Here is a 72089-nt window from a genome sequence, read left to right on the forward strand (position 1 = left end):
CCTCCCCTCTAACACTCTTGCACCCCTCCAATCTATTCTAAACTCTGCTGCCCGACTAATCCACCTGTCCCCCCGCTATTCCCCGGCCTCTCCCCTCTGTCAATCCCTGCACTGGCTCCCCATCACCCAGAGACTCCAGTACAAAAGCCTAACCATGACATATAAAGCCATCCACAACCTGTCTCCTCCATACATCTGTGACCTCGTCTCCCGGTACTTTCCTGCACGCAACCTCCGATCCTCACAAGATCTCCTTCTCTACTCCCCTATTATCTCCTCTTCCCACAATCGCATACAAGATTTCTCTCGTGCATCCCCCCTACTCTGGAATGCTCTACCACAACATATCAGACTCTCGCCTACCATCGAAACCTTCAAAAAGAACCTGAAGACCCACCTCTTCCGACAAGCCTACAACCTGCAGTAACCACCGATTGACCAAACCGCTGCACGGCCAGCTCTACCCTCACCTACTGTATCCTCACCCATCCCTTGTAGATTGTGAGCCCTCGCGGGCAGGGTCCTCTCTCCTCCTGTACCAGTTGTGACTTGTATTTTTCAAGATTATTGTACTTGTTTTAATATGTATACCCCTCCTCACATGTAAAGCGCCATGGAATAAATGGCGCTATAATAATAAATAATAATAATAATAATAATTTAGTCTACTAGCTAAAATCTTTGCATAAAACTTAAGACTTCCACTCCATAATTAAATTAGCATATAGTTTCCATACCAGTTTTTGAATATTTGAAATAACATGGACCTCTAAGGTTGGAGCAGGAAAAGGGACATAATTAAATGCTTCATTGAAGTGGAAAAGGATAGATTGAAAAGTAACAATTAGTAATGGGCAAGCACTAAAATGCTCAGGTGCTCATTGCTGGGGTCGAGCAGATTAGAATACTCGGGTAATCAGCCAGAACAACGAGCCCAATGTAAGTCTATGGGAGAGCCGAGTATTTTTACCGTAATCCCCCCCCCCCAAGGGTCCTTTTAAGGTCTAAAAACATCTGAAAATGATGGAAACACTGCTCAAATGACACAGGGACCTCATTCCTGACTCCTAGTCCACAGCTTTAATCATTTTTTTCTGAGATTCATGCCATTTTTCCCTGTGCCACAAAAAACACATGAAAACGAAACCAAACGGGTTTTGCTTGGAAATATGTCAAGGTACATCCTTTGCAGGTTAATGACTTGCCTGTAAGGCAAAATATTTAACCCCAGACCGAAAATTTCCTCTCCCACTTAGGCTTAGTTCAGACGCAGCATTTTTGAAGCGTTTTTCAACTTTAACATTGCTTTCAACCACTACAAATGCATTCACTGGAAAATGTCATTGTAACATTTAACAACCCTAGCTGGCCATGTGGTGTGTGACACATAAGCAGACCCATCTTGTTTAATTTAAGAAGGAGGGACTGTTAAAGTCACAGAGCCTATTTTTACTGGTGAATCAGGCGGCATTAATCTTCTTGAAGGGCCATTGTGAAACAGTGGGTCTCCTAAGCTGTTGTAGCCTATGCTGTGAGTGGATGGGCTGCCAAGAATTATGACGAACCACAATACCCCTGTCATAAGATGTCCAGGGGGGACTCCTGAAAAAGTGTTGCATTGAATTCAAGGCCTGCCCTGCTACCAATTCATATGCACACCAATAAGCCTTTGAACCCACATACTGGATGGGCCCATGAAAATCCACTTAACAATATGCATTTTGTACTCCTGTACTCCTTGGTTTTACACATTGGCAGGAAGGCGAGCCCTGCTGCATAGTAAGTCATATGCACCCCATTATGCCTTGAAACCCACATACTGGATGGGCCCATGAAAATCCACTTAACAATATGCATTTTGTACTCCTGTACTCCTTGGTTTTACACATTGGCAGGAAGGCGAGCCCTGCTGCATAGTAAGTCATATGCACCCCATTATGCCTTGAAACCCACATACTGGATGGGCCCAGGAAAATTCACTTCACAATATGCATTTTATACTCCGTACTCCTTTGTTTTATACATTGGCAGGAAGGCGAGCCCGGCTGCATAGTAAGTCATATGCACCCCATTAGGCCTTGGAACTCACATACTGGATGGGCCCATGAAAATCCACTTCACAATATGCATTTTGTGCTTCATACTCCTTTGTAGTAAACATTGGCAGGAAGGCGAGCCCTGCTGCATAGTCATATGCACCCCATTAGGCCTTGGAACCCACATAGTGGCTGGGCCCATGAAAATCCACTTCACAATAAGCATTTTGTGCTCCATACTTCTTTGTTTTAAACATTGGCAGGAAGGTGAGCCCTGCTGCATAGTCATATGCACCCCATTAGGCCTTGGAACCCACATACTGGATGGGCCCAGGAAAATCCATTTCACAATATGCATTTTGTACTCTCGTACTTCCATGTAGTAACTCTAGTTTCACCCACACCTTCAAGTAGCCAATTTTCAAGGTTGGATGAAACTGAGATATCATTGAGTCATCAGACGAGGGGCCATAAACCCCTAGAAAATAAAAGCCCCAAGAATTTAGATCAAACCACCACTGGCATAGTTTCAGTAAACCTTAATGTTTTACAATGACAGACAGCAAACATGTAGAGGCTTAGAACTGTTGAACTGTGAAGTGAATAAACAAACATTTATCAAGATTGTGTCACTATGAGCATTGTCTGTCACATCTCTAAATGTTTTACAACAAATGCAGCTATGTGATTGTCTGAATGCATTCGGTAAACAGTATTCCAATCTTGTTTACAAATCGCCATTTATATTTTCTCCATTTGTATATTTGAGGCAAACAAAGTTAAGGCTCGCAAGGAGAGAAACTAATATAGTGGACAAAGCTATATTTTTTATGAACTACTGAGGCAAAATAACAGCATTGCTTTATCATATTTATATGAAGTACAGTTATATGAAAAAGTTTGGGTACCCCCTATTAATCTTAAGCTTAATGTTTTATAAAAATTGTTTTTTTTGCAACAGCTATTTCAGTTTCATATATCTAATAACTGTTGGACACAGTAATGTTTCTGCCTTGAAAAGAGGTTTATTGTACTAACAGAAAATGTGCAATCTGCATTCAAACAAAATTTGACAGGTGCATAAGTATGGGCACCCCACCAGAAAAGTGACATTAATATTTAGTAGATCCTCCTTTTGCAAAAATAACAGCCTCTAGTCGCTTCCTGCAGCTTTTAATGAGTTCCTGGATGAAGGTATTTTTGACCATTCCTCTTTACAAAACAATTCCAGTTCAGTTAAGTTTGATGGTTGCCAAGCATGGACGGCCTTCTTCTAATGATCCCACAGATGTTCAATGATATTCAGGTCTGGGGACTGGGATGGCCATTCCAGAACAGTGTAATTGTTCCTGTGCATGAATGCCTGAGTAGATTTGGAGTGGTGTTTTGGATCATTGTCTTGCTGAAAGATCCATCCCCTGCATAACTTCAACTTTGTCACTGATTCATGAACATTATTGTCAAGAATCTGCTGATACTGAGAGGAATCCATGCGTCCCTCAACTTTAACAAGATTCCCGGTGCCGGCATTGGCCACACAGCCCCAAAGCATGATGGAACCTCCACCAAATTTTACTGTGGGTAGCAAGTGTTTTTCTTGGAATGCTGTGTTTTTTGGCAGCCATGCATAACGTCTTTTTGTATGACCAAACAACTCAATCTTGGTTTCATCAGTCCACAGGACCTTCTTCCAAAAAGAAATTGGCTTCTCCAAATGTGCTTTTGCATACCTCAGCCGACTGTTTGTGGCGTGCTTGTAGAAACGGCTTCTTTTGCATCACTCTCCCATACAGCTTCTCCTTGTGCAAAGTGCGTTGTATAGTTGACCGATGCACAGTGACACCATCTGCAGCAAGTTGATGCTGCCGCTCTCTGGAGGTGGCCTGAGGATTGTCCTTGACTGATCTCACCATTCTTCTTCTCTGCCTTTCTGCTGTTTTTCTTGGCCTGCCACTTCTGTCCTTAACAAGAACTGTACCTGTGTTCTTCCATTTCCTTACTATGTTCCTCACAGTGGAAATTGACAGGTTAAATCTCTGAGACAGATTTTTGCATCCTTCCCCTGAACAACTATGTTGAATAATCTTTGTTTTCAGATCATTAGATAGTTGTTCTGAGGAGCCCATGATGCTACTCTTCAGAAGAGATTCAAACAGAACAACTTGCAAGTGGCCACTTTAAGTAGCTTTTCTCATGATTGCATACACCTCACTATGAAGTTCAAAGCTCAATGAGGTTAGAAAACAAAAAAAGTGCTTTAGTAAGTCAGTAAAAAGTAGGTAGGAGTATTTAAAACAAGAAAATGATAAGGGTGCCCATACTTATGCACCTGTCAAATTTTGTTTGAATGCAGATTGCACATTTTCTGTTAGTACAATAAACCTCATTTCAAGGCAGAAACATTACTGTGTCCAACAGTTATTAGACATATGAAACTGAAATAACTGTTGCAAAAAAAACTATTTTTATAAAACATTAAGCTTGAGATAAATAGGGGTGCCCAAACTTTTTCATATAACTGTATATTGTGTCCAATTTAGCAAACAGGCAACACAAAAAGGAGTTTTTCAAGTGAGCTCTTTAAGGTACACAAATGTTATGAAGTGTTTGCCAACAAGGATGTGGTTTCACCAATGGGGGATACCTTTTGTAAAAATAGACTAGTGCCATCACAGCCCCCCTTGACCAAACTTCACCGGCCTATAACAGTACAAAGCACGTTCACCCTGGTGATCTAGTGGCAGTTAAACAAGAGACATTGCAGGAGACAGAGTTAAGAAGTAGGCCCAATGGAATGCCATGCCCAATTCCCAGATGTGGGGTCCTTTTTGGACTGATTAAAATAGTGCCATCACAGCCCTCTAGACCTAAATGCCCCGTACAGACCACGTTCACCCTGGTGATCTACTTTCAGGAACTGGACAGATTGCAGGAGACCGAGTTAAGAAGTAGGCCCAAAGTAATGTCATGACCAATTCCCCAATGTAAAATCCTTTTTTTTTAAATAAAAGAGTGACATAACAGCCCCCTAGGCCAAAATACACCATTCAGAGCACGCTGACCCTGGTGATCTACTGGCAGGACCAGGACAGTTTGCAGGAGACCGAGTTAAGAAGTAGGCCCAGTGTAATGTCATGCCCAATTCCCCAATGTAAAATCCTTTTTTAAAAAAAATAAAATAGTGCCATCACAGACCCCTTGGCCAACATGCACCGTACAGAGCACGTTCACCCTGGTGATTTACTGGCAGGAAAAGGACAGATTGCAGAAGACAGAGTTAAGAAGTAGGCCCAAAGTTATGTCATGCCCAATTCCCCAATGTGTTGTCCTTTTTTTAAAAAAATAAAAGTGTGCCATCACAGCACCCTTGGCCAAAATGCACCGTACAGACCACCCTGGGGATACAATGGTGATATAGTGGTTCTGGATGAGGAGGATGAGGATAAGGAGGAGGATGAAAAAGAAACAGACCAAATCTGGAAGCGTATACCCATGTGTGGTTGTGAAGAGGTGCATGAGAATACACCTCCCAAAACAGAGAATGTATTTGAGGTTATATTTCACTGTTTTCAGCTGCCAGCGTTCTCACATGGGAATTTTCTAAGTAATTTTGCTACAAGGGCCCTGTGGTACTGCAACATTTTAGTACACCTCTCTGCCTCAGGCAGAAGAGATTCAAAGTTCTCCTTGTAGCGTGGGTCTAGAAGTGTCACCAACCAGTAATGAGTGTCACCCAAAATCTTGATAATCCTAGGGTCCCGTGAAATGCAGCGCAGCATAAAGTCTGCCATGCGTGCCTGACTGCTAACAGGCAAGACTTCCGTGTCCTCACCAACGGGACGACTGACCATGCTGTCCTCATCCCCGCTGAACAGAAGCTAATACAGATGTGTTTGTAGTACCATCTATAGGGCATGAAAGTAGCTCCTGTTCTTCCTCCTCCTCATTGCCTACCAATCCACGTTGAGAAGACATGAGGCTGGGCTGAGTGTAATCCTCCTGTATGTTTCCTTGCTCCATGTCCTCGTGTTCCGCCTGTAATGCATCCCCTTTGATTGTGAGCATAGAGTTTTTCAAAATGCTGAGAAGTGGGATGGTGATGCTAATTATGGCGTCATCGCCGCTCACCATCTTGGTGCAGTCTGTTATGATCTGGTGGTTTAGGAACAACATGAGACAAGCTCTGAAGGAGGTGGTATTTGTACTGACCGCAGACCCTGAACCTAGCAGCGCAACTAGAAATAGCCGTGGGGGGTACCTGACGCTCCCTAGACCCCTCGGCACAGCCTAAGATCTAACTTCCCCTAAAGATGGAAACAGGAAACCTATCTTGCCTCAGAGAAAATCCCCAAAGGAAAGATAGCCCCCCACAAATATTGACGGTGAGACGAGGGGAAAATAACATACGCAGAGATGAAATCAGATTTTAGCATAGGAGGCCAGTCTAGCTTGATAGATAGGACAGGAAAGGATACTGTGCGGTCAGTATAAAAACTACAAAACAATCCACACAGAGTTTACAAAATCTCCACACCTGACTAAAGGTGTGGAGGGTAAATCTGCTTCCCAGAGCTTCCAGCTAACAGAAAAAATCCATAATGACAAGCTGGACAAAAATAGAATGCACAGAACAATAAGTCCACAACATGTGGACTGAAATGAGCAAAGCCAGAACTTATCTTTGCAGAACTGGTCAGGGAACCAGGAGATTCCAAGCAGAGATGTGAATCCAGCCAGAGAACATTGACAAGTGGCATAGGCTGAAGACTAGAGCCAGGTTAAATAGCAGAGCCAGGAGAGACGATTAGTGAAAGCAGCTGCTAAAGCTAAACCCAAGGAGCGGCAGTTCACCTCAAAACCACCAGAGGGAGCCCAAGGGCAGAATTCACAAAAGTGCCATTTACAACCACCGGAGGGAGCCCAAGAACGGAATTCACAACAGTATTCACAACGGTACCTCCCCTTGAGGAGGGGTCACCGAACCCTCACCAGAGCCCCCAGGCCGATCAGGACGAGCCAAGTGAAAAGCATGAACCAAATCGGTAGCATGGACATCAGAGGCAACAACCCAAGAATTATCCTCCTGGCCATAACCCTTCCACTTGACAAGATACTGGAGCCTCCGCCTCGAAAAACGAGAATCCAAAATCTTCTCAACCTCATATTCCAACTCTCCCTCAACCAACACTGGGGCAGGAGGGTCAACCGAGGGAACAACGGGCACCACATATCTCCGCAACAAAGATCTATGGAAAACATTATGAATGGCAAAAGAGGCTGGAAGAGCCAAACGAAAAGAGACCGGATTAATAATTTCAGAAATTTTATAAGGGACCAATAAACCGAGGCTTAAACTTAGGAGAAGAAACCTTCATAGGAACATGACGAGAAGACAACCAAACCAAATCCCCCACACGAAGCCGGGGACCAACACGCCGACGGCGGTCAGCAAAAGGTTGAGCCCTTTCCTGAGACAACGTCAAATTGTCCACCACATGAGTCCAAATCTGCTGCAGCCTGTCCACCACAGAATCAACACCAGGACAATCAGAAGGCTCAACCTGCCCACAAGAAAAACGAGGATGAAAACAAAAATTACAAAAGAAAGGTGAAACCAAAGTAGCCGAACTAGCCCGATTATTAAGGGCAAACTCGGCCAACGGCAAGAAAGACACCCAATCATCCTGATCAGCAGACACAAAGCATCTCAAATAGGTCTCCAAGGTCTGATTAGTTCGCTCAGTTTGGCCATTAGTCTGAGGATGAAACGCCGAAGAAAAAGAAAAATCAATGCCCATCCTAGCACAAAAGGCCCGCCAAAATCTAGAGACAAACTGAGAACCTCTGTCAGACACAATATTCTCCGGAATGCCATGCAAACGAACCACATGCTGAAAAAACAATGGAACCAGATCTGAGGAGGAAGGCAACTTAGACAAAAAAAGGTACCAAATGGACCATTTTAGAGAACCGGTCACAAACAACCCAGATAACAGACATCTTCTGGGAAACAGGAAGATCCAAAATAAAATCCATGGAAATATGCGTCCAGGGCCTCTCAGGGACCGGCAAAGGCTAAAGCAACCCACTAGCGTGGGAACAGCAAGGCTTGGCCCGGGCGCAAGTCCCACAGGACTGCACAAAAGCACGCACATCGCGAGACAAGGAAGGCCACCAAAAGGACCTAGCAACCAAATCTCTGGTGCCAAAAATCCCAGGATGACCAGCCAACACTGAACAATGAACCTCAGAAATTACCTTACTTGTCCATCTATCAGGAACAAACAGCTTCCCCACAGGACAGCGGTCAGGCCTATCAGCCTGAAATTCCTGAAGCACCCGGCGCAAATCAGGGGAGATAGCAGAAAGAATCACCCCCTCCTTAAGAATGCCAACCGGCTCAAGGACTCCAGGAGAATCAGGCGAAAAACTCCTAGAGAGGGCAGAATATGCCCTTTCTCCAAAGATTCCTTAACATAGCTCCGCATGGCGGCATGCTCTGGCACAGACAGATTGAAAAGTCGGCCCTTAGGGAACTTACAACCAGGAATCAAGTTAATAGCACAATCACAGTCCCTATGTGGAGGAAGGGAACTGGACTTGGGCTCATCAAATGCATCCTGGAAATCCGACAAAAACTTAGGGACCTCAGAAGAGGGGGAAGAGGAAATTGACATCAAAGGAACGTCACTATGTACCCCTTGACAACGCCAACTAGTCACAGACATAGTTTTCCAATCCAGCACCGGATTATGTTCCTGTAACCATGGAAATCCCAGCACAACAACATCATGCAGGTCATGCAACACCAGAAAACGGCAATCTTCCTGATGTGCAGGAGCCATGTACATAGTCATCTGTGTCCAGTACTGAGGTTTATCCTTAGCCAAGGGTGTAGCATCAATGCCCCTCAAAGGAATAGGGCTCTGCTAAGGCTGCAAGGAAAAACCACAGCGCCTGGCGAATTCCAAGTCCATTAAGTTCAGGGCAGCGCCTGAATCCACAAATGCCATGACAGAAAAGGACGACAATGAGCAAATCAGGGTCACAGATAAGAGAAATTTAGGCTGTATCGTACTAATGGTAACAGACCTAGCGACTCTCTTAGTACGCTTAGGGCAATCAGAGATAACATGAGCCGAATCACCACAGTAAAAACACAGCCTATTCTGACGTCTGAATTCCTGCCGTTCTATTCTAGTCAAAATCCTATCACATTGCATAGGTTCAGGACTATACTCAGAGGATACTGCCATATGGAGCACAGCTTTGCGCTCACGCAGACTGTTCGGTCTTCATACACGTTGATACGGTGTGTGATCCGACATACGGCATAAACCACTTCTGTCTCCCAAATAAGCAGACTGTTCTCTGTAGTCTAACTTGTTTATTGGTAAACATGAGCGCGGTAAAACTATAAGAATACAAATGATTTGAGTAAGTATTGGGCAAATAATAACATGACTGCAACTAACAGTGAAAGCATACAGGATGATGCAACTTCTATAATAACTACATACAGCAGGTAACTGAAATCACATTTCCTGTGTACTGGCTGCTATACAGTTAATCACACTCTGTACAACATTACATGGCAAGAACAGAGATAATGGTCTTACCGGATAAACTTAACCGGAATGGGAAGTAAGTGAGGTAGTTCAACACAGCAGATTAACACGTGTGTCCAGGGAAATACACAGAGAGAAAATGGAGTTTCCCCTTCCCATGATACCTTGGTGAATCCCAGAATGCAACACTCTAATAATTACTGAAAACACAGGTAGTAAATTTAACCACCACTGGGTGGTGCTATAACACAGCAAAACCAAAACTGTGGTATTAAACCTTTTTAAAGCTAGATACGAAACCTGACCTTCGCTAGAATGGGCAGAACACTCCCCGCTTGGCATCAACCGATGCCACCCACAGGTTCTTTTGGCAAAAACAGTAAGACAAGTTCCGCAACTGGTCTGAGGAATAGTTTACTCTCCCCGGACTTGCCTACTTTGACCTCTACCTTACGCACCTTCCCATCTTTGCTTGGGAGTATCTTAGTGATGAGGCCTAGTGGCCACTCATTACGGTGAGACTGGCTGTCTTTCATGACAACGACATCACCGGTTTTGATGTTTGGTTTGTCGGTCTGCCACTTCTTCCTGGGTTGTAAGGTAGAGAGGTACTGCTTCCTCCATCTGTCCCAGAAGGTATTGGAGAGACTTTGGACTTGTCTCCATTGTCGTCTGTAGAGGTCCTTGTTGCTAAATTCTCCAGGTGGAGCGCTGAGAACGCTGGCTTTCTGAGTAAGTAACATGGCAGGAGTGAGAATGGTCGGATCCTCAGAGTCACTAGAAAGTGAAGTCAATGGTCTAGCATTAATGATGGCCGAAACTTCTGCCAGGAATGTGGTCAAACTTTCATGTGTGAGTCTTGCGCTACCTGCTTGCAAGAAGATGGAGTCAAGGATTCTGCGTGCCATTCCTATCATCCTCTCCCAAGCGCCTCCCATGTGAGAAGAGTGTGGAAGATTGAAAGTCCAGGTGCATCCCTGCTCATTCAAGTACCTTTCCACACTGGTAGTGTCTAGGTTGGAAAGAATTTGAAGTTCTTTCACTGCTCCTACAAAGTTAGTACCTCTTTCAGAGCGTATGTGCTTCACGGGTCTGGTTGCGTGGTCCGCAGGATTGTAGTTTGTGGACACATAATGCCACTGTTTAGGGTCGGTGGATCTCCTGATCCTTAGCACCCGATTGCTGACATAGACATATAAACGACGAATTTCATTGCAAATGTACCCCAACACTACCTTGCTGTCAGTGTAGAACTCGATTTCTTTGACCTCCAGGTCCATTTCTGTTGAGATAGGCTCAGCTAACTCTACTGCTAACACAGCTGCACAGAGTTCCAGTCTGGGTACTGTGTGTTCACGGAGCGGGGCCAGTTTTGTCCGGCTCATAACAAGCCTCACGTGGCATTGTTCGTTGATGTCAATAGTTTTCAAATACGCCACTGCTGCAATTGCTTTGGTTGAGGCATCGCAGAAGATACAAAGCCTTTGCATCTTGATTTCTGTTGATGGCACAGAAGCATATGGTCGTGCAACGTAGAGACTTGACAGGGGTTCTAAAGAGTTCTTCCATCTTACCCACAAGTCTCTTTTCTCACTGGGAAGCGGATCATCCCAATCGGACGTCTCTTGGGTGAAGTCTCTCAACATCATTTTACCTTGGATAGTTACAGGAGTTACAAATCCCAGAGGATCGTACAAGCTGTTCACAACGGACAGTACGCCTCTACGCATGTAAGGTTTCTCTTCTTCGCTGATCTGGAAGGTGAATGCATCCTTCTTCAAATCCCAAAGTAAACCCAGGCTCCGCTGCATAGGAAGGGAGTCCGTGCTTAAATCCAAGTCTTTTAAATCGGTTGAGTAATCTTGAGAGGGAAAGGCTGCCATTAATTTTTGGCTGTTGGAAGCAATTTTGTGCAACCTCAAATTGGATGAAGCGAGCATTTCTTGTGCCCTTTTCAGGAGACTGACAGCCGACTCATCTGTGGGTGTGGATTTCAGGCAGTCATCTACGTAGAAATCCTTTTCCACAAAAGATCTTACATCCGATCCATACTTTGCGTCACCCTCTCTGGCTGAATGTCTAAGCCCATAGATAGCGACAGCAGGGGAAGGGCTGTTCCCGAAGATGTGTACCATCATACGATATTCCACGATGTCCTTGTAGTGGTCATTATCGCGGTACCAGAAAAACCTCAAGTAGTTTCTGTGTTCTTCTTTAACAAGGAAGCAGTGAAACATCTGTTGTATGTCAGCCATAAATGCTACTGCATCTTTGCGGAAATGAAGAGGTACTCCCAGAAGTCTGTTGTTGAGGTCTGGACAAGACAGAAAGACGTCGTTTAAAGAAACACCTTCGTATCTGGCACTTGAGTCAAATACCACTCTTATCTGACCAGGTTTCTTCGGATGATACACGTTGAAAATAGGTAAGTACCAACATTCCTCGGAATCTTGAAGTACAGGTGCAATTTCCGCGTGGCCACTCTGGAATATTCTCTCCATGAAGGTAAAGAAGTGTTCTTTTGTCTCTGGTGACTTCTGCAGTTTGCGTGTAAGGGAGGCAAATCGACTGAACACAAGTTCTCTGTTGTTGGGTTAGCGTTGCCTCTGTGGTTTGAATGGTAAAGGTGCGACCCAACTCTTTGATTCATCTCTTACTATCTCCCGCTCCATGATGTCCAAGAACAGTCTGTCCTCTAAGGACGTTGCTACCTGGTTGTCTCCTCTTGTCCTGTGGAAAACTGTGCACCCTATATGATCTTCCTCACCGTCGCATGCATGGTCTTCACAGGAAGGATCAGCTAACGGACAAGGTGGAGGGGCGTTGTGTGGCAATTCTTTAATCAGGAAACTGCTCTCGCATGGCTGGAAGAGAGACGGGCGTCCATTCTCGAGGGTATTGGTGAGCATGCTGTTGACTGATGTCGGCCTGTGTGCTCCACCCAAACAGACGTCTCCCACAATGACCCATCCTAGGTCAAGTCTCTGAGCATATGGGGCGTTTTGTGGGCCGTTGATCTGTCCTCTAGCCTTGTGGACCCGTAGAATGTCTCTTCCGAGGAGTAAGACGATAGGAGCTCCTTGGTCAAGCTCCGGTATCAGGTGAGCTATACATCTCAAGTGAGTGTGATGGGCTGCTACCTCCGGTGTAGGTATCTCAGACCTGTTGTCCGGAATTTGATTGCACTCCAGTATCGTTGGTAAGGATAAGCAGGTTTGACCGTCTATAGAATCTACCTTGAATTCGGTCGCTTTTCTTCCCGCCGTCTCGACAGTACCTGCACATGTCTTCAAGGAGTACGGAGAGCCGGGACCAGCAATGTTGAAGGTGTTGAAGAAAAAGGACTTAGCTAGAGACCTGTTACTCTGATCGTCCAAGATTGCATATACCTTGATTGCCTTATCCCGTTGGCTCGCTGGGAATACTCTGACAAGACAGATCTTCGAGCAGGATCTTCCTGCTACAAGTTCCTTGCAGATCTCTGTACACTGAGAAGTGACCACTGGGTTGTCAATGTCAGTGTCCATCTGTTTTTCGGCAGACTCTTCTACTCGCGACGATACCCCTGAGGGTGGTCCAGGGTGTAAAGCCGTGTTGTGCTCCACACTACTGCATTCTGCGCATTTCACACTGGTTTCACAGTTCTTGGCGAAGTGTGAGGTAGTCGCGCAGCATCTGAAGCATATCTTGTTTTCCTTTAGGAAGCTCTTACGGTCTTCTAGAGGCTTCTCCCTGAAGGCTCTACATTTTAGTAGAGGGTGAGGTTTCTTGTGTAGGGGGCAGTGTTTGCTGAGATCCTGAGGTTTGTCCTCCTCTGGAGAGGACTTACTTGCTCTGTAAGGAAAACCTGTGGAGGTAACATTAGTTTTGTGTACTGCCACTGGTGTTTTACTGGGTTTTACACCGGAGGCAGTGGCACATGACATAGTGAAATCGAAACTGGGGTCATTTCTAACTTTAGCCTGCTGAGCAACAAAGTCTACAAACACCCTGAAAGGAGGAAATGGCACCTTATGAGCCTGTTTGTAATGGGACCCGTGACTGACCCACTTTTCTTGTAAGTTGTAAGGGAGCTTTTGGACAATCGGATTGACACCTCTGGCAGTGTCCAGGAATGCCAACCGTGGTAGGTCACCTTCTGCCTGAGCAGCATGTACCTCCATTAACAAGTCGCTCAGTTCCCTGAGCTTTTGATAACCCTTATTTGCTATCTTGGGGAAATCATCAATTCTTTTATACAAAGCATTTTCTATAGCTTCTATTGACCCATAACATTCTTCTAGTCTCTCCCACACCATGCGAAGTCCTGTGTGTGGGTACTTTATGTTAATCTTCCTGATTCTTTTGGCGTGTTCAGCTGACTCGCTCCCAAGCCACTTAACCAGTAGATCTAACTCTTCACTACTGGAAAGATGCAAGTCTCTGATGGCATTCTGGAAGGAGGCTCGCCATGCTCTGTAGCTTTCAGTTCGATCAGTGAACTTTACAAGTCCCTTGGTCACCAGCTCCCGGCGGGTAAAGAACCTTGCAAAGTTCATAGTGGCTGAGTCAGTGCCGACATGAGCTGGTGTGCTGTTGTCATGCGGTGTGTGTGATGCATCCTCATATCTGGTAGGAGCTTCTGCCTTAGGAAAGTCTGTATAAAACCGTTCTGAAGCGAAGGGTGTCCCTGTCAGTCTGGGAGGAGGCAGTACCTTCTGTTCTGTAAGACGGTAGTGGTGGTTGACGTCGTTTCGCAGTATACCTTCCTGCTTCCAGTACGGTGTTTGGAGGAAGGATCTCTGGTAATCTGTATAGGCTGGTTGGTGTAACGGATCAGGGTTATCGTGTATTCTAGAATGTTGGTGGACATATTCTGAGACGTGTTGAGCTGGGTCCTGACGATCAAGGTCTGGTCCACATACGTCGCTGTCACGCTCGGATTCGGGACACTCCACGGCTTCTAAGAACTCAGCTTTGGCTATTGCGGCTGCTGCTTCTTTTTCAGCGGAAAGCCTTTCTAAGGTTGCTCGCAGGCGTGCTGTATCTGCGTCTCTATCGGCTTGCAGGCAGGCTCTTTCTGCTTCTTGTTCTGCTTGCAGGCGGGCTCTTCCTGCTTCTTGGCGGGCTCTTTCTGCTTCTTGCTAGGCTTGCAGGCGGGCTCTTTCTGCTTCTTGGCAGGCTCTTTCTGCTTCTCTATCTGCTTGCAGGCGGGCTCTTTCTGCTTCTTGCTCTGCTTGTCTTAACTTTAACTGCAACTCTTGTGCAGCGAAGGAGGATCTTACCTTCGCCGCCTCAGCTTCTGCTCAGGCGAGGGTGACAGACCTTTTCGAGGAAGACTTGCTAGAGCGGCTTGCTTGGGACCTCGTCCTGAGTGAAGATGCTCGACTTGCAGACATTGTGTGTCCGTTTGCAGGCTGTAGGACGTCCCAGAGCGGGTAGGAATGACTTCAGTATGGACTGAGACGTGTCGTGCTTGGTGGGCAATATGGCGGCCGCTGCAGGATCTGCAGGCAGTGCGATGTGGTACAAGCGGCTATGTAAGTGGTCTTTGCTATTGCTGGCGTCTAGCCTGGTTTTGCTAGCCTCCGCTGGAGTATAGCTTCCGTTTTACTGCTTGCTGGTATCTAGCCTGCGTTTTACTGGCCTCCGCTGGTATCTAGAATCCGTTTTACTGCTTGCTGGTATCTAGCCTGCGTTTTACTGGCCTCCGCTGGTATCTAGAATCCGTTTTACTGTTCTATCTTCATACACGTTGATACGGTGTGTGATCCGACATACGGCATAAACCACTTCTGTCTCCCAAATAAGCAGACTGTTCTCTGTAGTCTAACTTGTTTATTGGTAAACATGAGCGCGGTAAAACTATACGAATACAAATGATTTGAGTAAGTATTGGGCAAATAATAACATGACTGCAACTAAAAGGGAAAGCATACAGGATGATGCAACTTCTATAATAACTACATACAGCAGGTAACTGAAATCACATTTCCTGTGTACTGGCTGCTATACAGTTAATCACACTCTGTACAACATTACATGGCAAGAACAGGGATAATGGTCTTACCGGATAAACTTAACCGGAATGGGAAGTAAGTGAGGTAGTTCAACACAGCAGATTAACACGTGTGTCCAGGAAAATACACAGAGAGAAAATGGAGTTTCCCCTTCCCATGATACCTTGGTGAATCCCAGAATGCAACACTCTAATAATTACTGAAAACACAGGTAGTAAATTTAACCACCACTGGGTGGTGCTATAACACAGCAAAACCAAAACTATGGTATTAAACCTTTTTAAAGCTAGATACGAAACCTGACCTTCGCTAGAATGGGCAGAACACAGACGCCAATCAATCTGAATGGTTAGAGACGTAGATTCGTTCAAACCGGCAGGCATAGGAAAGCCCACCATAACATCTTTAAGGGTTTCAGAAAGACCTTTTCTAAAAATAGCAGCCAGAGCCTCTTCATTCCATTTAGTGAGCACAGACCATTTTCTAAATTTCTGGCAGTATAACTCTGCCGCTTCCTGACCTTGACACAGGGCCAACAGTGTTTTCTCAGCATGCTCTACAGAGTTAGGTTCATCATACAATATTCCGAGCGCTTGAAAAAATGCGTCTACATTCAATAATGCCGGATTCCCTGTTTCAAGAGAAAAAGCCCAGTCTTGCAGATCACCACGCAGCAAGGATATGATGATTTTCACCTGCTGAATGGGATCACCTGAAGAACGGGGTTTCAAAGCAAAAAACAATTTGCAGTTATTTTTAAAGTTCAAAAACTTGGATCTGTCCCCAAAGAACAAATCCGGAGTAGGAATTCTGGGCTCTAAAGCCGGAGTCTGGACAACATAGTCCTGGATACTCTGTACTCTTGCAGCCAGTTGATCCACACGAGAAAACAAACCCTGAACATCCATGCCAGAGCATATATCCTGCACCACCCAGATATCAAGAGGAAAAAAGAGGCAAACCAGAGCACAGAAAAAAAAATGGTTCAGAACTTTCTTTTCCTTCTTTTGAGATACATTTAATTCATTTTTGGCCACTTGTACTGTTATGATCTGGTGGTTTAGGAACAACATGAGACAAGCTCTGAAGGAGGTGGTATCTGTACTGACCGCAGACTGTCATGATCCCAATGGCAGGGGATCACTAAGGACAAGCACAGATACAAACAAGCTCTAGGGCGATGGAACCTGAGCTGACCGCGACCCTGAACCTAACACACAAATAAAAGTAGCCGGGGAACGTGCCTACGATGATCCTAGACGTCTCGCTCCAGCCGAAGATCTAACTTCCCCTATTAGAAGAAACACAGACCTCTCTTGCCTCCAGAGAAATCCCCCACAGAAATAGCAGCCCCCCACATATAATGACGGTGAAATGAGAGGAAAGCACATACGCAGTATGAAAACAGTTTCAGCAAAATGAGGCCCGCTAAAGCTAGATAGCAGAGGATACAAAAGTGAACTGCGCGGTCAGCGAAAAACCCTTCAAAAAACCATCCTGAAATTACTTGAACTCATGTGCCAACTCATGGTACATGAGGAGCAATTTCAGCCCACTAGAGCAACCAGCAGCAAGAATCACATATCTGCAGGCTGGACTAAAAACCAAATAAAGCAAAACACCAAAACAGGAAAATCCAAACTTAGCTTGACCAGAAGGTTCTAGGAGCAGGGAGCAGAGGTAACAAGACACACTGGATACATTGATAACCGGCGAGGAAATGCCAGCAAAGCCAGGTTAAATAGGAAACTCCCATATGCTGATGGAACAGGTGGAACCCAGAAACCCAGGAAAGACAAGTCACCCAGTACCATCAGTAACCACCAGAGGGAGCCCAAAAACAGAACTCACAACAGTACCCCCCCTTGAGGAGGGGTCACCGAACCCTCACGAGAACCACCAGGGCGACCAGGATGAGCCCTATGAAAAGCGCGAACCAAATCACCAGCATGAACATCCGAGGCAACCACCCAAGAATTATCCTCCTGACCATAACCCTTCCACTTGACCAAATACTGGAGTTTCCGTCTGGAAACACGAGAATCCAAGATCTTCTCCACAACATACTCCAATTCTCCCTCCACCAGCACTGGAGCAGGAGGCTCAAGCGAAGGAACAACAGGTACCTCATACTTCCGCAACAACGACCGATGGAACACATTATGAATAGCAAACGATGTCGGGAGATCCAAACGAAACGACACAGGGTTAAGAATTTCCAAGATCCTATAGGGACCGATGAACCGAGGCTTGAACTTAGGAGAAGAGACCTTCATAGGAACAAAACGAGAAGACAACCACACCAAGTCACCAACAAGAAGTCGAGGACCCACGCGGCGACGGCGATTAGCAAACTGCTGAGCCTTCTCCTGGGACAACTTCAAATTGTCCACCACATGACTCCAAATCCGATGCAACCTATCCACCACCATGTCCACTCCAGGACAATCAGAAGGTTCCACCTGACCAGAGGAAAAACGAGGATGAAACCCCGAATTACAAAAGAAAGGAGAAACCAAGGTAGCAGAACTAGCCCGATTATTAAGGGCAAACTCGGCCAGCGGCAAAAAGGTAACCCAGTCATCCTGATCAGCAGAAACAAAACACCTTAAATAAGTTTCCAAGGTCTGATTAGTTCGTTCAGTCTGGCCATTCGTCTGAGGATGGAATGCAGACGAAAAGGACAAATCAATGCCCATCTTAGCACAGAACGTCCGCCAAAATCTAGACACAAACTGGGATCCCCTGTCAGAAACGATGTTATCAGGAATCCCATGCAAACGAACCACATTCTGAAAAAACAGAGGGACCAACTCAGATGAGGAAGGCAACTTAGGCAAGGGTACCAGATGAACCATTTTAGAAAAGCGATCACACACAACCCAGATGACGGACATTTTTTGAGAGACAGGGAGATCCGAAATAAAGTCCATGGAAATGTGCGTCCAAGGCCTCTTCGGGATAGGCAAAGGTGACAACAATCCACTGGCCCGAGAACAGCAAGGCTTAGCCCGAGCACAAACCTCACAAGACTGCACAAAAGAACGCACATCCCTCGACAAGGAAGGCCACCAAAAAGACCTGGCCACCAAGTCTCTAGTACCAAATATTCCAGGATGACCTGCCAACGCAGAAGAATGGACCTCGGAGATGACTCTACTGGTCCAATTATCCGGAACAAACAGTCTCTCAGGCGGACAACGATCAGGTTTACCCGCCTGAAACTCCTGCAAAGCACGTCGCAAGTCTGGGGAGACAGCAGACAAAATCACCCCATCCCTAAGGATACCAGAGGGCTCAGAATTTCCAAGGGAGTCAGGCACAAAACTCCTAGAAAGAGCATCCGCCTTCACATTCTTTGAACCTGGCAGGTATGAAACCACAAAATTGAAACGAGAGAAAAACAGTGACCAACGAGCCTGTCTAGGATTCAGACGCCTGGCAGACTCAAGGTAAATCAAATTTTTGTGATCAGTCAAGACCACCACACGATGTCTAGCACCCTCTAGCCAATGACGCCACTCCTCAAATGCCCACTTCATGGCCAAAAGTTCCCGATTACCAACATCATAATTCCGCTCAGCCGGCGAAAACTTTCTAGAAAAAAACGCGCATGGCTTCATCACTGAGCCATCGGAGCTTCTCTGTGACAAAACCGCCCCCGCTCCAATCTCGGAAGCATCAACCTCAACCTGAAAAGGGAGCGAAACATCTGGCTGACGCAACACAGGAGCAGAAGAAAACCGGCGTTTAAGTTCCTGAAAGGCCTCCACAGCCGCAGGAGACCAATTAGCAACATCAGCACGCTTCTTAGTCAAATCCGTCAAAGGCTTAACAACACTAGAAAAATTAGTTATAAAACGACGATAGAAATTAGCAAAGCCCAAGAACTTCTGTAGACTCTTAAGAGATATAGGCTGCGTCCAGTCACAAATAGCCTGAACGTTGACGGGATCCATCTCAATAGTAGAAGGGGAAAAAATATACCCCAAGAAAGAAATCTTCTGGACTCCAAAGAGACACTTTGAGCCTTTTACAAACAATGAATTGGCCCGCAGGACCTGAAACACCTTCCTGACCTGCTGAACATGAGACTCCCAGTCATCAGAAAAAAACAAAATATCATCCAAATACACAATCATAAATTTATCCAGATATTCACGGAAAATATCGTGCATAAAGGACTGGAAGACTGAAGGAGCATTAGAAAGTCCAAAAGGCATTACCAAATACTCAAAATGGCCCTCAGGCGTATTAAATGCGGTTTTCCACTCATCACCTTGCTTTATTCGTATAAGATTATACGCACCCCGAAGATCAATCTTAGTGAACCATTTAGCCCCCTTAATGCGAGCAAACAAATCAGTCAACAATGGCAAAGGATACTGATATTTTACGGTAATCTTATTCAAAAGACGATAATCTATACAAGGCCTCAAGGAACCATCTTTTTTGGCCACGAAAAAAAAACCTGCTCCCAAAGGGGACAAAGATGGACGGATATGTCCCTTTTCCAAGGACTCCTTAACATAATCCCGCATAGCAGTATGCTCTGGCACTGACAGATTGAACAAACGACCTTTAGGAAATTTACTGCCTGGAATTAAATTTATAGCACAATCGCAATCCCTGTGAGGAGGAAGCGAACTGAGCTTAGGCTCCTCAAAAACATCCCGATAGTCAGACAAAAACACAGGAATCTCAGAAGGAGTAGATGAAGCGATAGAAATCGGAGGTGCATCATCATGAACCCCCTGACATCCCCAGCTTAACACAGACATTGATTTCCAGTCAAGGACTGGATTATGAGTTTGTAACCATGGCAGACCAAGTACTAGAACATCATGCAAATTATACAGTACCAGGAAGCGAATCACCTCCTGGTGAACGGGAGTCATACGCATGGTCACTTGTGTCCAGTACTGAGGTTTATTCATAGCCAAAGGTGTAGAGTCAATTCCCTTCAAAGGAATAGGGACTTCCAGAGGCTCCAGACTAAACCCACAGCGATTGGCAAATGACCAATCCATAAGACTCAGGGCAGCGCCTGAATCCACATAGGCATCGACGGAAATGGATGATAATGAACAAATCAGAGTCACAGACAGAATGAACTTAGACTGTAAAGTACTAATGGCAACAGACTTATCAACCTTTTTTGTGCGTTTAGAGCATGCTGATATAACATGAGCTGAATCACCACAATAAAAGCACAACCCTTTTTTCCGCCTATACTTTTGCCGTTCACTTCTGGACTGAATTCTATCACATTGCATTATCTCAGGTGACGGTTCAGACGACACCGCCAAATGATGCACAGGTTTGCGCTCCCGTAAACGCCGATCAATCTGAACAGCCATAGTCATAGACTCATTCAAACCAGCAGGCGCAGGGAACCCCACCATAACATCTTTAATGGCCTCAGAAAGGCCAACTCTAAACTTTGCAGCCAGAGCGCACTCATTCCACTGAGTAAGTACCGACCACTTCCGAAATTTTTGACAATAAATTTCTGCTTCATCTTGCCCCTGAGAGAGGGCCAACAAAGCTTTTTCAGCCTGAATCTCTTGGTTAGGTTCCTCATAGAGCAAACCTAATGCCAGAAAAAACGCATCCGCATTAAGCAACGCAGGGTCCCCTGGTGCCAATGCAAATGCCCAATCCTGAGGGTCACCCCGCAGGAAAGATATAATTATCTTGACTTGCTGAGCAGGGTCTCCAGAGGAGCGAGATTTCAAAGAAAGAAACAACTTGCAATTGTTCCTAAAATTCAGAAAACGAGATCTATCTCCAGAAAAAAACTCTGGGACAGGAATTCTAGGTTCAGACATAGGAGCATGTACAACAAAATCCTGTATATTTTGAACCTTAGTGGCAAGATTATTCAGGCTGGAAGCCAAACTCTGGACGTCCATGATAAACAGCTGGGATCAGAGCCATTCAAAGATTAAGAGGAGGAGGAAGTAGCCACGCTGCAATAAGGCTAGGCAGCAAACTCTGAGGGAAAGAGAAAAAAAAAACAAAAAAAAAAACTTCCTACAATTAACACTTTGTGGGCCGGTTATACTGTCATGATCCCAATGGCAGGGGATCACTAAGGACAAGCACAGATACAAACAAGCTCTAGGGCGATGGAACCTGAGCTGACCGCGACCCTGAACCTAACACACAAATAAAAGTAGCCGGGGAACGTGCCTACGATGATCCTAGACGTCTCGCTCCAGCCGAAGATCTAACTTCCCCTATTAGAAGAAACACAGACCTCTCTTGCCTCCAGAGAAATCCCCCACAGAAATAGCAGCCCCCCACATATAATGACGGTGAAATGAGAGGAAAGCACATACGCAGTATGAAAACAGTTTCAGCAAAATGAGGCCCGCTAAAGCTAGATAGCAGAGGATACAAAAGTGAACTGCGCGGTCAGCGAAAAACCCTTCAAAAAACCATCCTGAAATTACTTGAACTCATGTGCCAACTCATGGTACATGAGGAGCAATTTCAGCCCACTAGAGCAACCAGCAGGAAGAATCACATATCTGCAGGCTGGACTAAAAACCAAATAAAGCAAAACATCAAAACAGGAAAATCCAAACTTAGCTTGACCAGAAGGTTCTAGGAGCAGGGAGCAGAGGTAACAAGACACACTGGATACATTGATAACCGGCGAGGAAATGCCAGCAAAGCCAGGTTAAATAGGAAACTCCCATATGCTGATGGAACAGGTGGAACCCAGAAACCCAGGAAAGACAAGTCACCCAGTACCATCAGTAACCACCAGAGGGAGCCCAAAAACAGAACTCACAACAGCAGACCCTGAACCTAGCAGCGCAACTAGAAATAGCTGTGGGGGGTACCTGACGCTCCTTAGACCCCTCGGCACAGTCTAAGATCTAACTTCCCCTAAAGATGGAAACAGGAAACCTATCTTGCCTCAGAGAAAATCCCCAAAGGAAAGATAGCCCCCCACAAATATTGACGGTGAGAGGAGGGGAAAATAACATACGCAGTGATGAAATCAGATTTTAGCATAGGAGGCCAGTCTAGCTTGATAGATAGGACAGGAAAGGATACTGTGCGGTCAGTATAAAAACTACAAAACAATCCACACAGAGTTTACAAAATCTCCACACCTGACTAAAGGTGTGGAGGGTAAATCTGCTTCCCAGAGCTTCCAGCTAACAGAAAAAATCCATAATGACAAGCTGGACAAAAATAGAATGCACAGAACAATAAGTCCACAACATGTGGACTGAAATTAGCAAAGCCAGAACTTATCTTTGCAGAACTGGTCAGGAAACCAGGAGAATCCAAGCAGAGATGTGAATCCAGCCAGAGAACATTGACAAGTGGCATAGGCTGAAGACTAGAGCCAGGTTAAATAGCAGAGCCAGGAGACACGATTAGTGAAAGCAGCTGCTAAAGCTAAACCCAAGGAGCGGCAGTTCACCTCAAAACCACCAGAGGGAGCCCAAGGGCAGAATTCACAAAAGTGCCATTTACAACCACCGGAGGGAGCCCAAGAACGGAATTCACAACAGCAGTCCTCAAAGTTTTGGAGGATGTTAAATATGTCTGATATCCATGTCCACTCCTGAGGTCTTATGTGTGGACTCTGACTTGAAATTCGATGGCCTTGTTGATGTTGGTAGTCAACAATGGCCCTCTTCTGCTCACAAATCCTTTCCAACATATGCAGCGTAGAGTTCCAGCGCCTGGGGACATCACACAACAGTCGGTGAGCTGGAAGCTGAAACCGCTGCTGAAGCATGGCAAGGGCAGCTGAAGCTGTAGCTGACTTCCTAAAATGGGCAGACAGATGACGTACTTTCACTAGCAGATCCGGCAGCTCCGGGTAGCTTTTCAGAAAACGTTGAACCACAAGGTTAAGCACATGGGCCAAGCAAGGTACGTGTGAGCTCATTTTGCCTCAGAGCCGCCACCAGGTTACGGCCATTGTCACACACGACCATGCCTGGCTGTAGGTTCAGCAGTGTCATCCAAACATCTGACTGCTCTTTCAGTGCTGTCCACAATTCTTCTGCATTGTGCTGTTTGTCACCTATGCAGATTAGCTTCAGCACAGCCTGTTGCCGCTTGGCTGAGGCAGTGCTGCAGTGCTTCCAGCTTCTGACTGATGTGTTGATTTCAGAGATGGAGGAAGAGGAGGTGCAGGAGCTGTAGACTGTGGGGGCAACCCTGATTGATGTAGGGCCAGCAATCCTCGGCGTGGGGAGGATTTGTTTTATCCCAAGGTTCGACTGGGTCCCGGCTTCTACTATGTTAACCCTGTGAGCCGTCACTGAGATGTACTGTCTCTGCCCACAAGCACTTGTCCACGTGTCCGTGGTTAGGTGGACTTTCCAGGTAACAGCATTGTTGAGGGCACGGATAATGTTGTGGGATACATGGTGGTGTAATGCCGCTACAGCACACTGGGAGAAATAGTGGCGACTGGGGACTGAGTACCTTGGGACGGCCGCCGCCATCAGGTTGTGGAAAGCTTCCGTCTCAACAAGCCTGAAAGGCAGCATTTCTAGCCCAAGCAGAAGAGAAATATTAGAATTGAGGACTGTGGCCTATGGGGCGTTGACTGAGTATTTACGCTAGCGTTCCAAAGACTGGGTTATAGACAACTGAACACGTTGTGCTGGGACAAGGACATGGACGTGCTTGCTGATGGTGCTGCTTGACTGTGGGCCACAACAGGTGCAGGGCTAGAGGCATCTTCACATGCACAGTGTACTGGTGATTGGCTTTAACGCAAAACAGTGGAAGAAGCAGTGGTGTCACCAGCAAACAGTGGTTCTGGAGTTTGGCCCACAAAGTCGGGTGCTTTGCAGCCATGCGCCTGATCATGATGGTGGTTGTCAGGCTGGTTGTTTTGCTACCCCTGCTGATGCGGGCATGGCAGGTGCTGCAAATGGCCTGTTTGGGGTTATCGGCAGAGTCTTTAAAAAAATAGCCAGACTCGGGAAGATCTCACAGGTGGAATGGCAACTTCACTCATGTTGGTGTTACGGGGAACGGATGCACACCTTCTGTCTGCAGCCATCACACTGCTTCTTCCTGCCTGTTGTGGGATATGCCTCCTTCCCCATTTGTGCTGCTGTCCTCACTCTGCATGTCCTCCTGCCAGGTTGGGTCAGTCACTATGTCATCCACCACCTCGTCTTCCACATCCGCACCCTGCTCCTTCTACTAACTTTCTGTCAATTGTGTCTCATCATCGTCCACCTCTTGTGACACTTTCCCACCATCACCTTCGTGTGACCGGGGCAGGTCAAAGCTTTGGGCAGCTCTACATGCGATCTCATCTTTCCCCACTTCAAGTTGACCGGCAGAGATTTCTGAATCTTGAAATGGAAAATGGAACAGCTCTTCAGAGTGTCCAAGTGTGGGATCAGTTGTCTCAGGGCACTTGGCATGGTGGGAGGAAGGAGGTTCAGGGTTAGAAATAACCTGGCAACACTCACGGCAACTCAGACTTGACCGTGTGGAAGACAAGGTGGTGGTGGTGGCTAAGTGACTGGAAGCATTATCCGCTATCCAACCAACAACCGTTTCACACTGCTGTGGCGTGCTGCAGTCCCCCAGAAACTGGGACAGGAAGGTTGAGTGAGAAGATGTGGGTCTTTGTTGTTGCCCACTTTCATCTTGTCCACGGCCTCGTCCTCTGGATGTACCATCAGCATCACGTCCACTTCCCCGTCTCTTGCCCCTTGCCTTAACCATTTTAAATTGACTACTGCACTATTTCAAATGCTCAACACAAATGTCTTTATTATTAGTGATATAATATGTCATCAGTATGCCTGCAAATCTACAATTTTTCAAACCCAAACACCAGGCAGGCCTCAGCCTGACCTAACAGACTGTATTGAATTTTTTTTTTTTAAAGTCAATTTATGCGAAATAGCGCTGTATAGAATTTGAGTATCATACAGCCACAAAATAAGTACACCGGCCTCCAATGCCCAAACTTAGAGCACAGAGATATATGACGGCTGTAATGGAAATACCACACTGGCAAATCTGTGGTCTTTCAATTTTTTGGGATGCTATATAGCGCTGTATAGAATTTGAGTATCACACAGCCACAAAATAAATACACTGGCCTCCAATGATCAAACTTGGAGCACGCAGATATATGAGGCCTTTTTCGGTGAATTTAAAACACCAAAAGATTAAAAAAAGGGGCACAAGGGTAGCACACACAACTATGCTACGCATGCCTGACAAACTATCACTTTTCAACCTGCCTCAGTCTGACAGAACAGACTGTATTTTTTTTTTTTTGGGGGGGGGGGGGATTTGTGGAAAAAAAGGTATATAGACAGTAAATAAGCTGCAGCAGCAGGCAGTTATGGAGCTTTGGGAAGGATGCAGTGGGACCAATGGACACACATACAGTGCCTGCAGGCCTTGCACTGATGTGGATATGCTGTGCCCTGCCTACCTAGCGCTGCAATAACGGGACCCACAAATTAGCCCTAAAAAGGACTTTTGATTTCTCAGGAGTTGTGGATGTCAGAGTTGCAGACCTACACTAACTCTAAAACCACGATTCTGACCCTATCTCGTCAGCAGCTCTCGCTACTCTTGCTGAAACAGGAACAGAATGCGGCAAGCAGGGCGGCACCATTTCTCTTATACTCGGGATGATGCTGTACGGCCCAGCCAATCACTGCACGACCACAACAAAGATGGCTGTGGCGTTCCATGGCCTGGCAGACAATCTCTGCACTGTGATTGGGTCTCTAAAGTCTGCCAAAAACACAGGGTGGAGACTGCAGTTACCGCTGAATTATCCCGGAAATGCTCGCTGCTCGGCGAGTACCCCAAGTACCCCGATACTCGAGCGAGTAAATAGTGGCGAGCACGTTCGCTCATCACTAGTAACAATAAAATGATGGCAGGTTGTATGGACCTAGGCATTTACTTTTAGACGATTGATGAAAAGCTTGTAGCATTTCTTGCTATTTGCACTTCAGTGACACATGGGAGGTTTAAAGAAAAATAAGTTTGTTGAATCTTTTTTCTTTCATTTGTCTAAGAGTAATCTGTAGAATTTAGGTTGTATACGTTGGAATAAAAGTCAGAAAAAAATGGATTTTGTGTCAAAGTAAACCTTACCCTCAGGTGGACATATAAGAGAAATGAAAGTTTGTGCTTTCCTCTGTTTCACTCCACTTGTGAATTTACTAGGCTTTTCTCTATGGGCATAATATTTAAACTGAGAATGGAGAGTTTAAATGTTATGTATTTTTGACCTCTGATCTAAGGTCTAGCAGTTGCTTAGTATTTGTCAGGTAGAGCTTTTTCCCTGAGGCTTTTGAGCTTCGATTTTTTGCCTCTTTTCTGTTTTCAAACTAAGATGTCAATGGGATGGCTGCATTCTACACGCAAGAACAAGATAAGTTTCTCATAATATTTCCATGCTGAGCCTCCATTGTCCACAATACTGTAAAGAAAAAATACTTATAGCATCTCACTGAGCTATGTCAAGTTAGTAGGAGGTTTGAGCAAAGACTCAGTGAGTCCACATGTTGGAGTTCAGGGGGAAGGGTTCTCAAAGTTCGTTAATGAGAGATTCTGTTGTGCACATATCTATGTAATCTGTTTCTCCAGCCAGCCCACTCCCTGATAGAGAGGAAGATCATTTATTCCTGAAATGTGATATTCACAGACAATTGTCTGTAGATGCTTACATAAGAAACAATTTGGAAACTTATGGAAATTTTGCTGCAACACTCTAAACCAGGAATTTTGATTGGTTTAGTGACTTTCTGTTTCTGTTCATGGTTGTCGCTCTAAGGAAATAAATTTGAAACCTTGTCATATACTGTATATCACTTATTATTTCCACAGAGCTATTTTGTGAATGATACTATTGATGAATCATTGCCAATTTTATGAAAAAAGCTGGGAAAATAATCCAATGAAATGTAAGTAGAGAAATAGCAATTGGATCCTATTAAAACTTAACCTTTAATGTATAATAGGTAATATAAAACCTGAAGTAATACCAAAAGTGCAAAAAGATGCACCACTAAAAGAGAAAAGAAAAAAGGGAAGGAGAAACCTAGTGAGGTGTACCCTATAAACCATACACAGAAGGAAGGGACATATACAGCAAACAAAAAATAAAAAATGACAGTACTATTATCCTGCTAGAAACATATATACACAGGGGGATGATGTAAGTTAGTGCAGTACAAATATATCTATTAGAGATGCACAAGGTATAACCCACACTGTTATATAAGGAGGCTTGTTACCAATTGTGCTTGTACTAGTATAACACCAAGGAATCTTGTACAAAAATGCACAAATTGAGGCTTTATGGTAGAAGCCCAACAAATTGTCAATACATGCAAAATGGAATACTGATATCTGTCTGAGAACCGGGTTGTAGCCTTGCACTGTAACGAGGAATACCCCCTGTCTTATTACATAAATGTCTCATTGACATAGATATCACTTGAACAGGACATCATCCGCAGTATAAACCAATAGTGCGTGTGCACCTAAATGAACCAAGGTGTATTGTCATTCCCTTATAGTAACTGTCACATATAGCAGCTAGATAGCAAGGGGCTTCCAATGCCGTAATTAAATATTACCCCAATACAAACAACAAACACACATTATTCCGGAACCATGCTGTCTCATTAAATATCAATGAGCGTTCCTATGTGGTTGATTTGCGGGTATTTTTATGTAAGTTCATTTGTATGCCGGCCAATCTTGGAGCAGCATATATGAGGAAGAAAGAAACCCACAGATGTGGGTGGATCTCACCGCATGTAGGAGAGGTATTTCTTAGCCTAGGATCCCTCATAAGTGGAGAGGCAGGAACATGGAAGCCCCAGCTTAGCGTCTCCCGACGCGTTTCATCGTGATAGAATCATCAGGGGAGGTTAATACATTACATCCGCCGCTCTTACCGGTCTCCCCAGTTCTGTGTTACTTCAAGGTTTAGAACCGTGGCGCGTCAGAGGAGGCTCCGTCCCCAGCGTGTGACGCGTCTTCGGGTTCAGAGAATTACTGCCGGTATCCTTTGGAGCGCACATCCGGGTAATGAAGCGCACGTATCCCAGGGAGGTGGAACGCAAGTGTTCCCCTATACTGGGACACGGCGCTCATACGGATTATTTGCTTGATTGCTCCTATACCTAAAGATTGGGGAATATTTTACACGTACTGGTGGGTATCACACCAGCACTTGCAGGCCCCATATCGTACAGCTCGCATATCTGTCATGATCCCAATGGCAGGGGATCACAAAAGGACAAGCACACAAAAAACAGAACAAGCTCTAGGGTGATGGAAACTGAGCTGACCGCGATCCTGAACCTAATTCACAACACTAGCAGTAGCCGGGGAACGTGCCTACGATGATTCTAGACGTCTCGCGCCAGCCGAAGGACTAGCTTCCCCTATCAGAAGAAACAAAGACCTCTCTTGCCTCCAGAGAAACACCCCACAGAAATAGCAGCCCCCCACATGTAATGACGGTGAAATGAGAGGAAAGCACATACGTAGTAATGAAAACAGATTCAGCAAAATGAGGCCCGCTAAAACTAGATAGCAGAGGATACAAAAGTGAACTGCGCGGTCAGCGAAAAACCCTACCAAAAAACCATCCTGAAATTACCTGAACTCATGTGCCAACTCATGGAACATGAGGAGTAATATCAGCCCACTAAAGCAACCAGCAACAAGGAATCACATAACTGCAAGCTGGACTAAAACAAAAATAAAGCAAAACGTGAAACAGGAAAAGCAAAAACTTAGCTTGTCCTGATGATCACAGAAGCGGAAAGCAGAGGTAACAAGACACACTGATTACATTGATCGCTGGCGAGGAAATGACAAGAAAGCCAGGTTAAATAGGAAACTCCCATATCCTGATAGAACAGGTGGACACCAGAGACCACAGAGAACACAAGTCACCCAGTACCATCTGTAACCACCAGAGGGAGCCCAAAAACAGAATCCACAACACATATCAATGAATGTCAGAATGTGCATAACAGGCATTCCTTTGTGAGCTGGACATAAAGACAAGACAAGCGCCATCTAAATGCGCCTCATCCTGTACCCATATGGCATGATTCAGGTTAATACCCACATCTAATTATGACACTTACAGGGGAAGTCAGTGGTACCGGGTACAGTATATTGTTGTTAGGTACGGTCTTGATAAGGATTAAAGGTTTTTGAGAGAGGAATGATCATAACCATGACCCACCTGTGGGAAATAGTACTACAATAAAGTATTCCATATGACCTGTGTACGGGACACCACAGTATAAAAAGGGGAAGAAAAGAAAAACGGATATAAGGGAGTGAAAAAGGGGGGGGGGGTATTTTATTAGGGAACACGACAGCCTACTTCAACCTATATATCAAATAGCCTATTCTCTCTATACCCTGCCTATCGTGGAGGTTGGCACCCTAAAAAGAGACGTGCGCATATGGCGCCCCCACTCCGCGACGGCTGTCCCAAACTATATATCCCTGTTACTCCCTAAAAATAAGGGGGGGGGGACAGATCTAGGATAGTATAGAATATAATGCAGCCGTATATCTCTCAGATAGCTCACAATATATCATTCCATTCCTAAAGACTGTTCCCTGCCTGATGCGGGGGTTGGCACCCTAAATTCCTGCGCCAAGGGCGCCCCCACTCCACGACGGCTGTCCCTACAGGAACTATATGGCTAAAGAAAGCAGCTATAGGGCTGTAACTCATTCATGCCCAAAGGTTGGACTGTCCTAAGAGTGAAGATCCATCTGCTTTCTTTCTGTAGGATCAGTTTGTCCCAATCCCCTCCTCTTTCCGGTGGTAATATTTTATCAATCCCCACAAAAAAGATTTTTTTGGGATTACCCTGATGAAAATGGTTCATATGGGTCGCTACAGGGGTTTCCCTCTTATTAGCAATGTCACGGAGATGTCGAATGGAGTAGATGGTCTTATCCCCAAATTACCTACAAAAAAGGCAGGTCATTAGCAGATAGATTGGTTCACAGCCATTATCAGCCAGCAAGTAGGCCTACCCTGATGAATCAAACGAAAGGTTGCTACAAATGTGGGGGATGTAAAGCTTGTGCCGCAATCACACCTACAAAAGTCTTCCATAGCAATGTCACGAATACCATCTACTCCATTCGACATTTTATCAACTGTCGTACAAAAGGGGTCGTATATAAAGCTACCTGTGAATGTGGGCTGGAATACGTTGGTAAGATCAAAAGAGAATTCCGGAAAAGAATTGGAGAACATCTCCGTGACATTGCTAATAAGAGGGAAACCCCTGTAGCGACCCATATGAACCGTTTTCATCAGGGTAATCCCAAAAAAATCTTTTTTGTGGGGATTGATAAAATATTACTGCCGGAAAGAGGAGGGGATTGGGACAAACTGATCCTACAGAAAGAAAGCAGATGGATCTTCACTCTTAGGACAGTCCAACCTTTGGGCATGAATGAGTTACAGCCCTATAGCTGCTTTCTTTAGCCATATAGTTCCTGTAGGGACAGCCGTCGTGGAGTGGGGGCGCCCTTGGCGCAGGAATTTAGGGTGCCAACCCCCGCGTCAGGCAGGGAACAGTCTTTAGGAATGGAATGATATATTGTGAGCTATCTGAGAGATATATGGCTGCATTATAGTCTATACTATCCTAGATCTGTCCCCCCCCCTTATTTTTAGGGAGTAACAGGGATATATAGTTTGGGACAGCCGTCGCGGAGTGGGGGCGCCATATGCGCAGGTCTCTTTTTAGGGTGCCAACCTCCACGATAGGCAGGGTATAGAGAGAATAGGCTATTTGATATATAGGTTGAAGTAGGCTGTCGTGTTCCCTAATAAAATACCCCCCCCTTTTTTCACTCCCTTATATCCGTTTTTCTTTTCTTCCCCTTTTTATACTGTGGTGTCCCGTACACAGGTGATATGGAATACTTTATTGTAGTACTATTTCCCACAGGTGGGTCATGGTTATGATCATTCCTCTCTCAAAAACCTTTAATCCTTATCAAGACCGTACCTAACAACAATATACTGTACCCGGTACCACTGACTTCCCCTGTAAGTGTCATAATTAGATGTGGGTATTAACCTGAATCATGCCATATGGGTACAGGATGAGGCGCATTTAGATGGCGCTTGTCTTGTCTTTATGTCCAGCTCACAAAGGAATGCCTGTTATGCACATTCTGACATTCATTGATATGCGAGCTGTACGATATGGGGCCTGCAAGTGCTGGTGTGATACCCACCAGTACGTGTAAAATATTCCCCAATCTTTAGGTATAGGAGCAATCAAGCAAATAATCCGTATGAGCGCCGTGTCCCAGTATAGGGGAACACTTGCGTTCCACCTCCCTGGGATACGTGCGCTTCATTACCCGGATGTGCGCTCCAAAGGATACCGGCAGTAATTCTCTGAACCCGAAGACGCGTCACACGCTGGGGACGGAGCCTCCTCTGACGCGCCACGGTTCTAAACCTTGAAGTAACACAGAACTGGGGAGACCGGTAAGAGCGGCGGATGTAATGTATTAACCTCCCCTGATGATTCTATCACGATGAAACGCGTCGGGAGACGCTAAGCTGGGGCTTCCATGTTCCTGCCTCTCCACTTATGAGGGATCCTAGGCTAAGAAATACCTCTCCTACATGCGGTGAGATCCACCCACATCTGTGGGTTTCTTTCTTCCTCATATATGCTGCTCCAAGATTGGCCGGCATACAAATGAACTTACATAAAAATACCTGCAAATCAACCACATAGGAACGCTCATTGATATTTAATGAGACAGCATGGTTCCGGAATAATGTGTGTTTGTTGTTTGTATTGGGGTAATATTTAATTACGGCATTGGAAGCCCCTTGCTATCTAGCTGCTATATGTGACAGTTACTATAAGGGAATGACAAAACACCTTGGTTCATTTAGGTGCACACGCACTATTGGTTTATACTGCGGATGATGTCCTGTTCAAGTGATATCTATGTCAATGAGACATTTATGTAATAAGACAGGGGGTATTCCTCGTTACAGTGCAAGGCTACAACCCGGTTCTCAGACAGATATCAGTATTCCATTTTGCATGTATTGACAATTTGTTGGGCTTCTACCATAAAGCCTCAATTTGTGCATTTTTGTACAAGATTCCTTGGTGTTATACTAGTACAAGCACAATTGGTAACAAGCCTCCTTATATAACAGTGTGGGTTATACCTTGTGCATCTCTAATAGATATATTTGTACTGCACTAACTTACATCATCCCCCTGTGTATATATGTTTCTAGCAGGATAATAGTACTGTCATTTTTTATTTTTTGTTTGCTGTATATGTCCCTTCCTTCTGTGTATGGTTTATAGGGTACACCTCACTAGGTTTCTCCTTCCCTTTTTTCTTTTCTCTTTTAGTGGTGCATCTTTTTGCACTTTTGGTATGACTTCAGGTTTTATATTACCTATTATACATTAAAGGTTAAGTTTTAATAGGATCCAATTGCTATTTCTCTCATTGCCAATTTTACCCTACACTCCTTTTTTAATGAGACTGCGTGATCAGTATTATAAGCTGCCGAGTGCTGATATGTGACACTAGCTATTGAACCCATTCTACGCCCGGGTGGTGAGCATTTATATTGGTATATGGTCTCCATCCTGGTATGTGCTGCTCCATCCTGCGTCCCCATCCTGTCATGTGCTGCTCCATCCTGCATCCCCATCCTGTCATGTGCTGCTCCCATCCTGCGCCTCCATTCTGTCATTTGCTGCTCCCATTCTGTCATGTGCTGCTCCCATCCTGCGCCCCCGTTCTGTCATGTGCTGCTCCCATCCTGCGCCCCCGTTCTGTCATGTGCTGCTCCCATCCTGCGCCCCCTTTCTGTCATGTGCTGCTCCCATCCTGCTCCCCTGTTCTGTCATGTGCTGCTCCCATCCTGCTCCCCTGTTCTGTCATGTGCTGCTCCCATCCTGCGCCCCCTTTCTGTCATGTGCTGCTCCCATCCTGCTCCCCTGTTCTGTCATGTGCTGCTCCCATCCTGCTCCCCTGTTCTGTCATGTGCTGCTTCCATCCTGCGCCCCCTTTCTGTCATGTGCTGCTCCCATCCTGCTCCCCTGTTCTGTCATGTGCTGCTCCCATCCTGCGCCCGTTCTGTCATGTGCTGCTGCCATCCTGCGCCCGTTCTGTCATGTGCTGCTGCCATTCTGCGCCCGTTCTGTCATGTGCTGCTGCCATTCTGCTCCCCTGTTCTGTCATGTGCTGCTCCCATCCTGTGCCCGTTCTGTCTTGTGCTGCTGCCATCCTGCGCCCGTTCTGTCATGTGCTGCTGCCATCCTGCACCCGTTCTGTCATGTGCTGCTGCCATCCTGCGCCCGTTCTGTCATGTGCTGCTGCCATCCTGCGCCCGTTCTGTCATGTGCTGCTGCCATCCTGCACCCCCGTTCTGTCATGTGCTGCTGCCATCCTGCGCCCCCGTTCTGTCATGTGCTGCTACCATCCTGCGCCCGTTCTGTCATGTGCTGCTGCCATCCTGCGCCCGTTCTGTCATGTGCTGCTGCCATCCTGCGCCCGTTCTGTCATGTGCTGCTGCCATCCTGCGCCCATTCTGTCATGTGCTGCTGCCATCCTGCGCCCGTTCTGTCATGTGCTGCTGCCATCCTGCCCCCGTTCTGTCATGTGCTGCTCCCATCCTGCGCCACCATTGTATTATATGCCCCCCATAAGACGCTCCAGTGTGTATGCCCCCGTATGCTGCTGCCATATAAAAAAAAAAATACCATACTCACCTATCGTCCGGCTCCACTGCAGGTGTGTCTTCAAGAAAATGGCGCCGGAAAGCGCGGACTGCGCAGGCGCCGATTCCGGCAGCAGGAATCGGCGCCTGCGCAGTCCACGCTTTCCGGCGCCATTTTCTTGAAGACACACCTGCAGTGGAGCCGGAGTGTGTCTTCAAGAAAATGGCGCCGGAAAGCGCGGACTGCGCAGGTGCTGATTCCGGCAGCAGGAGGAGCAAGACAATGGCGCCAGAAATGCCGTAAGTAAAAACTTACTGTGCCATGAGGCTGTGGCACTTCATGCCACAGCAATTTGTTACTTACGGCATTTCCGGCGCCATTGTCTTGCCCCTCCTGGTGCCGAAATCGGCGCATGCGCAGTCCGCGCTTTCCGGCATCATTTTCTTGAAGACACACTGCTGTGTGTCTTGAAGAAAATGGTGCCGGAAAGCGCGGACTGCGCAGGCGCCGATTCCAGCACCAGGAGGAGCAAGACAATGGCGCCGGAAATGCCGTAAGTAAAAACTTACTGTGCCGACAGACGTACGGCGCCCCCGTGCTCCCGACCCCCTGCTCTCAGCGGTATCTATAATAGACGGCGCCCCCGTGCTCCCGACCCCCTGCTCTCGGCGGCATTTTCTATAATGTAACGCTAGGAGCGTCGCGCCTGCGCAGTCTATTAAGGCTTCGGACAGAGTGAAGCTCCCAGCGTTATATTATAGATGTTGTATCAATATTTCACCAACTACCAGTTCATCCAGATTTACTGGATTTGTTATGTTGCCCATTTTGGGTATGTTTTACATTGATCGTTGTGGCTAATTTAGATGGAATGGGCATGACAGTCAGTCATTAGTGATGAGCAAGTATACTCGTTGCTCGGGTGATCTCGGGAGTATTTGTTAGGGCTCAGAGATTTAGTTTTCGTAGCCTCAGCTGCATGATTTCCAGCTGACAGCCTGAACACATGTTGGAATTCCCTAACAAGCTGGCATTTCTCACATGTTTTCAGCCTGTCTAGCAGTCATAAATCATGCAGCTGCGGCAAGGAAAACTAAATCTCCAAGCAGTCACAAATACTCGGAGTCCACCCGAGCGTGCTCGGGAAAACCCGAGCAACCAGTATACTCGTTCATCACTATCAGTCATCCATTACTTGAATTATTGAATTACTTATTTTGTGTGAGTTTAGAGCAGGGTGGGCAATTAATTTTTTTAAAGGGGCTACATAAGAAACTGGGGCTGTTGTGGAGCGCCGAGCCAATTGACTTATCATAATTCTCCTTAAGGCTATGTTCACATGCAGCGTTTTTGCTGCGTTTTGTTTCTGTAGCCAAAACCTGCTCTTTTGGCAGTAGAACTACTGTGCTCAAAATGCCAGTTTTGCTGCATTCGTTTTCTGCATGTTATTAGGTATGGATTACACGTGTGCTTTTTCTACATAACTTGTTTAATAAAGTTGGTTTTATTTCCCAAAAGGCAAAAAAGTTATTGTGTATTTTGCAGCAGGTTTGCACTTTCTCATAACTTTTTATGGGTGAAACAGTGAAAAATTCTGAGAAAACTGACATGCTGCAGATTATAAAAGCTGCTGTTCTCAAACTCAGTCAGGAAAAAAACAAGCGTCTGCATGAGATTTCTGAAACCTCATCGCTTTGTCTCGTACTGTAAAACTCCGCTTTTAATTTGCATGAAAAAATCCCACTGCATATGAACACAGCGCAACACTGATTATATCAGTTTATAAGAAGAAGTAAGCTATACGTTTTTAATTTGTTGCCTAGACCCACAGTAACATGTGTTAGCCTTTAATTAAAGGGGTTTTCCAATTTCAAAAAACCTTTCTCATCAGCTGCAGTTATTAAAAAAAAGAAAAGTTTTTTCCTCCCCTTCCCAGGACCAGCACTGAGTCTCTGTGACAGTTTCTGGTGCCTGTTATTGTCTGAGGCGCTCATGTCATGTCTGCAGTGCTGTAGCCAGTCGGTGAGCTCATTGGCTATGAGCGACTCATGGCGACAATGCACGTGAAGCTGATGAGCTCAGTTATTGGATCCCGAAGTGTCAACATGACGTTTGTTCTGCAAACAATAAGAGGCACCTTGAATCAGCGGCTGAACCTGGGAAGTAAGAGCCATTTCACCCAAGTAACAGTGGGTTTTATGAATCTGGAAAGCCCCTTTAAGGAAAAAAAAAATTGAGGGCATTCGAAAAATTCAATGCTCACCGCTCACATGTGGGGAGGAGGTGACACACAAGTGGTAAGAAGTCTTCCTTTCAGTCCATAGAGTGGAGAAGAGACAAGCGCACGCACACAGACACGCACAGAACCGCGCACACAGACACAGATGCACACAGGCACACAGACACACAGACGCGCACACATAGACACACACACGTAGACACGTGCACACGCACATGCACACACCAGCCACCAGAGTACATGAGACACACACACAGACATGCACACACAGACACGCACACATAGACACGCGCGCACACACACAGACCAGCCACCAGAGTACATGGGGCACATACACAGACATGCACACATAGACACGCGAACATGCACGAACACACACAGACCAGCCACCAGAGTACATGGGGCACAGTAACATAGTTATTAAGGTTGAAGGAAGACTATAAGTCCAACTAGTTCAACCCATAGCCTAACCTAACATGCCCTAACATGTTGATCCAGAGGAAGGCAAAAAAAAAAACCCATGTGGCAAAGAGTAAGCTCCACACTGGGGAAAAAAATTCCTTCCCAACTCCACATACGGCAATCAGACTAGTTCCCTGGATCAACGCCCGATCAAGGAATCTAGTATATATACCCTGTAACATTATACTTTTCAAGAAAGGCATCCAGTCCCCTCTTAAATTTAAGTAATGAATCACTCATTACAACATCGTACGGCAGAGAGTTCCATAGTCTCACTGCTCTTACAGTAAAGAACCCGCATCTGTTATTATGCTTAAACCTTTTTTCCTCCAGACGTAGAGGATGCCCCCTTGTCCCTGTTTCAGGTCTATGATTAAAAAGATCATTAGAAAGGTCTTTGTACTGTCCCCTCATATATTTAGACATTAACATAAGAACACCCCTAAGCCTTCGTTTTTCCAAACTAAATAGGTATCATGCTTTTTTCAACATTTTTTATTGCAAGTACATAGCTCCTGTTTGGAAACTTTTTCCAACTTCTGAAAGAGAGCTTTAATCTCTGAAGATTGGATGTCAGTACAATCCATTCTATCAAACATTTCAGCCAATTTGGCTATAAATAAATCCACAGTCATGTTGTTAAATAATGGCAAGTTCTGATCAACTGTAGAAAAAGTACCAATTTATGACTCCAACCTATGTATTGAAGCAGACTAAAATATTTACCAAGAAACTCCAGTATCTCTAGAACATGGTCATATGCATTGTTAGAAAATATGAATGAAAAAAATGGAACAGAGCTTTAGAAATCACAAAGGCTGATAAACGTGGGAAGGGATGGTGGGGAGGTTTGAAAGCTTACTACGTTCTAAGATGCTGGATCAATGTTTCAATTGGAGTCAGGGCCGTATTTAGAGTTTCTGCTGCCCTAGGCACTTTTAATGCTGCCTCCCCCATTGGTGAGTATGACACTATCGGCTGTGACTTTGGCAAGAATCGCTGTTGTGAAAGTCACCTTTTGCAGCAGATCGGGCAGTTTTTCTGCATCTGCCACGTAACGGATCACTTACGGCAACACCGTGTTTGGTTTCATTCATTCCCTATGGGATTTGTGGTACTTGCTGTGATCTGGGAAATGCGGTACTATACCTCCCAACTTTTGAAGAAGGGAAAAAGGTGTAAAGGCGGCAAATTTTAGGCCACGCCTCCGACCACACCCATTTCACAACTAATCACACCCATATCCAAGTCCCAACCACACCCATTCAGCACTGCTGATCTCACTGTTTCATATACAATAATTAAAACCAAAAAAATATGGCCACGCAGTGCTCCTTACTGTATAATGGCCACACAGTGCTCCATACTGTATAATGGCTGCACATGATGCTCCATACTGTATAACGGCCACACATGATGCTCCATACTGTATAATGACCACACATGATGCTGCATACTGTATAATGACCGCACATGATGCTCCATACTGTATAATGACCGCACATGATGCTCCATACTGTATAATGACCTCACATGATGCTCAATACTGTATAATGACCCCACATGATGCTCAATACTGTATAATGACCTCACATGATGCTCCATACTGTATAATGACCTCACATGATGCTCAATACTGTATAATGACCTCACATGATGCTCAATACTGTATAATGGCCACACATGATGCTCCATACTGTATAATGGCCACACATGATGCTCAATACCGTATAATGACCTCACATGATGCTCAATACTGTATAATGTCCACACATGATGCTCCATACTGTATAATGACCTCACATGATGCTCCATACTGTATAATGACCTCACATGATGCTCAATACTGTATAATGACCTCACATGATGCTCAATAATAATAATAATAATAATAATAATTTTTATTTATATAGCGCCAACATATTCCGCAGCGCTTTACAAATTATAGACGGGAATTGTACAGACAATAGACATTACAGCATAACAGAAATATAGTTCAATACAGATACCAGGAGGAGTGAGGGCCCTGCTCGCAAGCTTACAAACTATGAGGAAAAGGCGAGACACGAGAGGTGGATGATAACAATTGCTTTAGTTATTCGGACCGGCCATAGTGTAAGGCTCAGGTGTTCATGTAAAGCTGCATGAACCAGTTATCTTCCTAAGTATGTAGCAGTACAGACACAGAGGGCTAATACTGCATAAAGTGTATGAGAACATGATGCGAGGAACCTTTTTTTTTTTTTTTTTTTTTAAATAGGCCACACAGGGATCGTTAGGTTAATGCATTGAGGCGGTAGGCCAGTCTGAACAAATGAGTTTTTAGGGTACGCTTAAAACTGTGGGGATTGGGGATTAATTGTATTAACCTAGGTAATGAATTCCAAAGAATCGGCGCAGCACGTGTAAAGTCTTGGAGACGGGAGTGGGAGGTTCTGATTATACTCAATACTGTATAATGGCCACACATGATGCTCAATACTGTATAATGGCCACACATGATGCTCCATACTGTATAATGGCCACACATGATGCTCAATACTGTATAATGACCTCACATGATGCTCAATACTGTATAATTACCTCACATGATGCTCAATACTGTATAATGGCCACACATGATGCTCCATACTGTATAATGACCTCACATGATGCTCAATACTGTATAATGACCTCACATGATGCTCAATACTGTATAATGACCTCACATGATGCTCAATACTGTATAATGACCTCACATGATGCTCAATACTGTATAATGTGTTATGACCTGGTGGTCAGGACAATAATGGACCTGGTGGGTAAGAGCACACGGAATGACCTGATAGTTACTGATAATAAAGGACGAGCTCTGGGACGTGGGAACTCTGCTTACCGCAATCCCTAATCCTATCAAACACACTAGAAATAGCCGTGGATTGCGCCTAACGCTCCCTATGCAACTCGGCACAGCCTAAGAAACTAGCTAGCCCTGAAGATAGAAAACTAAAGCCTACCTTGCCTCAGAGAAATTCCCCAAAGGAAAAGGCAGCCCCCCACATATAATGACAGTGAGTAAGATGAAAATACAAACACAGAGATGAAATAGATTTAGCAAAGTGAGGCCCGACTTACTGAACAGACCGAGGATAGGAAAGGTTACTTTGCGATCAGCACAAAAACCTACAAAAAGAACACGTAGAGGGCGCAAAAAGACCCTCCGCACCGACTCACGGTGCGGAGGCGCTCCCTCTGCGTCCCAGAGCTTCCAGCAAGCAAGACAACAATAAAAATTGCAAGCTGGACAGAAAAATAGCAAACCAAAGAAATACAAGCTGGAACTTAGCTTCTGTTGGGAAGACAGGTCACAAGAACGATCCAGGAGTGAACTAAACCAATACTGGAACATTGACAGGTGGCATGGAGCAAAGATCTAAGTGGAGTTAAATAGAGCAGCAGCTAACGAATTAACCTCGTCACCTGTGGAAGGAAACTCAGAAACACCCACCAGAGGAAGTCCATGGACAAAACCAGCCGAAGTACCATTCATGACCACAGGAGGGAGCCCGACAACAGAATTCACAACAGTACCCCCCCTTGAGGAGGGGTCACCGAACCCTCACCAGAGCCCCCAGGCCGACCAGGATGAGCCAAATAAAAGGCACGAACCAGATCGGCAGCATGAACATCAGAGGCAAAAACCCAGGAATTATCTTCCTGACCATAACCCTTCCACTTGACCAGGTACTGGAGTTTCCGTCTCGAAACACGAGAATCCAAAATCTTCTCCACCACATACTCCAACTCCCCCTCAACCAACACCGGGGCAGGAGGATCAACGGATGGAACCACAGGCGCCTCGTATCTCCGCAATAACGACCTATGGAACACATTATGGATGGCAAAAGAAGCAGGAAGGGCCAAACGAAATGACACAGGATTGATAACCTCAGAAATCTTATACGGACCAATGAAACGAGGCTTAAACTTAGGAGAGGAAACCTTCATAGGAACATAACGAGATGACAACCAAACCAAATCCCCAACACGAAGTCGGGGACCCACACAGCACCAGCGGTTAGTGAAACGTTGAGCCTTCTCCTGGGACAATGTCAAATTGTCCACCACATGAGTCCAAGTCTGCTGCAACCTATCCACCACAGTATCTACACCAGGACAGTCCGAAGACTCAACCTGCCCTGAAGAGAAACGAGGATGGAAACCAGAATTGCAGAAAAACGGCGAAACCAAAGTAGCCGAGCTGGCCCGATTATTAAGGGCGAACTCAGCCAACGGCAAAAAGGACACCCAATCATCCTGATCAGCAGAAACAAAGCATCTCAGATATGTTTCCAAAGTTTGATTAGTTCGTTCGGTTTGGCCATTTGTCTGAGGATGGAAGGCCGAGGAAAAAGACAAATAAATGCCCATCCTAGCACAAAAGGATCGCCAAACCTCGAAACAAACTGGGAACCTCTGTCAGAAACGATGTTCTCCGGGATACCATGTAAACGAACCACATGCTGGAAAAATAATGGCACCAAATCAGAGGAGGAAGGCAATTTAGACAAAGGTACCAAATGGACCATCTTAGAAAAGCGATCACAAACCACCCAAATGACCGACATCTTTTGAGAGACGGGGAGATCCGAAATAAAATCCATAGAAATATGCGTCCAGGGCCTCTTCGGGACCGGCAAGGGCAAAAGCAACCCACTGGCACGAGAACAGCAGGGCTTAGCCCGAGCACAAGTCCCACAGGACTGCACAAAAGAACGCACATCCCGTGACAAAGACGGCCACCAGAAGGATCTAGCCACCAAATCTCTGGTACCAAAGGTTCCAGGATGCCCAACCAACACCGAACAATGAATCTCAGAGATAACTCTACTAGTCCATCTATCAGGGACAAACAGTTTCTCCGCTGTGCAACGGTCAGGTCTATCAGCCTGAAATTTTTGCAGCACCCGCCGCAAATCAGGGGAGATGGCAGACAAAATTACCCCCTCTTTGAGAATACCCGCCGGCTCAGGAACACCCGGAGAGTCAGGCACAAAACTCCTTGACAGGGCATCAGCCTTCACATTCTTAGAGCCCGGAAGGTACGAAACCACAAAATCAAAACGGGAGAAAAATAACGACCATCGAGCCTGTCTCGGATTCAACCGTTTGGCAGACTCAAGATAAGTCAAATTCTTGTGATCTGTCAAGACCACCACGCGATGCTTGGCTCCTTCCAGCCAATGACGCCACTCCTCGAATGCCCACTTCATTTCCAACAACTCATGATTACCAACATCATAGTTACGCTCAGCAGGCGAAAACTTTCTAGAAAAGAAAGCACATGGCTTCATCACCGAGCCATCAGAACTTCTTTGCGACAAAACAGCCCCTGCTCCAATCTCAGAAGCATCAACCTCAACCTGAAACGGGAGCAAAACATCTGGCTGGCACAACACAGGGGCAGAAGAAAAACGACACTTCAACTCCTGAAAAGCCTCTACAGCTGCAGAAGACCAATTGACCACATCAGCACCCTTCTTGGTCAAATCAGTCAACGGTTTAGCAACAGTAGAAAAATTAGCGATGAAGCGCCGATAAAAATTAGCAAAGCCCAGGAACTTCTGCAGGCTCTTCACAGATGTCGGCTGAGTCCAATCGTAAATGGCCTGGACTTTAACAGGGTCCATCTCGATAGTAGAAGGGGAAAAAATGAACCCCAAAAATGAAACCTTCGGAACTCCAAAGAGACACTTTGACCCCTTCACAAACAAGGAATTCGCACGAAGGACCTGGAACACCATTCTGACCTGCTTCACATGAGACTCCCAATCATCCGAAAAGACCAAAATATCATCCAAATACACAATCAGGAATTTATCCAGGTATTCTCGGAAGATGTCATGCATAAAGGACTGAAATACTGATGGAGCATTGGAAAGCCCGAATGGCATAACCAGGTACTCAAAATGGCCCTCGGGCGTATTAAATGTTGTTTTCCATTCATCGCCTTGTTTAATACGCACAAGATTATACGCCCCTCGAAGATCTATCTTGGTGAACCAACTAGCCCCTTTAATACGAGCAAACAAATCAGATAGCAACGGCAAAGGATACTGAAATTTGACTGTAATTTTATTAAGAAGGCGGTAATCAATACAAGGTCTCAAAGAACCATCCTTCTTGGCCACAAAAAAGAACCCTGCTCCTAACGGTGATGACGACGGGCGAATATGGCCTTTCTCCAAGGATTCCTTTATATAACTCCGCATAGCGGCGTGTTCTGGCACAGATAAATTGAACAATCGGCCCTTGGGAAGCTTACTACTAGGAATCAAATTAATTGCACAATTGCAATCCCTATGAGGAGGTAGGGCACTGGCTTTGGGCTCATCAAATACATCCCGATAATCCGACAAAAACTCTGGAACTTCAGAAGGGGTGGATGACGAAATAGACAAAAATGGAACATCACCATGTACCCCCTGGCAACCCCAGCTGGACACAGACATAGATTTCCAGTCCAATACTGGATTATGAACCTGTAGCCATCGCAACCCCAAAACGACCACATCGTGCAGATTATGCAACACCAGAAAGCGGATATCCTCCTGATGTGCAGGAGCCATGCACATGGTCAATTGGGTCCAGTACTGAGGCTTATTCTTGGCCAAAGGCGTAGCATCAATTCCTCTCAATGGAATAGGATACTGCAAGGGCTCCAAGAAAAAACCACAGCGCCTAGCATACTCCAAGTCCATCAAATTCAGGGCAGCGCCTGAATCCACAAATGCCATAACAGAATAGGATGACAAAGAGCAAATCAGAGTAACAGACAATAGAAATTTAGACAGTAACGTACCAATGGTGGCAGACCTAGCGAACCGCTTAGTGCGCTTAGGACAAACGGAGATAGCATGAGTGGAATCACCACAGTAAAAACATAGCCCATTCCGACGTCTGTGTTCTTGCCGTTCAGCTCTGGTCAAAGTCCTATCACATTGCATAGGCTCAGGCCCATGCTCAGATAGTACCGCCAAATGGTGCACAGCTTTACGCTCACGCAAGCGTCGATCGATCTGAATGGCCAAGGACATAGACTCATTCAAACCAGCAGGCATGGGAAATCCCACCATGACATCCTTAAGGGCTTCAGAGAGACCCTTTCTGAAGATTGCTGCCAGGGCACATTCATTCCACTGAGTGAGCACAGACCACTTTCTAAACTTCTGACAATATATCTCCGCTTCATCCTGACCCTGACACAGAGCCAGCAAGATTTTCTCTGCCTGATCCACTGAATTAGGTTCGTCATAAAGCAATCCAAGCGCCAGGAAAAACGCATCAACATCACGCAATGCCGGATCTCCTGGCGCAAGGGAAAATGCCCAATCTTGAGGGTCACCACGTAACAAAGAAATAATGATCTTTACTTGTTGAACAGGATCACCTGAGGAGCGAGGTTTCAAGGCAAGAAATAATTTACAATTATTTTTGAAATTCAAGAACTTAGATCTATCACCAAAAAACAAATTAGTAATTGGAATCCTAGGCTCAGACATCGGATTCTGAACCACAAAATCTTGAATGTATTGTACCCTTGTAGTGAGATTATCCATCCAAGAGGACAGACCTTGAATGTCCATGTTTACACCAGTGTCCTGAACCACCCAGAGGTAAAGGGGAAAAAAGAGACAAAACACACTGCAAAGAAAAAAAAATGGTCTCAGAACTTCTCTTATCCCTTGTAGGGATTCCACTCACTCAGGTGCGACGGCTGACACTCAGGAGGCACGTTCCTTTAAAGTTCACTGGGTTTATTGCTTCATAAACCATATGGCAAAACATCAGAAAACAAATAGCCTTTGGTTCAGGCAAAGAAAAACAAGTGTCCAGTTCATCCGGCTCAGTCCTGAAGCCTTGACACACTCAGGAGGGTTTCACCTCCACACATATCTACTGTGTTAAGCATTAGCCTGTCTTATATAGGACTAACCACACCCAGTAATCTATCACATGATTAGCCATGTGGTCTGACATCACCACAGGTCCTGAAACACAAATATATGGTTATGTAAAACAAAGAAATATTCCGGGCTACATTACAGCGACAAAGTACCTATGAGACACATACCTCCCGTCGACCACACACCCGTTAGCCATGCTACACCCTCTATTGAGATGCATTAGTACTTTGGGCCACCTGTACTGTTATGACCTGGTGGTCAGGACAATAATGGACCTGGTGGGTAAGAGCACACGGAATGACCTGATAGTTACTGATAATAAAGGATGAGCTCTGGGCCGTGGGAACTCTGCTTACCGCAATCCCTAATCCTATCAAACACACTAGAAATAGCCGTGGATTGCGCCTAACGCTCCCTATGCAACTCGGCACAGCCTAAGAAACTAGCTAGCCCTGAAGATAGAAAAATAAAGCCTACCTTGCCTCAGAGAAATTCCCCAAAGGAAAAGGCAGCCCCCCACATATAATGACAGTGAGTAAGATGAAAATACAAACACAGAGATGAAATAGATTTAGCAAAGTGTGGCCCGACTTACTGAACAGACCGAGGATAGGAAAGCTTACTTTGCGATCAGCACAAAAACCTACAAAAAGACCATGCAGAGGGCGCAAAAAGACCCTCCGCACCGACTCACGGTGCGGAGGCGCTTCCTGTGCGTCCCAGAGCTTCCAGCAAGCAAGACAACAATAAAAATTGCAAGCTGGACAGAAAAATAGCAAACCAAAGAAATACAAGCTGGAACTTAGCTTCTGTTGGGAAGACAGGTCACAAGAACGATCCAGGAGTGAACTAAACCAATACTGGAACATTGACAGGTGGCATGGAGCAAAGATCTAAGTGGAGTTAAATAGAGCAGCAGCTAACGAATTAACCTCGTCACCTGTGGAAGGAAACTCAGAAACACCCACCAGAGGAAGTCCATGGACAGAACCAGCCGAAGTACCATTCATGACCACAGGAGGGAGCCCGACAACATTATTCACAACAATAATGACCTCACATGATGCTCAATACTGTATAATGGCCGCACATGATGCTCCATACTGTATAATGACCTCACATGATGCTCCATACTTTATAATGGCCCCACATGATGCTCCATACTGTATAATGGCCATACATGTTGTTCCATACTGTATAATGGCCCCACATGATGCTCCATAAAGTATAATGACCGCACATGATGCTCCATACTGTATAATGGCCATACATGATGCTCCATACTTTATAATGGCCCCACATGATGCTCCATATTGGATAATGGCCATGGCTCATATCCCCCCCCCTCCTCCTGTATGCATGGCACATAATTCCCCCCCTGTATGCATGGCTGATGGCTCATAATTCCCCCCCCTGTATGCATGGCTGATGGCTCATAATTCCCCCCCCTGTATGCATGGCTGATGGCTCATAATCCCCCCCCCTGTATGCATGGCTGATGGCTCATAATTCCCCCCCTCCCTCCCTATGCATGGCTGATGGCTCATAATTCCCCCCCCCCGTATGCATGGCTGATGGCTCATAATCCCCCCCCCGTATGCATGGCTGATGGCTCATAATCCCCCCCCTGTATGCATGGCTGATGGCTCATAATTCCCCCCCCTCCCTCCCTATGCATGGCTGATGGCTCATAATTCGCCCCCCTCCCTCCCTATGCATGGCTGATGGCTCATAATTCCCCCCCTCCCTATGCGTGGCTGATGGCTCATAATTCCCCCCCTCCCTATGCGTGGCTGATGGCTCATAATTCCCCCCCCTCCCTCCCTATGCGTGGCTGATGGCTCATAATTCCCCCCCCTCCCTCCCTATGCGTGGCTGATGGCTCATAATTCCCCCCCCTCCCTATGCGTGGCTGATGGCTCATAATTCCCCCCCCTCCCTCCCTATGCATGGCTGATGGCTCATAATTCCCCCCCCTCCCTCCCTATGCGTGGCTGATGGCTCATAATTCCCCCCTCCCTCCTTCCCTATGCATGGCTGGCTCATTTCTCCACCCCCTCCCCCGCTCCTTCTCCCGGGCCATCTTGCATGGCGCGGGCAGCTTACCATCCTCCCCCCGCCCCTCGTCCCTCATACTCACCTGTCAGCTGCCTGTCCCACACGCCGCGCCGACATCCCTCCGGCTCCGGCTCTGTCCCGCCGCAGCGCCTTATGCGCATATTCATGACCTTAATTAGCGGTACGACATGACCGCTCACTCAGGACGCGCTACAGACGCTGAGACCAGGCATCGCTGGAGCAGGTGAGTATCGTCTTCAAGGAGGGTGGGTGGGACTCGGAGGCGGGGGGACTCGGAGACTTGGAGGTGGGGGGCTCGGAGGTGGGGGGGACTCGGAGGCTGGGTGCGGGGCCGTCGGTCGCTTTTTTGACCCGCGAGTTATAAAAAAAAGAAAAAAAAAACACCTTGCTCAGGTGCCGCCCCCCCGCAATGTCGCCGCCCTAGGCACGTGCCCTCGCGTGCCTAGTGGCAAATACGGCCCTGATTGGAGTTCTTCCTGGGAATGTTGAGAGAGAGAGAGATAGAGAGAGAAAAAAAAGAGAAAAAAAGCCAACCAGCACTCCCAATGTGAACACATGCAAGCTGCAAGCTGTATCATATACATATAAAAGAACACAGCAGCACATGTACATGAATCTAGGCCATGTGAAAACACAGACAAATGTTCGATATGAATCATACTTCTCAAAAATATTTTTTCATAAAAAAATATACAGTATATATATATATATATATATATATATATATATATATATATACAGATATATCATTCACCTTTATTGGAAAATTGATTAAATAGACTAAAGCATAGTAAAATGAAACCTCAGAAAAACTGACTCGCTTCGGATGTATGAAAAACACCCTTATTCAAGGGACAATGGAGGTGAAACATGGAGAACTTCTATTTGTAATGAACTACGCCAATTAGCAACTATGGTAAATCACATAGCAATCAGTACAACAGGTGTAAGTCTCATTCAATCTACGTGGAGTTCCCACACCAGGGCCGTGGGGGACTCGGTTCCCGGTTCCTGCAGTTCACAGGGGGGATATCATGGTTGCGACCCGGTCCGTGGCCTTGGGGCATCCATGTAAAAAGGGGGAAAGGTCTTTAAAGGGAATAAAGTTAATGTTCATGACACCACCTGTGGTATTCGATCAGTGGGGACCGACGCTGCTTTGAGGGGTCCTCTGGGGTGATGTTATTGCAGCTAAATGGTATAACTTCCCACAGGTGAAGTATATCCCCAGGCCTTCCGTTGTGTATGTGGTTGATGGTGAAAGGCACAGTAAAGAATGAGGACACAGGTTTGCAGTCTCTTTACCTTGTTTACTGTCGACTTCAGGCAGCCACAGTCCAGGGCACCAGATCACAGGGCAGGCAGGGTCCGGCCGGCTTGGAGGCAAGTTAGGAGTCCCCTTATCCAGGTGGAAATCAAAAGCCTTCCTCTAGCGCCATGATGGTGTAGTCCCTTACTGCCTATGGCTTCACATAAGGTACTCACAGATGTTATCTCTCTCTCTGTCCCCCGGATAGGATAGGACAAACCCGTATGACTGGTGGCTTGAGGCTGTTTATAGAGACTCTAGCACACCCCAGCCTGTGAGGGGTGCCAGCGTGCCTCCTGGGTATTAGGTCGGACAGGTATCTTGAAGTTCAGCTGTCCTGCTGGTCTCTGATGTAAGTCCTAGAGGTCCTTACAACCTCGGTGTTCTGGCTACCGGTCTCTGCGTCTCAGAAGGAGGCAGCCTGCTCGGAGCTGGTCTCCCACTGATATCCTCTCCTGTGCCTTGCTCTCCTGCACATTCTCTACAATCAATTTGGCTGCTGCACTGCGGCTACACAGCTCCATAAAACCTTCCTCTGCCTCAGACTGATCCAGTCTGTTTCCTGGCAAGAACTGTCTTCCAGCTCTGACTGACTAAAGGTCTGTCAGGAACTAACTAACTTTCCCTCCAAAACTACCTTATATATGGGGAGTCACCTAGTAAATAGGATCAAAAGCTCCCCCTGGTGGCCTGGAGTGTGAATGTGTTGCATGCTTGTGTTACCTGGTTACAGTTATCCCTTCTTCCCTTCAAGTGTAACATCACTCTCCCCGTGAGGAAAGCAATGCTACTGTGATGACCAGGCCCCAGGGGCGCCACATGCGCACATAGCAACCACAAGATGTGTGAATAAACGATGCAGAAATAAAAACAGAAGAACCGACTATATTCATAGTGCAATATATTGCTTCAAATAGTTTGTTTCAATTACACATGTGCATTAAAAAGAGTGATCTAAATATTTATTAAAACAGTTTGCACAAGAGAAAGACACATGAAACACATAAAAAAATAAAATCCTTAAAAATTGAAATTGAAAATGAACGAAAAGTTATCCAAATGAAGAGGAATCACCCGTCCTTGGATCCATGGCAGTGGACACAATACAAGAAGAAAATGGTGTTATTGATATTATACAATGGGGCAATACTATTACTAATAGAGTAGTCCCAGAGCTTCCAGCAAGCAAGACAACAATAAAAATTGCAAGCTGGACAGAAAAATAGCAAACCAAAGAAATACAAGCTGGAACTTAGCTTCTGTTGGGAAGACAGGTCACAAGAACGATCCAGGAGTGAACTAAACCAATACTGGAACATTGACAGGTGGCATGGAGCAAAGATCTAAGTGGAGTTAAATAGAGCAGCAGCTAACGAATTAACCTCGTCACCTGTGGAAGGAAACTCAGAAACACCCACCAGAGGAAGTCCATGGACAAAACCAGCCGAAGTACCATTCATGACCACAGGAGGGAGCCCGACAACAGAATTCACAACAGTACCCCCCCTTGAGGAGGGGTCACCGAACCCTCACCAGAGCCCCCAGGCCGACCAGGATGAGCCAAATAAAAGGCACGAACCAGATCGGCAGCATGAACATCAGAGGCAAAAACCCAGGAATTATCTTCTTGACCATAACCCTTCCACTTGACCAGGTACTGGAGTTTCCGTCTCGAAACACGAGAATCCAAAATCTTCTCCACCACATACTCCAACTCCCCCTCAACCAACACCGGGGCAGGAGGATCAACGGATGGAACCACAGGCGCCTCGTATCTCCGCAATAACGACCTATGGAACACATTATGGATGGCAAAAGAAGCAGGAAGGGCCAAACGAAATGACACAGGATTGATAACCTCAGAAATCTTATACGGACCAATGAAACGAGGCTTAAACTTAGGAGAGGAAACCTTCATAGGAACATAACGAGATGACAACCAAACCAAATCCCCAACACGAAGTCGGGGACCCACACAGCACCAGCGGTTAGCGAAACGTTGAGCCTTCTCCTGGGACAATGTCAAATTGTCCACCACATGAGTCCAAGTCTGCTGCAACCTATCCACCACAGTATCTACACCAGGACAGTCCGAAGACTCAACCTGCCCTGAAGAGAAACGAGGATGGAAACCAGAATTGCAGAAAAACGGCGAAACCAAAGTAGCCGAGCTGGCCCGATTATTAAGGGCGAACTCAGCCAACGGCAAAAAGGACACCCAATCATCCTGATCAGCAGAAACAAAGCATCTCAGATATGTTTCCAAAGTTTGATTAGTTCGTTCGGTTTGGCCATTTGTCTGAGGATGGAAGGCCGAGGAAAAAGACAAATAAATGCCCATCCTAGCACAAAAGGATCGCCAAACCTCGAAACAAACTGGGAACCTCTGTCAGAAACGATGTTCTCCGGGATACCATGTAAACGAACCACATGCTGGAAAAATAATGGCACCAAATCAGAGGAGGAAGGCAATTTAGACAAAGGTACCAAATGGACCATCTTAGAAAAGCGATCACAAACCACCCAAATGACCGACATCTTTTGAGAGACGGGGAGATCCGAAATAAAATCCATAGAAATATGCGTCCAGGGCCTCTTCGGGACCGGCAAGGGCAAAAGCAACCCACTGGCACGAGAACAGCAGGGCTTAGCCCGAGCACAAGTCCCACAGGACTGCACAAAAGAACGCACATCCCGTGACAAAGACGGCCACCAGAAGGATCTAGCCACCAAATCTCTGGTACCAAAGGTTCCAGGATGCCCAGCCAACACCGAACAATGAATCTCAGAGATAACTCTACTAGTCCATCTATCAGGGACAAACAGTTTCTCCGCTGTGCAACGGTCAGGTCTATCAGCCTGAAATTTTTGCAGCACCCGCCGCAAATCAGGGGAGATGGCAGACAAAATTACCCCCTCTTTGAGAATACCCGCCGGCTCAGGAACACCCGGAGAGTCAGGCACAAAACTCCTTGACAGGGCATCAGCCTTCACATTCTTAGAGCCCGGAAGGTACGAAACCACAAAATCAAAACGGGAGAAAAATAACGACCATCGAGCCTGTCTCGGATTCAACCGTTTGGCAGACTCAAGATAAGTCAAATTCTTGTGATCTGTCAAGACCACCACGCGATGCTTGGCTCCTTCCAGCCAATGACGCCACTCCTCGAATGCCCACTTCATTTCCAACAACTCATGATTACCAACATCATAGTTACGCTCAGCAGGCGAAAACTTTCTAGAAAAGAAAGCACATGGCTTCATCACCGAGCCATCAGAACTTCTTTGCGACAAAACAGCCCCTGCTCCAATCTCAGAAGCATCAACCTCAACCTGAAACGGGAGCAAAACATCTGGCTGGCACAACACAGGGGCAGAAGAAAAACGACACTTCAACTCCTGAAAAGCCTCTACAGCTGCAGAAGACCAATTGACCACATCAGCACCCTTCTTGGTCAAATCAGTCAACGGTTTAGCAACAGTAGAAAAATTAGCGATGAAGCGCCGATAAAAATTAGCAAAGCCCAGGAACTTCTGCAGGCTCTTCACAGATGTCGGCTGAGTCCAATCGTAAATGGCCTGGACTTTAACAGGGTCCATCTCGATAGTAGAAGGGGAAAAAATGAACCACAAAAATGAAACCTTCGGAACTCCAAAGAGACACTTTGACCCCTTCACAAACAAGGAATTCGCACGAAGGACCTGGAACACCATTCTGACCTGCTTCACATGAGACTCCCAATCATCCGAAAAGACCAAAATATCATCCAAATACACAATCAGGAATTTATCCAGGTATTCTCGGAAGATGTCATGCATAAAGGACTGAAATACTGATGGAGTATTGGAAAGCCCGAATGGCATAACCAGGTACTCAAAATGGCCCTCGGGCGTATTAAATGCTGTTTTCCATTCATCGCCTTGTTTAATACGCACAAGATTATACGCCCCTCGAAGATCTATCTTGGTGAACCAACTAGCCCCTTTAATACGAGCAAACAAATCAGATAGCAACGGCAAAGGATACTGAAATTTGACTGTAATTTTATTAAGAAGGCGGTAATCAATACAAGGTCTCAAAGAACCATCCTTCTTGGCCACAAAAAAGAACCCTGCTCCTAACGGTGATGACGACGGGCGAATATGGCCTTTCTCCAAGGATTCCTTTATATAACTCCGCATAGCGGCGTGTTCTGGCACAGATAAATTGAACAATCGGCCCTTGGGAAGCTTACTACTAGGAATCAAATTAATTGCACAATTGCAATCCCTATGAGGAGGTAGGGCACTGGCTTTGGGCTCATCAAATACATCCCGATAATCCGACAAAAACTCTGGAACTTCAGAAGGGGTGGATGACGAAATAGAGAAAAATGGAACATCACCATGTACCCCCTGGCAACCCCAGCTGGACACAGACATAGATTTCCAGTCCAATACTGGATTATGAACCTGTAGCCATCGCAACCCCAAAACGACCACATCGTGCAGATTATGCAACACCAGAAAGCGGATATCCTCCTGATGTGCAGGAGCCATGCACATGGTCAATTGGGTCCAGTACTGAGGCTTATTCTTGGCCAAAGGCGTAGCATCAATTCCTCTCAATGGAATAGGATACTGCAAGGGCTCCAAGAAAAAACCACAGCGCCTAGCATACTCCAAGTCCATCAAATTCAGGGCAGCGCCTGAATCCACAAATGCCATAACAGAATAGGATGACAAAGAGCAAATCAGAGTAACAGACAATAGAAATTTAGACAGTAACGTACCAATGGTGGCAGACCTAGCGAACCGCTTAGTGCGCTTAGGACAAACGGAGATAGCATGAGTGGAATCACCACAGTAAAAACATAGCCCATTCCGACGTCTGTGTTCTTGCCGTTCAGCTCTGGTCAAAGTCCTATCACATTGCATAGGCTCAGGCCCATGCTCAGATAGTACCGCCAAATGGTGCACAGCTTTACGCTCACGCAAGCGTCGATCGATCTGAATGGCCAAGGACATAGACTCATTCAAACCAGCAGGCATGGGAAATCCCACCATGACATCCTTAAGGGCTTCAGAGAGACCCTTTCTGAAGATTGCTGCCAGGGCACATTCATTCCACTGAGTGAGCACAGACCACTTTCTAAACTTCTGACAATATATCTCCGCTTCATCCTGACCCTGACACAGAGCCAGCAAGATTTTCTCTGCCTGATCCACTGAATTAGGTTCGTCATAAAGCAATCCAAGCGCCAGGAAAAACGCATCAACATCACGCAATGCCGGATCTCCTGGCGCAAGGGAAAATGCCCAATCTTGAGGGTCACCACGTAACAAAGAAATAATGATCTTTACTTGTTGAACAGGATCACCTGAGGAGCGAGGTTTCAAGGCAAGAAATAATTTACAATTATTTTTGAAATTCAAGAACTTAGATCTATCACCAAAAAACAAATTAGTAATTGGAATCCTAGGCTCAGACATCGGATTCTGAACCACAAAATCTTGAATGTATTGTACCCTTGTAGTGAGATTATCCATCCAAGAGGACAGACCTTGAATGTCCATGTTTACACCAGTGTCCTGAACCACCCAGAGGTAAAGGGGAAAAAAGAGACAAAACACACTGCAAAGAAAAAAAAATGGTCTCAGAACTTCTCTTATCCCTTGTAGGGATTCCACTCACTCAGGTGCGACGGCTGACACTCAGGAGGCACGTTCCTTTAAAGTTCACTGGGTTTATTGCTTCATAAACCATATGGCAAAACATCAGAAAACAAATAGCCTTTGGTTCAGGCAAAGAAAAACAAGTGTCCAGTTCATCCGGCTCAGTCCTGAAGCCTTGACACACTCAGGAGGGTTTCACCTCCACACATATCTACTGTGTTAAGCATTAGCCTGTCTTATATAGGACTAACCACACCCAGTAATCTATCACATGATTAGCCATGTGGTCTGACATCACCACAGGTCCTGAAACACAAATATATGGTTATGTAAAACAAAGAAATATTCCGGGCTACATTACAGCGACAAAGTACCTATGAGACACATACCTCCCGTCGACCACACACCCGTTAGCCATGCTACACCCTCTATTGAGATGCATTAGTACTTTGGGCCACCTGTACTGTTATGACCTGGTGGTCAGGACAATAATGGACCTGGTGGGTAAGAGCACACGGAATGACCTGATAGTTACTGATAATAAAGGATGAGCTCTGGGCCGTGGGAACTCTGCTTACCGCAATCCCTAATCCTATCAAACACACTAGAAATAGCCGTGGATTGCGCCTAACGCTCCCTATGCAACTCGGCACAGCCTAAGAAACTAGCTAGCCCTGAAGATAGAAAAATAAAGCCTACCTTGCCTCAGAGAAATTCCCCAAAGGAAAAGGCAGCCCCCCACATATAATGACAGTGAGTAAGATGAAAATACAAACACAGAGATGAAATAGATTTAGCAAAGTGTGGCCCGACTTACTGAACAGACCGAGGATAGGAAAGCTTACTTTGCGATCAGCACAAAAACCTACAAAAAGACCATGCAGAGGGCGCAAAAAGACCCTCCGCACCGACTCACGGTGCGGAGGCGCTTCCTGTGCGTCCCAGAGCTTCCAGCAAGCAAGACAACAATAAAAATTGCAAGCTGGACAGAAAAATAGCAAACCAAAGAAATACAAGCTGGAACTTAGCTTCTGTTGGGAAGACAGGTCACAAGAACGATCCAGGAGTGAACTAAACCAATACTGGAACATTGACAGGTGGCATGGAGCAAAGATCTAAGTGGAGTTAAATAGAGCAGCAGCTAACGAATTAACCTCGTCACCTGTGGAAGGAAACTCAGAAACACCCACCAGAGGAAGTCCATGGACAGAACCAGCCGAAGTACCATTCATGACCACAGGAGGGAGCCCGACAACATTATTCACAACAATAATGACCTCACATGATGCTCAATACTGTATAATGGCCGCACATGATGCTCCATACTGTATAATGACCTCACATGATGCTCCATACTTTATAATGGCCCCACATGATGCTCCATACTGTATAATGGCCATACATGTTGTTCCATACTGTATAATGGCCCCACATGATGCTCCATAAAGTATAATGACCGCACATGATGCTCCATACTGTATAATGGCCATACATGATGCTCCATACTTTATAATGGCCCCACATGATGCTCCATATTGGATAATGGCCATGGCTCATATCCCCCCCCCCCTCCTCCTGTATGCATGGCACATAATTCCCCCCCTGTATGCATGGCTGATGGCTCATAATTCCCCCCCCTGTATGCATGGCTGATGGCTCATAATTCCCCCCCCTGTATGCATGGCTGATGGCTCATAATCCCCCCCCCTGTATGCATGGCTGATGGCTCATAATTCCCCCCCTCCCTCCCTATGCATGGCTGATGGCTCATAATTCCCCCCCCCCGTATGCATGGCTGATGGCTCATAATCCCCCCCCGTATGCATGGCTGATGGCTCATAATCCCCCCCCTGTATGCATGGCTGATGGCTCATAATTCCCCCCCCTCCCTCCCTATGCATGGCTGATGGCTCATAATTCGCCCCCCTCCCTCCCTATGCATGGCTGATGGCTCATAATTCCCCCCCTCCCTATGCGTGGCTGATAGCTCATAATTCCCCCCCTCCCTATGCGTGGCTGATGGCTCATAATTCCCCCCCCTCCCTCCCTATGCGTGGCTGATGGCTCATAATTCCCCCCCCTCCCTCCCTATGCGTGGCTTATGGCTCATAATTCCCCCCCCTCCCTATGCGTGGCTGATGGCTCATAATTCCCCCCCCTCCCTCCCTATGCATGGCTGATGGCTCATAATTCCCCCCCCCTCCCTCCCTATGCGTGGCTGATGGCTCATAATTCCCCCCTCCCTCCTTCCCTATGCATGGCTGGCTCATTTCTCCACCCCCTCCCCCGCTCCTTCTCCCGGGCCATCTTGCATGGCGCGGGCAGCTTACCATCCTCCCCCCGCCCCTCGTCCCTCATACTCACCTGTCAGCTGCCTGTCCCACACGCCGCGCCGACATCCCTCCGGCTCCGGCTCTGTCCCGCCGCAGCGCCTTATGCGCATATTCATGACCTTAATTAGCGGTACGACATGACCGCTCACTCAGGACGCGCTACAGACGCTGAGACCAGGCATCGCTGGAGCAGGTGAGTATCGTCTTCAAGGAGGGTGGGTGGGACTCGGAGGCGGGGGGACTCGGAGACTTGGAGGTGGGGGGCTCGGAGGTGGGGGGGACTCGGAGGCTGGGTGCGGGGCCGTCGGTCGCTTTTTTGACCCGCGAGTTATAAAAAAAAGAAAAAAAAAACACCTTGCTCAGGTGCCGCCCCCCCGCAATGTCGCCGCCCTAGGCACGTGCCCTCGCGTGCCTAGTGGCAAATACGGCCCTGATTGGAGTTCTTCCTGGGAATGTTGAGAGAGAGAGAGATAGAGAGAGAAAAAAAAGAGAAAAAAAGCCAACCAGCACTCCCAATGTGAACACATGCAAGCTGCAAGCTGTATCATATACATATAAAAGAACACAGCAGCACATGTACATGAATCTAGGCCATGTGAAAACACAGACAAATGTTCGATATGAATCATACTTCTCAAAAATATTTTTTCATAAAAAAATATACAGTATATATATATATATATATATATATATATATATATATATATACAGATATATCATTCACCTTTATTGGAAAATTGATTAAATAGACTAAAGCATAGTAAAATGAAACCTCAGAAAAACTGACTCGCTTCGGATGTATGAAAAACACCCTTATTCAAGGGACAATGGAGGTGAAACATGGAGAACTTCTATTTGTAATGAACTACGCCAATTAGCAACTATGGTAAATCACATAGCAATCAGTACAACAGGTGTAAGTCTCATTCAATCTACGTGGAGTTCCCACACCAGGGCCGTGGGGGACTCGGTTCCCGGTTCCTGCAGTTCACAGGGGGGATATCATGGTTGCGACCCGGTCCGTGGCCTTGGGGCATCCATGTAAAAAGGGGGAAAGGTCTTTAAAGGGAATAAAGTTAATGTTCATGACACCACCTGTGGTATTCGATCAGTGGGGACCGACGCTGCTTTGAGGGGTCCTCTGGGGTGATGTTATTGCAGCTAGATGGTATAACTTCCCACAGGTGAAGTATATCCCCAGGCCTTCCGTTGCGTATGTGGTTGATGGTGAAAGGCACAGTAAAGAATGAGGACACAGGTTTGCAGTCTCTTTACCTTGTTTACTGTCGACTTCAGGCAGCCACAGTCCAGGGCACCAGATCACAGGGCAGGCAGGGTCCGGCCGGCTTGGAGGCAAGTTAGGAGTCCCCTTATCCAGGTGGAAATCAAAAGCCTTCCTCTAGCGCCATGATGGTGTAGTCCCTTACTGCCTATGGCTTCACATAAGGTACTCACAGATGTTATCTCTCTCTCTGTCCCCCGGATAGGATAGGACAAACCCGTATGACTGGTGGCTTGAGGCTGTTTATAGAGACTCTAGCACACCCCAGCCTGTGAGGGGTGCCAGCGTGCCTCCTGGGTATTAGGTCGGACAGGTATCTTGAAGTTCAGCTGTCCTGCTGGTCTCTGATGTAAGTCCTAGAGGTCCTTACAACCTCGGTGTTCTGGCTACCGGTCTCTGCGTCTCAGAAGGAGGCAGCCTGCTCGGAGCTGGTCTCCCACTGATATCCTCTCCTGTGCCTTGCTCTCCTGCACATTCTCTACAATCAATTTGGCTGCTGCACTGCGGCTACACAGCTCCATAAAACCTTCCTCTGCCTCAGACTGATCCAGTCTGTTTCCTGGCAAGAACTGTCTTCCAGCTCTGACTGACTAAAGGTCTGTCAGGAACTAACTAACTTTCCCTCCAAAATTACCTTATATATGGGGAGTCACCTAGTAAATAGGATCAAAAGCTCCCCCTGGTGGCCTGGAGTGTGAATGTGTTGCATGCTTGTGTTACCTGGTTACAGTTATCCCTTCTTCCCTTCAAGTGTAACATCACTCTCCCCGTGAGGAAAGCAATGCTACTGTGATGACCAGGCCCCAGGGGCGCCACATGCGCACATAGCAACCACAAGATGTGTGAATAAACGATGCAGAAATAAAAACAGAAGAACCGACTATATTCATAGTGCAATATATTGCTTCAAATAGTTTGTTTCAATTACACATGTGCATTAAAAAGAGTGATCTAAATATTTATTAAAACAGTTTGCACAAGAGAAAGACACATGAAACACATAAAAAAATAAAATCCTTAAAAATTGAAATTGAAAATGAACGAAAAGTTATCCAAATGAAGAGGAATCACCCGTCCTTGGATCCATGGCAGTGGACACAATACAAGAAGAAAATGGTGTTATTGATATTATACAATGGGGCAATACTATTACTAATAGAGTAGATTCATTTTAGAATGGACACTGCTGGGAACACCATTCTTCTATCCACAAGTTCACACCCCAAACATGCCAGAAGGAAGAATTCAATTTTCTCCCTCCACCATCACTCTTTCCACTGGTTACATTTGCCAGTTCAAAACCATTAAAAACATCACTTTGAAATATCTACCAGTAGTATCAAGACAGTTGTCTTCACATCATTATAAGTAATGGGTGCCAAGTGGCAGTAAAAAGAGGCAGGACACTTGCGGACTTGTTGTTGCCCAGCCTTGCACGCAGCATTAGATCTCCTTCATCATGGCTATCCACCCCAGGCTTTCAAAAATGTGCATTAAACAGATAGAATATATGCCACCTTGTGGATAATGATAAACACAATTTTTTCTCAACACAGGGAGTCTCTTTCCCCATTCAATTATTCAATTGCTAAAATACCACATGGTGTACTGTATCTGTTGCACTTTTTGCCATTTACAGTACATAGGGTACACTACACATAAACTCAAGAAGAGGATAGCTGGGCCACAGCTCGCATTGATGTGCCATCCTGGATGAGCTGCACTACGTGAGACACTTGTGTGGGTTGTAGAGTCTGTCTCATGCTACCACGAGTGTGAAAGCACAACCAACATTCAAAAGTGACCAAAACATCAGCCAGAAAGCATTGGTACTGAGGTGTGGTCTGTGGTCCCCACCTTCAGAACCACTCTTTTATTGAGTATGTCTTGATAATTGCCAATAATTTCCATCTGTTGTCTATTCCATTTGCACAACAGCATGTGAAATTGATTGTCAAACAGTGTTGCTTCCTAAGTGGACAGTTTAATTTCACAAAAGTTTGATTTACTGGAGTTATATTCTGTTGTTTAAGCGTTCACTTTATTTTTTGAGCAGTGTATATTTTTGAATTGTGGCATTTTTGATCTAGTGGCATTAGATCAATGAATGATTATTTGGAGGTGAGGTCCATGCTTCTTTTTTTGGTGTATTGCATGTTCTTTCCCCTTTCTTGGACCAGCATTCCTCCCATTTGGCACAGGTAATGTTAATGCCGGAGTCTGCAAAGAAAGGGGTCCAGACTATTTTTGCTCTCACTTGAGAGCTTGAGGAAGGAGAGTTTTAATGCTCCTTTCATTTGATGTTGATGCTGTGTGGCAGCCAATTTTGCTGTGGTTTTGTGCTGGAGGGGCGGTGCGGTCTGGAGTCATGGGGACTTAGTCTTGCAGCATGGGTTCTGTATGGCACCAGGCCATTTGTCCTGCTTGTGCATTGTCGCTGCGACTGTTGATAGCGCACCTTTAAAGGGAACCTGTCACCTCCCTCAGGCGTTTGTAACTAAAAGAGCCACCTTGTGCAGCACAAATGCTGCATTCTTTCAAGGTGGCTCTTTTAGTTATGATGCCTGCACATGCTGAAATAATCACTTATAAAATGTTCCCCCTCTTACCCTGAAATGTTCCCAGAAGCGGGTCTTTCCTTGCTAATCAGACACAGCCGTCATTCCGGGCCTGTGCACGCCGGGCGCCACCTCCTCAGTGCTTTTTTCAAATGAGCTGGCGCCAGTGCTCTTTTCTCATGCCTTGGGCATGCGCAGTGAGTGCTGCCCGTCTTCTGTTCTCATTTGCGGTCTAGCTGACTGCGCCTGTGCGGCCACCCTGCCAGACATCCCGCCCCGCAGTGTGAATACATCATAAGACACTGCGGGGCGGGATGTCTGGCAGGCCGGCCGCACAGGTGCAGTCAGCTATACTGCAAATGAGGACATAGGACTGGCAGCGCTCACTGCACATGCCTCAAGGCATGAGAAAAGAGCGCAGGCGCCGGCTCATTTGAAAACAGCGCCGAGGAGGCGGCGCCCGGCACGCACAGGCCCGGAGTGACAGCTGTTCTGCGTCTGATTAGCAGGGAAAGACCCGCCTCCAGGAACATTTCAGGGTAAGAGGGGGCACATTTTATAAGTGATTATTTCAGCGTGTGCAGGCATCATAACTAAAAGAGCCACCTTGTCAGAATGCAGCATTTGTGCTGCACAAGGTGGCTCTTTTAGATACAAACTCCTGAGGGGGGTGACAGGTTCCTTTTAAAGTGATAGAAATTAGGACCCACTGAGAGAATTGCCAAACAGTCTGATGTGAATATTTCACTAAGAACCATATGTTCAGTAATATATATATTTGTCTAACGGCATTAGATCAATGCATGATTTTTTTGAGGTTTAGTCCATGCTCCTTTTTTTTGGTGGATGACATGTTACACATTTTCTGGTCCTGCAGGCTTCTCTCTTCATTTTGGGGGAAAGTGCAGAGAGTGACACGTAAAATCACTAATGTCATTTCAGACCTGTGCCCAGCTCTCATCCTTCTCCATCACTGTGACATCTCATTAAAAACCTACCGGCATTCGATATTAAGGCATTTAATCGTGACTGCAAGGTCGTGCATTCCCCTGATCTGGAAGACAAATACTGCTCCAACAATCTTCCTCTGGTTCACTAATTTCACTAAAACAAATGATGGGATGTTAATGGAAGAACTCACTGCAATGATAATGATGCCATTATGATAATAACTTTTATGATTGTTTCCACAAAACCTGGTTTTATTGGATGAAATTTAGAATGTTGGATGACTATCACTTTATTGGGGAGAACTGATCTGCGGTCTTTGTGTCGTATGTAGGAACACCTTTTTACATTGCTTTCCCTCCCTTCCCCCCTTCACTTTATTCTCTTCTTCTGCTGTTTTCCTTTCTGATTTTTTATTCTTCTTTCTTCTTTGTTAATTTAATTTGTTTCCCTGGCTTGCTACTCTCAGCTTAAACAACTATGGCTATATATTTTCATATCCTGCTCTTTAATACTTAAATGATGTTATTATTCAGTACAGTCCTCAGGATTTGAGTAATAAGTTAATTTCTTTGGTTGTTATTTCCTTCCCTCAGTGATTGTCTCTCTGTATTTATCTCATCAAGACAAGTGCCTTATGATTCTTTTTCTTTATATATTCAATAAATAAAGGTTTTTTTTAAGTCATATGTATATAAAGTGATGCCTTTACAAGATGCTTAATAGGTATATACTGTACATGGTACCTAATACATTCTGCTTTCATTTAGGACGTCTGTGGAATCAAGTGATTTATGAAATATCTGAGCAAAGTAGAATGAAAACATCACTTCAAAGAGCTGAGTTTATCCATTGAGTCAGACAATTTAAGGGTAAATGCACATGTAAAAAAATTGATGTGAATTTTACCTGCAAATTTGCTTTCACAGAGAATCCACAGATATTTACAGTACTATACATGCAGATGAGATTTTAGATGTAGCTAGCATTTTCAAACCTATTTAGATGTTGAATAATTTTTCTTCACCAAAATTGTCATGCAGTGTAGATCTTGAAATTCACACCATGGCAATTTCTCTTTCACTGTTGATTTAAAGCCTTTCAGTGTAGCAGGGCTAAATTATGCAGTGAAATCCAATCTAAATACTCATTGCACATGCAAATTTTGTTACAAATTTTCCAACTCCAAAGGTTCATGCTTTTAAAAATTTGCTATGGAAACTCGCCATTTCTACATACTCCTCTGCCTGTAGTTTTGCAGTGAAGCTGCAATGATCCCCTCTCCCAATCTGCCTCTCATCTTCTTTCTCTAACTTCTTCATTCGGCCTCTCACAGTTTACTAATTCTCCTACGCATAAGGATGGGAATACTCTAGACCTGGTTTTCTCCCATCCTGGCTCGCTGCATGACTTTACTAACTCCCCTCTGCCGCTCTTGGACCACAACCTTCTTTCCTTCTCTGTCAAGAATTGTCTCCTCACCCAGGACACCCCAACTTACCACACTTATAGGAATACACGCACCATTAATACCCAGCAGCTAATGGACAACCTCCACACATCTTTAGCCCCCATCTCCTCCCTCTCCTGTCCAGACTTAGCATTGTCACACTTCAATATTACACTGAAGGATGCCCTAGATGAAGCAATATCTTCTACATGCAGAAAGACAGACAACTGCAGCCCTGGCATACTATGCAAACACGCTTTCTTCAGCGTTGCTCAAGGTGTGCAGAGCGGCAGAGGAGAAAATCTCTCTTAGCAGAAAACTTCATCCCCTTTAAATTCATGCTCAAAACCTATAACTCTGCCCTTTATCTGACCAAACAATCCTACTTCACCACCCTCATCACCTCACTATCCAACAACCCAAAATGACTTTTTGAAACCTTAAACTCCCTCCTGAAACATAAAAATACAGGCCCCCATCATCAATCGCAGTGGTGAGGATCTGGCCACTTATTTCCTAGAAAAAACCAACCACATCCATCAGGATATCTCAGCCCAATCTCCTCAGTGCCTGGATTCCCTTCCCTGCCGCGCCTCAAGCTCACTAGACATCTTTGAGCCTGTTTCAGAAAAAGACGTTTCCAAGCTCCTCGCTTCTGCTCGGCCTACAACCCGCAACAGGGACCCCATTCCTTTACATCTCCTGCAGTCTCTCTCACCACTCACCTGACAAAAATATTTAACCTCTCTCTAACTTCAGGTATCTTTCCCTCCTCATTTAAACATGCCATCATAACCCCTTTACTTAAAAAATCATCCCTGGACCAGAACTGCACTGCTAACTACAGACCTGTCTCTAACCTTTCCTTCATCTCTAAACTCCTGGAATGTTTGGTCCACTCCCGTCTAATCCGCTATCTCTTGGATAACTCTCTTCTCGACCCCTTATAATCTGGTTTCCGCTCTTTACACTCCACTGAAACTGCCCTCACTAAATTCTCTAATGATCTAATAACAGCTACATCCAAAGGTCATTGCTCTCTGCTGATTCTCCTGGATCTCTCTGCCGCATTTGACACTGTGGATCACCAGCTCCTTCTCACTATGTTCCGCTCCATAGGCCTCAAGGACACAGCCCTCTCCTGGTTCTCCGCCTACCTCTCTGACCGCTCCTTCACTGTATCTTTTGCCGGCTCCTCTTCCTTTCCTCGTCCCCTTACTATCGGGATTCCACAGGGCTTAGTCCTAGGCCCCCTCCTTTTCTCTTTATACACAGCCCCTATTGGACAAACAATCAGCAGATTTGGGTTCCAGTAACATCTCTATGCTGATGACACCCAATTATACACTTCTTCCCCTGACATCACTCCCACTCTAATTCAAAATACCAAGGATTGTCTGTCTGCTGTCTCTAACATCATGTCCTCCCTCTATGTGAAACAAAATCTCTCCAAAGTGGAACTTTTTGTGTTTCTCCCTTCTACTAACCTCACTCTACCCAACATCGAAATTACCCTGGAGGGTTCAACCATAACTCCCTATATCCGATCACTCATTCGCTCTTGTCACCTGCATCTTAAAAACATCTCCAGAATCAGACCTTTTCTCACCATTGAAACTGCTAAGACTCTTACTGTCGCTCTTATTCATTCTCGTCTGGACTACTGCAATTCCCTTCTAATTGGTCTCCATCTTACAAACTTCCCCTCTCCAATCCATCTTGAATGCAGCAGCCAGAGTCATATTTCTGTCCAGCCGCTTCACCGATGCCTCCATCTTGGGCCAGTCATTACACTCGCTACCCATTCGCTACAGGGGCCAGTATAAACTCAGCTCTCTCATCCACAAAGCTCTCCACAGTTCTGCACCGCCTTATTTCTCCTCTCTCATCTCTGTCTATCGCCCTACATGTGCTCTCAGTTCTACAAATGACCTAAGACTAACATCCCCCGTAATCCGAACCTCGCACCTCCATCTCCAAGACTTCTCTCGTGCTGCGCCAGCTCTCTGGAATGCACTTCCCCAGACGATCAGAGTGATACCTAGCCCCGACCTATTCAAGCGCGCCTTGAAAACCCATCTCTTCAAACAAGCCTACCACATCAACTACTCAGTAAACTAACTTTGCCCTGTTCCCTCCTTCCAAATATTATTCTGAATCTGCACCCTGCTATTCATCTGTCTCCACACCCTCCATGCACATGATAACTGCACTTGATACTTGACTATTGCACTTAAACACACAGGCTGCTGACCGAATCAAGCAGCTTTATATGAAAATCCCTATTTATTATAATTGCCAGACCTGAAATAACAAGCACTTTTCACCTATTGTGTCCCCCCATTTCCTTGTAGATTGTAAGCTTGCGAGCAGGGACCTCACCCCTAATGTCACTGTTTAAATTGTCTTAACTTGTACTGAATTTATTGTCTGTACATGTCCCCGCCTAATTGTAAAGCGCTATATAAATAAAAAATCATTATAATTATTATTATAATAAGCTGTTTATGAGTGTACCTGTCATTAGGGCAGCTGCTAGAATGGAACTGTTAGGGTGAACTGACAGAGCTCTGTGTGTTGCTCCAAGACAAAATAATTTTGGGGGGATGGGACACAGCAAATGGAGTTACTGTAAAGCCAGAATGAGTGACCAAAATCATATGGACTAGCAGCGGGTTTCTTCATCTATTATTAAGCAGTAGATTTTGCAGAATAGTTATGTTACTTTTAAAATGAATTATTAAATAGTTGTCCTCCATCAAAATCAAGTGAGTGTTTAACAGCCAATGAAAAAATCAGGTTGCAGCAGCACTAAGACTAGGACATGGCTGTTTAAGCCTAAGCCTTAAGCACAAGATGGGGTGGGGCCATACTGAGTTTCCTGCATTTTTGGACTAATTTGCTATTGCGATGTCTGGAATGACCTGAACTCTAAAAATAGCTCACCATGTAAATCCTACAATGAACACCCTAAAAAAAATGAAAAAATGGCAAAAAAATTTTTTTTCATCATACCGCTGCACAAAAGGCAGTAATCAAATGTAATACAAAAGTCATATGGAAATAAAAATTATATCCCTGGAAGTGTCATCTCATTATAAAAAAAACAAGTACTGAATTCAGTTCTGTCAGATGAAAAATAAAAATATTATAGCTCTTAGAAAATGGCAATATATAAACAATTTTATTTCTGTTTACTTTGTACAAATAGCAAAACATAAAAAAACCTAAAGAACTCTGATATTACCGTGATCACCATGATCATACTGTACCAAACAATAGATCTGTCTTATCAATTATATCACATGGTGATAATTGCAGAAAATAAAATAAAAAAATTCCTGATTTATTGTTTCTTAATCAATCTGCCTAAAACTAAAACAAATTTCCTTAATCTTAATGATATTCAAGATAAAACACTATTTTAATCAATACCTTTAAAACCATGAATGACAACCACAGTCAAAAAAGACAAACAATAGTGCTCTCTAATACTGTATGCCCCTATCACAGTACCTAATTGCATACTACCTGACAGCAGAGGTTGGCACCCTATACATACGAGATTGGCGCCCCCGCTCAGCGTCGGCTGTCCCTGGATGATACACCAGAGGGAAACGGCACTGTGTTAAACGCTGACATGTGCAGTGCAGTCTTCTTGTAAGGACATGGAGGAGATCGCGCACTGCTGGTCATGCGTAATGGCATGAGCGCGTCTACCTGCGGTCCAGCTGACACGCACGCTGAATGCACTTCCGGCACAGCGGCGTGCTAGAGTGATGCTTTAATGGCGTAGTAGAGGTATGTCTTATCCCCGTGTATCTATCACATGCTAATTGTTCCCAGCAATAATGAATGGCGTATGAAAACAAATAGTAGGCTTGGTAGTTTAGTTATCATTAAGATTAAGGTCATTTGTTTTGGTTTTTGGATTCTTTCGGACCTTTATTATTTATTTCTTCTTAGTTTTCTTAATAAATCTGCCTCCCAAAAATAGGAATAGAAAAATAGAAAGCGATCAAAAAATGTTTTGTAATCCAAAATGGTGCCAATAAACATTTTAACTCATCCTTCAAAAAACAAGCCCTGACATAATACTGTCTGCAGAAAAAAAAATGATAGCTGTTAAAGTATGACAAATAATGCAAAACTATTTTTTATTTTGTAAAAAAGTTTTTTTATTGTGTACCGGTGGTAAAACGTAAAAAATTAAACGATATCTAGCTAATATTGTTGTAATAGCACCGACCTTAACAATAAAGCTATGCTATCACTTATACCGCTTGATAATACGCAATAAATCTTGGTTTACACTGATCCTCTGTTCTTCACTGAGCACTTACATTATGGTTTCATTCTATATCTTTGAATAACATGGATGGGATGAAACTCCACCAGAACATGCACTATAATGAGGCAGATGGAATATACACTGCTCAAAAAAATAAAGGTAACACTTAAACAACAGAATATAGTTCCAAGTAAATCAAACTTCTGTGAAATCAAACTGTCCACTTAAGAAACAACACAATTTCACATACTGTTGTGCAAATGGAATAGACAACAGATGGAAATTATTGGCAACTAGCAAGACACACTCAATAAAGGAGTGGTTCTGCAGATGGGGACCACAGACAACATCTCTGTACCAATGCTTTCTGGCTGATGTTTTGGTCACTTTTGAATGTTGGTTGTGCTTTCACACTCGTGGTAGCATGAGACGGACTCTACAACCCACACAAGTGGCTCAGGTAGTGCAGCTCATCCAGGATGGCACATCAATGTGAGCTGTGGCAAGAAGGTTTGCTGTGTCTGTCAGAATAGTGTCCAGAGGCTGGAGGCGCTACCAGGAGACAGGCCACTACACCAGGAGACGTGGAGTGGGCAATAAGAGGGCAACAGCCCAGCAGCAGGACCACTACCTCAGCCTTTGTGCAAGGAGGAACAGGAGGAGCACTGCCAGAGCCCTGCAAAATGACCTCCAGCAGGCCATAAATGTGCACGTATCTGCATAGACGGTTAGAAACCGACTCCATGAGGATTGTCTGAGTGCCCGACGGCCCTAGATGGGGGTTGTGCTCACAGCCCAGCACCGTGCAGGATGATTGGCATTTACCTCAGAATACCAGGATTGGCAAACTCGCCACTGGCGCCCTGTGCTCTTCACAGATAGCAGCATGTTCACACTGAGCATATGTGACAGATTTGACAGAGTCTGGAGATGCAGTGGAGAGCGATCTGCTGCCTTCAACATCCTCCAGCATGATCGGTTTGGCAGTGGGTCAGTAATGATGCGGTGTGGCATTTCTCTGGAGGGCTGCACAGCACTCCATGTGCTCACCAGAGGTAGACTGACTGCCATTAGGTACCGAGATGAGATCCTCAGACCCCTTGTGAGACCATATGCTGGTGTGGTTGGCCCTGGGTTTCTCCTAATGAAGGACAATGCGAGATGAAAGCATTGAAGCTTTGGACTGGCCCACCCGTTCCCCAGACCTGAATCCGATTGGGACATCATGTCTTGCACCATCCACCAACGTCATATTGCACCACAGACTGTCCAGGAGTTAGCGGATGCTTTAGTCCAGGTTTGGGAGGAGATACCTCAGGAGACCATCTGCCCACCTCATCAGGAGCATGCCCAGGCATTGTTCGGTAGGGAGGTCATGCAGGCACGTGGAGGCCACACACAATAATGAGCATCATTTTCGCTTGTTTTAAGGACATTGCATTCCACTTTAATTTTGTGTATGACTCCAAATCCATGCCTCCATTAGTTTATAAATTTGATTTAGTTGATGATTTTTGTGTTTTTTTTTTGTTGTCAGCACATTCAAATTTGTACAGAACAAAGTATTCAAAGGTCTAGGATGTGTTATTTGAGTGTTCCCTTTATTTTTTTGAGCAGTGTACTTTGGAATCCATCTGGCTGATGATAATCCATATTATAGTGAATGGATCCGTGGATGGTTCCAACTTAATCACGTATTTTGATGCTTTAAATGGAAACCCTGATGTAAATGTTAGCGCAGAGCACAGGATAAATGTGAAATGAGCCTTAAAGTGATCGAAAACATCAGGTATCCAAAAATGGTACCAATAAAAGATTCAACTTAACCTAGAAAAAATAAGTCCCCACTTAGGTTCATCATCTGTTAATGGAAACATAGAGGTGATTCCATGTTTCAAGTAGCTTAAAATAACTGTAAAAGCGAACCCTGCAAAGTAAAAATAGAAACCTTTGACCTCCTTTATCCAAATGCTCACATTCCTTCTGAGCACCTTAGTGTACCTACACCACAGTTAGCATCCACGTGTTTGGCATTATGGTAGCAGGGAGAGTCCAATTCATAATTTACTGGGTGCATTTCTCTAGACGCATAGCTGGGCACATGCATATTCCACTAAATTGGCAAATTAGCAGATTTCACACTACAACATCTACTGACTACTTGCTTCTGGAAAACACCCACAGAGTGAAAACACGCTTAAATATGTTCTCAGATGGGTGTCATTTTCATATCTGAGTCATTTAAAAGGGGTTCCTGCAGATCTGACACTTTAGGGGTCCTGCAAATGGAATCCACAAAATATGCGCTCCAAAATTCATATAGCGTTCCTTCCCTCCCGAGCCCTGCTCTGTGGCCAAACTGTATTGTACAGTCACATGTGGAGTATTGCCATGTTCAAGAGAAATTGTGAAACAAATTATGGGACCATTTTTACTAAAACTCTATGTTATTGGTGAAATGGTAGGTATTTTACTTCACTCCTAAGCAGTATAAAATTATGTTAGTTACATGTGGTGTCAATGTGCTCGCTGCCCCCTAAGATGAATTAATTGAGAGATGTAGTTTGTAAAATGGGGTCACTTACGGGGGTTGTGCTGTTGTGGTATCTCAGTGTACCATATGGCACTCACAATCCATTCTAACAAAATCTGCACTCCAATTTGGCGATCTTCTACTTCTGACCTTTGAACTGAATCTCAACTGTATTTTCTGACCACAAGAGAGCTCTGCAACTGCAACATGGCATCTGCAATCTATTTCAGTCAAATATGTACTCCAAAATTCCCATGGCGCTTCTTTCCTTCTGAGCCCTGCCATGTACCCAAATAGAATTTTACAACAACATATTTGCTAACAGTGACCTCAAGAGAAGTTGCACAGAAAACTGTGGCATCCATTTTCTATTTTTACCCTTGAAAAATTAGGAAATTTTGCACTAAAGCAAAGTTTTTCTGCAAGAATTGGAATATTTCATTTCACAGCTCAATTTCATCAAATTTTACAACTCACCTGCGAGAAAAATAATAACTAAACCTCTATATAACTATCATAAGATGTGCTCTGTCCAAAATTGGGTCACTTGTAGAGGGGTTCTGCCTTTTTGGCACTTCAAGGGATTTCTAATTGTAAATTTGAACAGTCCAATAATGTAAAATTCTGTGAAGCACCCATTGGTTCAAAATGGTTATGACAAACACATATAAATTTCTTCAGGAGTGTATTGTCATTTGTGGGGGTTTCTGCATTCTGGGAGCTCTGTACAAGACATGGTGGCCAAATTTTCACTTTAACCCCTTCCCGACCCATGACGCCACGTAGGCGTCATGAAAGTCGGTGCCAATCCGACCCATGACGCCTATGTGGCGTCATGGAAAGATCGCGTCCCTGCAGATCGGGTGAAAGGGTTAACTCCCATTTCACCCGATCTGCAGGGACAGGGAGAGTGGTAGTTTAGCCCAGGGGGGGTGGCTTCACCCCCTCGTGGCTACGATCGCTCTGATTGGCTGTTGAAAGTGAAACTGCCAATCAGAGCGATTTGTAATATTTCACCTATTATAACAGGTGAAATATTACAATCCAGCCATGGCCGATGCTGCAATATCATCGGCCATGGCTGGAAATACTAATGTGCCCCCACCCCACCGATCGCCCCCCAGCCCCCCGATCTGGCCGGTACACTGCTCCGGCTCCCCTCCATCCAGTGCTCCGCTCCCCCCCGTGCTCTTGTCCGCTCCCCCCGTGCTCCAATCACCCCCCGTGCTCCAATCACCCCCCCTGCATTCCGATCCACCCCCACGTGCTCCGTTCCATCCCCGTGCTCCGTTCCAGCCCCCCCGTGCTCCGTTCCACGCCCCCCGTGCTCCGTTCCACGCCTGCCGCGCTCCGATTCCCCCCCCGTGCTCCGATCCCCCCCCGTGGTCCCCCCCCCACCCCATCATACTTACCGATCCTGCCGGGGTCCCGTCCGTCTTCTCCCTGGGCGCCGCCATCTTCCAAAATGGCGGGCGCATGCGCAGTGCGCCCGCCGAATCTTCCGGCCGGCAGATTCGTTCCAAAGTGCATTTTGATCACTGAGATAGATTATATCTCAGTGATCAAAATAAAAAAAATAATAAATGACCCCCCCCCCTTTGTCACCCACATAGGTAGGGACAATAAAAAAATAAAGAAATTTTTTTTTTCCACTAATGTTAGAATAGGGTTAGGGGTAGGGTTAGGGGTAGGGTTAGGGGTAGGGCTAGGGTTAGGGGTAGGGTTAGGGCTAGGGTTAGGGTTAGGGTTAGGGCTAGGGTTAGGGGTAGGGTTAGGGGTAGGGGTAGGGTTAGGGGTAGGGTTAGGGGTAGGGTAAGGGTTAGGGCTAGGGTTAGGGTTTCGGTATGTGCACACGTATTCTGGTCCTCTGCGGATTTTTCCGCTGCGGATTTGATAAATCCGCAGTGCTAAACCGCTGCGGATTTATGGCGGATTTACCGCGTTTTTTTCTGCGCATTTCACTGCGGTTTTACAATTGCGATTTTCTATTTGAGCAGTTGTAAAACCGCTGCGGAATCCGCACAAAGAAGTGACATGCTGCGGAATGTAAACCGCTGCGTTTCCGTGCAGTTTTTCCGCAGCATATGTACAGCGATTTTTGTTTCCCATAAGTTTACATTGAACTGTAAACTCATGGGAAACTGCTGCGGATCTGCAGCGTTTTCCGCAGTGTGCACATACCTTTAGAATTAGGCTATGTGCACACGGTGCGGATTTGGCTGCGGATTGGCCGCTGCGGATTCGCAGCAGTATTCCATCAGGTTTACAGTACCATGTAAACATATGAAAAACCAAATCCGCTGTGCCCATGGTGCAGAAAATACCGCGCGGAAACGCTGCGTTGTATTTTCCGCAGCATGTCAATTCTTTGTGCGGATTCTGCGGCGTTTTACACCTGTTCCTCAATAGGAATCCGCAGGTGAAATCCGCACAAAAAACACTGGAAATACGCGGAAAATCCGCAGGTAAAACGCAGTGCCTTTTACCCGCGGATTTTTCAAAAATGGTGCGGAAATATCTCACACGAATCCGCAACGTGGGCATATAGCCTTAGGGTTAGGGTTGGAATTAGGGTTGTGGTTAGGGTTAGGGGTGTGTTGGGGTTAGGGTTGTGATTAGGGTTATGGCTACAGTTGG

The sequence above is a fragment of the Ranitomeya imitator genome, chromosome 4 (genome assembly GCF_032444005.1).
Source record: "Ranitomeya imitator isolate aRanImi1 chromosome 4, aRanImi1.pri, whole genome shotgun sequence".
Taxonomy (NCBI): Eukaryota; Metazoa; Chordata; class Amphibia; order Anura; family Dendrobatidae; genus Ranitomeya; species Ranitomeya imitator.